The following is a 72089-nucleotide window of genomic DNA, read 5'->3' on the forward strand; positions in this document are numbered from 1 at the left end:
GATCAAGTACTGGAAATAATGGCTAACAACTAAATCTCCAACAGTTCTTTAAAGATACGAAGAACTCCATAACCTTTCAAAAAAAACCCAAATCAATATAGACAAGAAAACATTCTATTATAATGCCCAATTCACCCATAATTCTAACCCCAAACAATTTTGGCACTCTACCAATAAAATTTTGCACCCTGGTGAACCTACCACCCCCAACCCCTATCCTAACAATACCCTCCAAGAAATTGCCACCTTACTAAATACCCACTTCATTGAGTTGATTCAAAAACTAACCCAAACCTGCCGAAGTCAAAACTTCTCTCATGCCACACATACTGCGAGCAAGACCACCTCATTCTCTCTCAACCCTGTCTCCACCACTAACATAAAGTCCCTTCTACTAAAACTAAAAACATGCTTTCTCTTGACTGACAACCTCCCTTCACTCTTTCTTAACCTTGCAACCCACTCTATACCCTACCCTGTCTCAATCCAAGTAAACAGATCTATCCAAGAATTCACTGTCTCCGATATTTGGAAATCTTTCTATACCATACCACTACACAAAGCAGGTAACTCCACAAATCCATCAAATTACAGAACCATTGTCATTCTCTGTCCACTCTCCAAAATCCTTGAAAAATGTATTCATAACCAGCTTCTTAACTACCTAATTGATGAAAATCTACTGACCACTTTTCAACATGGCTTCAGGACTAATTATAGCATTTCCACTGCCCTTCTATCTTTCACTCACACTGTTGCTGAAGCCAGGGATAAAAATCTTCTTGTATTTTGCCTCTTCCTTGACCTCTCTAAAGCTTTCAATGCTGTCTCTTATTCCAAGCTACTTTCTAAACTAACTGATCATAGCCTCTCCCCCACTACTAGTCACTGTTCTCAAGCTATCTCTCAAACAGGCTCCAGTCTGTCAGATGGCAATCCACCTTTTCCACGTTCCTACCTATCCAGACTGGCATCCCTCAAGGCTCAATCCTTCATCCTCTCCTTTTCAACATCTTCACTAATAATCTACACTCCTCCTCTAACACTTCCTCCCTCATACAATATGCTGATGACTCATCTCTCATCATTTTCACAGACAACATCTCTAACCTTCTTTCCATCACTCAAAACACTTTCTCATCTGTGGAAAAATGGCTAACTGACCACCAACCTATAATTAACCCCCAAAAACCAAGCTCCTACTATTCCTTCCCAAATATCTCTCCCACCACAAATCTACATTCACTATCACTTCTCTCAATAACACCTTTATCAAACCTGAACTACACACCTAACTCCAAACCAACTCTAGCTCAGGCCTTCCTTCGCCATGTCTTTGCTATGCCTCTCCTACCTTTACCCATCTCCAGTCACTCCTTATAATCAAACTTGAACAAACTTATAGCAATATAGCCAGATTTGCCTGTGACACACCATATAAATCACACCATTGCCTTGCCCTGAAACAACTACAATGGCTTGAATTTCCTCAACTCCTACTTCTCTCCCAGCTGCAGCTTACACACTCCCTATTAAATAAACCCTTAGCCTATCCTTCTCTTTCTTCCATAGTACCCCCTTACATCCCAACTCATTCACTTTGTAGCTCTGACCAGTACCTTCTAGACATCTATAAACAAAACAAAAATATTGGCAAACTCCTGTACAAAACTTCAGTGTCCCAAGCCTGAAATAGGCTTCCTCCTAACATCCATAGCATTAACAGTACAATCTGCTTCAAAACTGAAGTCAAAAACTACTTCCTGAACTGAAAACCCTGCCCTTGCCATAATCCCTCTTAATTTCCATTTCCACTCCAATTTACTTCTGCCTGTCTTCTACTTTTCAAACTATGTTGATTATATTCTTTCCATTCTAGTATATGTAAAACTCAGTAGCTCATCCCCTGAACATCTACCCTCTGTATATGGCAACTATAAAAATAAATAAATAAATAAAAATAAAAAATAATAACTAGTTATACATTTTATGTGCTTTGTTAGTTGTATATTTTGTGTACTTTGTTATTCTTTTTTTTTTACAATGTATGTCAATTTTTGTATTCTTTGTTCATCTATTTTCCTAGTATGTAATTTCATTAATCTGTATGCCGGAGCTTTTCTCCTTGTGTATCCACTGAAAACAGGCCATTCATCGCTTATCACTCCATTCGGCTCAGTTGTACTAACCCATTTAACAAATGTCAAATAAATAAAACAAATAAATAAAATCTAGGGAGGTTCTTACTGAGAACAGCAACATTTCCAAAGCTACAAAATACAAAAAAAAAAATGTGTATAAGACAAGTCCTTCTACACCCCAATCACAGGGACAAGTCTCCACACCTCTGAACTACACACACACACACACACACACACACACACACACACACACACACACACACACACAAACACACATGCAAACGCGCACAGATATAATTGCAGAAACTTGGGGAAGAGGGAGAAAGTGATCAGATTTCAACAATCGCCTTCTGCCTGCACTCAGGAAATGAAATATAAAGGTACAGCACTGAATGAAGAACTTTACCTTGATGCCCAGACTACATGCATCGTGAAAAGATGTAACAGTTATGAAGGCATTTAATTTTTAAAGATTTTTCTTACCTCTTCAAAAAGATTACCCTCATCACCATACTGCTCTTTTCCAGGTTGTTCTTTGTTTGCTAACTTTATATAGGCCCAATAGTTCTGCGGTGGTGGTGCTGCGGTAGCATTGTCACCTCACAGTTAGACGTTGCCTGTTCGATTTTCAGTTATAGCGTCTTCTGTGTGGCAACATGCATGAATGGGTGTTCCTTCATTGAAGGTTGTACATTAGGCCCGGCAAGCCAGCATGTAAAAATCTACTGCCAATCATTAGCGGACCGGAGTTCTGCTGTGGTGACCCCTAACCAGGAAAAGCCAAAAGACACAAACAAAGTAGGTAGTAGGACTACACCTGAGCAGACCTACAGGTATATGTTTGTTCCTGGCATGATTACACTGACTCATCATTGGGGTGTCCTACTATTCTCAAACTGACCCACTGTAATCAGTTACTAAACTACATTTGCTTAACTTCACTTGTCAAATCTATCATTCCAGCAATTTTTAAGTGGCCTATGTATCTGGAAATCAGAGATCAGCCAGCTCCACTGGCATAAAGAGGTAACGCACTGATTATGCCAAGTAAGGGGAGAGCTGACATGGGCAAAAAGGAATGAAGATGCAACATCTAATAACCTCTCTGGGGCATACATATCTGGGAATAATATGCATGCTAGAATCTCTGGCAGAGACATGAGGAGCAGATGGCAGTATTTTCTCAATGGAGAGGTGGGAACAATGAGAGTAACATTAAATGTAAGAGTGCCGCTTGAGGCAGTGTGCTCCATGTCTGCCCCTTGGCTGCTTATAAATATGTACAGACGGAATGTATGGCTGGAACAAGAAGAAGACATCCTTGGCATGCTTTGCAAAGATGATCGTTCAGCTTCCTCGTCTGAATATATATTATATTCCTTGCAGGTGCAAATGAGAGAGAAGAATAGGCCTACTGGGCTAGTGCTTGACCTTCATGTCGAATTTTTAACATTGAGAAATCCAGTTGGGCATGTGGGGGAATAAAACTAGATCATCAGCCAGGGAGGGGGTGGAGCAAGAATACTACAGCAAGAAATACTGATGACAGAGAACAAAAAAATAAATCTGAGATAGAAGGCACAGCTCCTATGGTAATCCACTGCTCAGAAACCTGGGATCACAGCTGAAACCAACTCAAAGCTAATAATAGAAAGTCCAACAGCCTTAATGTCTTTAAGAACATGTTCTTCTCATGCCTTCTTTCTAAAAGTTAGTTTATATATAATTAAAGTCCTGCCTAAGCGTTGTTTACAACTCCTGCCAAATGCTATCTAAAAATAATTCTAGCTCTGTATAGCATATGCCTCTTTTTCAGTATGGTCATTTCAGTATGGTCATTGAGTTATGTAATACTCAGTTTTTAATAATGATACATTCTGCTAAGGTTGCAGTAATACAAATGGTGCTGCAGTGAGAAGGATCCAGACTGCACTGACTGTCTTAAGAAAAGGACATCACTTTTAATTAAACATTTTCTCCTGATCTTACGCAATGTATTTTGTACTGTATCATTTAATACTTACAATATTATTAACAGTATGTATTTGACTGATATGCTAAGTGAACTACAGATCATATCATCTTATACAGCTAAATATTGAGTTTTTCTTCCTGGTTCCCAACTAAAAATGGATTCTGCCCATTTGTAAAACCCAGTAAACAACACATAGATAAAGAAAAAGGTAAATAGGAAAAGCAGACTTTGTGAACAAAGATGACGGGAAGATGTCCTTTTCAGAAGGACATAGGGAAGTGGAAAAGAGCAGTAGATGCACACCAGGGCAGATAATTAGTAAGTGGGCAGGGAGCTAGCTGCCTAAAGAAAAGATAAGGAACAAGTTAGATAGGTTGCCTCCCAGGTTCCTCAGGTATCCCTGATGGGGGTCTTCAACAGATCATTGGCTAGTTCCGAGGAGCCTTAGGATCTGAAGATGAATAAATGGTGCACCTTGTATAAGGAGGAGCAGGACAAATTTGAGGAACCACAGATATGTTTGCATAAGTACAGAGCCTTTGAAAGTCTTTGAAAAAATTGTGAAAAAAGGTCTATCTGCTTTTCGGTAGGGTGTCAGTTTCTAGGAAGCATACAACCTTAGCTCACGATCTGAAACAATTGTCAACTGCACCTATTTTATTTTGTAGTTGAATTACACTAGAAATTAGCAGGGGATTACAGATAGATATAGTCTTCCTGGGCATCAGCATTGGAATTGGTCCCACACAGAGACAGTTGTTATGAAGACTTCAGGAAATGGAAATAAGACCAAGACTCTACCAATGGATCATGGCACAGGTATAGGGAAGGACATAGACAGCTGTGGTGCGAGTGATAATGTCTGAAATAAGGAACGTGATTTATAGAGTACTGCAGTAGATAGTCTTTGATTTACTGTTTACCATTGCATTCTTTTTAGAGATAGATTAAGTGACTAGGGAACTTGATCAGACTCTTTAGTGGTAGCACGAATGTAGGTATAGCAGTGTAAGACGGGGGTGGACAGCAGTGCAGTAATGGAAGATGGAGAAGGCAATTGCAACAATGGAGGTTTTACGAGAAAGTCCAGTGAAGAACATGTGAAGGCTTGCCAAGTCATTAGAAAGATGGCAGCTGACATTCAGTGCAAGGTACTTCTTTTGGGCCACAACAGTGGTGGTAGTAGTGTGCAGTATCAGATGGGAAACTGAGGTGGCAGAACAGGAAAAGGAACTTAAAGTGATTATCATACCTTGACTGGCTCACAAAGAGAAGAATGAGGGGGCAGAGAGAGCAGGGATAAAATGTTGGAGGATATTATCCAGGAACAGACCAGAAAGAAATAAAGAAAGGGGTAATGCTTCCATTTTACCATGCTTTGGTAGGACTACTCCTGAGTACCCATGCAGTTCAGGAGGCTATTGAAGCAAGGGGAAATCTGGCTGCTTGTAATAAAACATAGAGAATCCAGCAGAAGGTTATGTAAGCTGAAGTGAAAATGGAATAATCAGAGAATAGTGGAGCCTGGACTCTTCTCAAAGGAATCCAGAATTAAAAAGAGGAACATAGTACCTCTAATCCAGATCCACCCAACTCTACAATTACAGCCAACTCACACTGTGGCATAATAACTCTTCTCAACATCTACCCAAATTTATATAAATGAATTTTTAATGAAATATTTATTTGTGTTATATAGAAGTTATGATTAAATATATGTAGGCAATTTGTATATACTAAAATGTGGGAACATAGAAGAATGGCAGAATGGTAGGTGAGTTAATGAAATGCATTGAAATATAGAAGATGAACTAGGTGGAGAATGAAAAAATATGAATACTTGATATGTCTCAGAGTTGCATATTTTGGTTTATCTGATTTGTTTTGTAATTTAGATTCTTTGATTTGTGTATATTATTGGAATTTTATATCAATAAAACTCTGTTGTTTTTGAAGGTATGTTGTTATGAATCTTCTGAAAGTCCATAGATTACAGAAAAGAGGAGTAAACAGGGATGCTGTTATATTTTGCCTTTGGAATTAGAATTAGAAGTGATCAGAGTGGTGCAATTCACCAGTTTCCAAGACTTGGACAGTAACTCAAAAGAGGCAAACTTTTGATGCTATTTGGATTTCATATCCTACCTTGGGTGACTGTTGACTGACATGCTGACAACAGACTTGGAAAGATAAGATTCCCTGAGCTTCCATTGACTGACTGTGTGACTCTGAGCAAGTCACTTAACCAGACACAGCTCTTGGGCTGAATTTGAAAAAGGTCCGCAGAGATCAGTGCTCTACCCTGGAAAACAAATACAAATAAATAAAATAAATAAATAAAGCCGAGTTATGAAATGAGCTGGAAGTCCTTGTGTTTAGCTCCTGTAGATATAGTTAATGCTATGTATGTCATTTGCTGTTGTTAGTCATTAGAAGGATGGAAACAGAGCAACAGCCAAAGCAAAGTTTTGCTGTGTGGATGTGGCCAAAAGATGAAGAAGGAAAACAGATTGAGTGAAAAATGCACATGTGAAGAAACATTATTTTTTAAGGCTTAACTATACTGGACTAGAGGTGAGTTGACACAAACAATGATTTCTATGGAGTAAGATTCTGCAGCTATTCTGTGGCTGTTTAGAGTACAAGTAACATATGTTACAGTGATCATTCACATTTCAAGAGAGATTATACGTTCATAGGTGTTACTAGACAGTTGATCAAACAGATCATTTGTAGCCTAGCCATTGCAATGCTCACAACTTGCTACCATTTCCATAACAGATCAGGAGGCCACCTATAAGATTTTATTTATGGTTATGCATCCACATCTCTAAGGTAGTTGAAGAGGGTTATGGTGCTATTTTGGTTAATATGAAAGGGACATCTGTTACAGAGGTGAGAGCTTCTTTGGAGGTGCATCTATCCTACCAACAGGTTATGGTGTTTTGAGTCTCTTGTATGAGTGGAGAATTCATTCTCTACAAAAGTGCCAAGATCACTAATAACCATGTCGATTTTAAGGGAGGTACCATTTTTACCTTAGGCTAATGAGGTTGTTTGGCAAAGAAAAGCGTGGGTGCGCGAAATGGAAATAATGATAAAGTAATAATGCTACTAAAAGAAAAAGAAGATGACAATGGAGAAAAATCGGCATGTGATTTTATGGTCTATGAAAATGCAACATTAGTGAATAAGATGGGGAGAGTAAAAACAGTTTGATATTTGTGATCAAATTTAATTTCCAATATTACATCCGAATGCTAGTTCTTTAACTCATTCACCTTTGTCAGTAATCAGTTGAGGTGTCCATTTCCTGACTGCTGGCAGACTGGATAAAAATTGTCTGGAGTTCTCAGTCACAGTTACATCTAAACATAACAATAAATGTTTAGATTAAACAAATAAAATAGCTTTTATTTAATTGTTTAATTTAAATACTTTTTCTCATGTAACCTGCTCAGTTGTGGCACTGAAAAGCACTAATTTAGTAAGGTCATTAAGCTATAGTGTAACAATATGAGTGTGTGTGTGTGTGTGTGTGTGTGTGTGTGTGTGTGTGTGTGTGTGTGTGTGTGTGTGCGCGCGTGTGTGTGTGTGTGTGCGTGTATGTATGTGTGTGTGGTCTACTTTTTAAGTGTTGTGGGTTTGAATGAGATATGGTTTCCACTCAACTAGTGCTGCAGGTGTGAATCAGCACAGTGTGATCCATACTACATGGCATAAATAAGTTGAGGAAGGAAGTAAAGAAACATAAAGCAAAGAATAGAAATGTAAGGCAGGACTACACATTTTAAAAAAATGAGAAAAAGGCAGATTGAAATTATTTCTTTAATTGTTCACATTATTAATAGAAAAAGAATAAGAAAAGCTGTTTAAGACTGAATCAATAAAAACTGATAACATACTGTTTGCTAGATATCTGACTCACATGCAGTTAAAAAGAAAGTATATGTAAAGGGTAAAGGGTTAGAAGAAAAATAATGTTCTTGAGTTCTATACTGAGAAGAACCAAACAGTGGAGCTACGGTTAATGAATGGGTATTATTTTGACAGGGACAGCAATTTATGCAGCTTGCTGTCATGAGAAAGAAATGTATTAATATAGTAATAACCAATGACTGGGTGTGGTATACTGAAGATTTACCCTCGGCTGGTGTGGTTTAATCATGAGGGCTGTATAACAATGCCGTGGTGTTCTTTCACTTATTTCCATATCTTGCTGCTTTCTTGATGCACATACATATGGGACTTAGGCTCCCATGCATAAGCAGTATATCAGTGCTTTGGAAAGGAAGTAATGAAGAAAGGAAGATCTCCTTTGCTTCTTCTTTTTTTTAAAGTTTGAAATCCAGACACTTCAAAGGTATGAGAGAGACAGGGGTGAAATACAAGAAAAATCAGGTATGTTTCTTTAGTTTTCCTTGTATTTGCTCTGCCATCTGTTCATACCTCTTGACCTCTTAGCTCAAGAAAACTGGAAAGCCATAGCATATAGTAATAGAAGAAAGTCCAGGCGACCACACATTTTGCTATTGGTATATGCTCGAATTACAACGGGCTTGCTGGTTGGTCTGACCAATCAGAGTGCACGTTTTTGAATGTTAATGACCTATCATTGTATAATATCTGAACAATAAATATTTTGTGACTACAGACACTCATGGAAGGCTATTTAATTTGATTGCTAATGATAGCATATTGCAGTTGGAGACTCTGACCATTATTTATGATTCTATGTACTGAGGAAAGTTGTTTAAAATGTTAGAGATATTATGGAAGTAATAGGAAAGACTATTGTACCTAAATTCTGGCAGACTTATTTCACAGTGAAAACTAGCTTGGCTGGGTTTTTATATATATATATATATATATATATATATATATATATATCTATAGGCAAAACAAGCGTGACTGTGTAAGTATGCGATAGTGATGGACTTTAGGGTTAGGGTGCGGGTAAGGTAAGTGTGCAATAGTGACTGACTTTAGGGTTAGGGTGCGGGTAACGTAAGTGTGCAATAGTGACAGACCTTAGGGTTAGGGTTTGGGTTAAGGTTAATGCCTAGATCATTGTGTATGTAAGATTTAGTGCAGGTTTGTAAAGTTTTTGGTGTGCTTGTGTTTTGTGTGTGTTTTTATGTAGATATTGGGTAGGGTAATGGGATGTGTGAGTTACATGGGTAATGGCATTATGGGATGTTGCGGTGTAGTGGGATGTGTGTGATTTGCTGGTACATTTTTGTTTATGTTTTAGTTGTGATAGTTTATGTGTGTAATTTTGTGTAGTAGTGTGTAAGAATGCTTGGTGTGGTTTATGTTGATGTTTCTGTTTGTGTTTTGTGAGTCGGTGTTTTGGTGTCGGCGTTTTGGCTGTCAGGTTTGTGGTGTGTCGGTGTAGTGTAGGGGATCCATAGATAGATATATAGATGTGTGTGTGTGTGTGTGTGTGTGTGTGTATATATATATATATATATATATATATATATGCAGTATATAAATATAAAAATTTATTTACTTTACACTGTTACTGCAGTGGTGGTGCTGCGGTAGCATTGTCGCCTCACAGTAAGACGTTGTCCTGTTCGATTCTCAGCTAGACCGTCTTCTGTGTGGAGACATGCATGAATGGGCGTACCTTCGTTGAAGGTTGTGCATCAGGGCTGGCTACTTGGCATGTAAAAATCTACTGCCAATCATTAGCGGATCAGAGTTTCGCTGTGGCAATCCCCAACCAGGAAAAGCCGAAAGACACAACAACAACAACATTTACTTTACACTGTTGAACAGACAAATCTTTAAACTGCAGAACATCGAACTTAAAAGTTTGGAACTACAAAACATCTAATGTCTGCAAATCACTACTAAAATAGCTTTTTTGCAAAAGGGCTTGCCCCTATGCACACCTGCAGCCCCCCATACCACCTGCTAATTATATATACTGACTGCAAGATCTTACTATAGCTGGGAAGATAGATAATCCCATTCCCCATTATACAGTGATCTCCAGCAAAAGGCTACTGGTATATTTTAACATTTTGCTTTTTCAAGCTTATGAGTTTGACATTCTTCAGTTCGATGATTTGTATGTTTAATAATTACAGCAAGGGATATATAATATATATAATATATATGTATATGTATAATATAGACTGATACCATATTCATAGGTGACTTTAATTACCTCATTATTAACTGGTAATATTATATAACACCAACTGTGGAGGCATGGAGATTCCTGGACTTTGTAAATGCAAACTCCCTGGACCAAATTTTCAATATGCCAACCAGGTCCACAAACATACTGGATCTAGTTCTCAGTAATATGGAGAGTGCTGCATATTCCCTAGTGTAATGTCTTCTCTGGTAAAGTCAGACCACATAACGGTCTCCTTTGAAGTAAAAATAAACCCAGAACCCCAACTAACACTGGAACATTCAGGAACTACTCTAAGGCTAACTTATTACAGTTAAGTGAGAACCTGACAAAGGCCCTCCAAAACCATGAAAACACTGCTGCCTATATACAGCCGTTTACAGAACCCTATACAAGCACATTGATAGCTGCATTGGGGCAGATGTACCCACTAACAATAAGTACAGAAGTAATGCAAAACAACAAGCCAACCTGGTTGAATTACAGCATTAATTAGGCTGTATAATAGAAGGTAGAAAATCCTGGCAAAAATTAGGAGGTGTAGCACCCAGCAGGATAAAAGCACTCCATCAAATTAAATAAACAACACAATGGAAAGACAAAGTCCATTAAATCCATTTTTAACACCTTCATTGAATTATTACTTCTGACATACACAAATACACATTCATATAAAAGAAAACAATGTTAACGTGTTCACAGTTACAATCATTATACATCACATACATGCTTTTATACTATCATCAATCCAGCATTACATAACTTGTTCAATTCCTGTCTTCCCTTAAACCTTACTGCTTCTCTAAAACATTATTCTGCTTTTGTTTCTGCAATTTCCATTTATTCTATGTAGTTTTCTCTTACCTTTTTCTAAAGATCTCCCTTCCAGTTATTTTATCTCTGTCACAATATTCACCACTTCAAATATAGTTGATTTAGACTTTGATTTCTGTGGTGCTGCGGTAGCATTGTCACCTCACAGTAAGACATTGTTCCGTTCAATTCTCAGCTAGAGCATCTTCTGTGTGGAGGCATACGTGAATGGGCATACCTTCGTTGAAGGTTGTGCATCAGGTCTGGTAACTCGGCATGTAAAAATCCACTACCAAACATTAGCGGACCGGACTTCCGCTGTGGCGACCCCTAACCGGGATAAGCCGAAAGACACAACAACAACAACAAGTAATTGTCTTTTTTGGCAGGTACCAGAATTAAACTTAGCAAGGCCTTACTATGTCTTGGCAATTCAGATCCTGTATCCCTGCTAAAAAATAATTTCTTTAGTTACATCCATTTGCTCACCCATTATTTCTGACAGTGTACTCTGTACTGAATCTTTAAAATCATCCAACTCCATTCATTTCTGAAGCATATGATCTCAGTTAGCTGTTTCTTCCCCATCACTCCTCCAACATTTGTCATCTACCTGAAGAAAAATTATTTGGAGTCTGCTTGGGGTATAAAAATACCTATGCAAGCACTTTAGACTTTGTTGCATATTTGGAGACATGCATGTGTCCTCCTATTGTTTCCTTGTGAATTGCTTTTCCAGTCTTTCTTCCCAATCTTTTATAACCTCTTCTGATTGATTCCTATAGTTATCATGCAATATTTTATATCCCCTACTAACTGTTCTTTTTAAAGCAGCTTCTGTTTAGGATTGTCCTATCCCTTTCTCTTTACCTATAATTTGATATTGATCCCAGATAGGGAAGGCAGTCTCTAGCCTGCAGTCTGAATATCTTCTTGACCTTTTCCCATTCTATTGTCTTTCCTTCTCAAGTTATTTGCTCCCAATGCCTTGGTTTCTTTGTCAGTTTTCTCCATTAAATTCCAGTTCCTTCTTGCCTGTTCTCTGTACCCCTAATTTCAGTCATTCCTAGTGGCAGAAACATCTTTCTCCATTCTAAATTTGGATAGTGCTTAGAACCAAAGCTGGATCATGATCAAATGAGACTCTAGGCAGGGTAATGGATCAGCCCCCCCCCCCCACACATACTGCATCCCCCCCACAGCCATTTCAGTCTCCAGTTGCTTGGCTAGTTCTCCCTAGTTACTATAAACTGTGTTTAAACCTAACCGTGTGGCTACTAATTTTAATCTTTACTTCTACAATGATTACAGATATTTGCATTTAATTTAAAACTTTTATTTCAAATTTTATAGCATGAAAACTGATAGACATTTGTTAAACAAAACATTACAGTCTCACAATGAAAACTGACTTAACATTAACAGTAAATGTCTCTGTTCTTGACATTTACATTAATTGAAATTACATTGAAACCAGCATTCAAAGAAAAATGCATCTGGTCAGTGGGAATAAAGTTTACCTTTGGGCTCTTTTCAAACCACATGCCCCTGCACACATTTTAGGACCATAAAGACATGCCTGTGTTCTTTGATTCACCTTTCTGATTGTATTAAATTATATTCCTGGTATAATACAGCACCACTTGTTAGAGTGTGTTTTAAATTTGTAGCGTTGAACATTTTTCCAGTAAGCAATGAAACAAAATGTATGAATCAATAATGAAAAAAACTGCTAATTTCAGAATATTTCAACCATAAAAGGCAACTCAATTTCAGTCAATATGCACAATCTCTACAGAAGTAAAAGTTATCCGAATAATTCCATATTAAACAGATCTGTAACTAATGCAGAGGTTGCTGCTAACAAACAATTTTATATTTCAGTGTTTCACATACAAATTCCATTCTTGCTGCCCTTAAAGAATACATTGCCTAGGCTACATTAGAAATATACATTCATCTATGCAAAACTAAGATAGAACACATCAATTCCACATATATAATAATATGTTCACTTTTGCACCCTAAACCTCAAATCAACAGCTCAAGATTACAGCATATTAACTTAAACATACTTTGTCCAGACGTTCTTCTCTTTTCATTGCAATGTCTATATTGTATATAACTAAAATGAATAAAAGGGCATTATTTGTATATTTATGACATACAGCAATAACTGAAAAATGCTTTGCCATATAACATGCATTTAATATCATGAAATGTTTTATACAAATACTGTTAAGACAAAAATTGGTATATTTTGTGAAGAAATTAGACACTGTCATCTGTGCTAGAATGACTGGCTGAGGTTTTCTACATAACGTTCAGATTCAGCTGTATAGTAAATGCCAGCATGACTGGCTATGCTATTGTAAATAAGTTCTTACATGTTGATTTGTATTCTGTTTGTACAGAATGTTTTAAAGACTTGAACAGTGTTCCTTTACATTTTTAATTGCTCATATTTGTGAAAAAGATTCTAAATGCAGACTGTCTCAGAATCAGCTGATCTGCAGATGATGTCATAAGAATGTTGACAGTTGCTATGTGTTACTGTCAGAGGCTGAAAGGAAGGAACTTTAATAAACAGCCTGCTGAAGACAGGTGAAGTCAATTGTTGTCAGTTGCCAGTTGTAGTTGTTCACAGTTGTATTATGCAGTGGATACCCAAAAGGACTCACCAAGAACTGTAAGTCTGCCTTTTCTCTGTTGCAATAATTTAGTTTAGATCAGGTTCAGTGTTCTTTAGTCAGATAGGAAAATTATAACTAATAAGTTAGAGATTTTCTAAATGTTGGATTTCTATCCTTCAGCATTGATTTAATTTTCCTGGTTATTGAGTTCTGTTTGTTTATTGGAAATTACTGTTTTGTATTTTTAATAATTGTGCTCATTATTAAATATTTTTATTAACTTACATTGTGGTTGGTCAATCAGTGTTTTCTTTACTGATTTGAGTGTGCTTATACCTACTTTGATAACTTCCTGTGCCGCTCCAAAATCCTGGCTGCTTTAGGTCATTTGCTATCATTTGTTTTAATATCTATTTTTTATAATTGGACACCCCTTTAAAAGGGCATGTAGGCTTTCTGGTTGATGGCAAAGTGTTACCATATTATTTTGGGGAAGGGACACAGCTGGAAATCTGTGTCAGGCTTTCCCAAAAGTGTTTGGATGTGTAAGATTTAATTTATTTAAGTGTGAGTGTATCAGATGTCTTAAACTGGGACACATTGCTCTGGATGTGTAATAAGGAGTCACATTAACAGTGGACAGAAGTATATAGTCCAGTCCCAGGTTATAGAATGTGTTTCTGTTGTGCTCTTTGTGGAAATTGTGAAACATTACTTCTGTTTAAGTGATAGTCTCACATTGGAGTTAGTAGTTAGGATTGAAGCTCCTTAGTTACTAATCCAGGATAGTGGGGGATGTCACATGCTTACAATTACTTTTCTCTTTTTTTATTTCTCCTTCCCCTCTGACTTCTTCCAAACATTAATGAAATGAGGTAGAGCATATGTGTTTCAGTCCTCCACAAGTTTAACAAAGTCAGCAAAAATCCCATCTTTCCACTTTTTCTTGTAAAGCCATATTTTACAAATGTGATTGATGCTGTATATTCTCACATTTATTCATTAATTTTAATGTTGCTGGTCTTCTTCCTGTTCATCTCCATCTCCCAACCCAGACTCTGATTGAAGTCCAAGATACTCTTGATTCTTATAGGTAGCTCCTGTATTTTTTTTCTGTCTGTCAAGCATTTTCCTTTGGAACATTGAAAAAAGGATTCACAAGCAAAGTCTCTTTATAGGCTTTATTATTAGAAGAAAGAGAAGCAGAATCACCTTCTGTTTGATTACTCACTTTTTGTTGGGCAGACTTTTGTGTTTCTTCCTTAGCCTGTTATACATCAGAAAATGACTTTGACCTTCCATTAAAAATATTCTGAAGACAGCTGGGTACAGCACCTTGAATCTTACTCCCGCCTCTTGACATTCCCTGATTGCTGGGATAGATTTGCTTCTCTTCTGCTTGGTGTACAGTGACTAAACATTTCCCACAAACACTCCACTGTCTACAGTTTTTAATTATTTGCCCTTTTACTGCAATTTTTTCAGGATCAGTTTTTTTCTTGTGGTATGATTGCATCTTTCCTAATGTAGGTCTTGGCTGCTTTCTCATGTCCAGGTTTGGATCATAAAAATGCTGTGCCACTGGAATTAACAAATTCTGTTCTGGAATATCAGTCTAATTGCTTATTTGTGCTTTCATAAAATTAATACAATATGCTCCCTCTAGTCTCTAGTAAGCATAAAATCCCAGGTTTTTCCTTTGTGCTCTGTCCTTTAACTCTATCATTCTTTTAAGCAGCTCTTCTTGAGCAGTTGCATACTCACACAGCCTTTTCTTCATTTCATATGCTGATTTTTGCATTTTTTTAAGTTCATATGAATAACTGTTTACAGCTTCTTCCATTTTCCAGCCTTTTATTTGAGTTGATATACTCCTTCGATGTTTCATTTATTTCAACCACCTCTGTGAACATTTAACTTATATTTCCTACTAGATTAATAAAAGCCTTGTTTTGCAATAAGGCTAGAGCTTGAACTGCTTTTTGCTGAACAGCTGCAATATTCTTCCCAGACAGTGTTTTGTCTTCACCTTTTCTATATGATTTTCTTCCAGGCTCTCTTAGTTTCTTATTTGCTGGCATCAAGGCAGTGTATTTACTAGCCAGAAACTGAATTTGCTAAAACTTATAGAGTTTCTGGCCCTTATCTCTCAGTTTATTTTTTCACACTGGGAGCACTGAAATCAAGCTGTTCATCAGTGTGCAGTCATCTTGGAAGATCCTACCAAAGCCAAATTTGAGGCATATCTGTCCTTCCAGACCAACAACAGCCACAATGCATTCTTTAGCTATGTCCACAGTCTCAAAGGCAATTGTGTGCAGAACTCATTGATAATGGAAATACATATTGTGAGCCAAACAATATAGCAACCTACTGGCAGACAAATTCAGGTCTAACTTTACCACTCCTCTCCCAGCTGTCCTTTGGGAAATACCATCAAATATAGCTACATCAACTATCTTTAGGGAAGAGGTCCTCATTGCTCTCTCTAAGGCCAAGAACACTGTAATTAATGGCCCTGACAATATCCCAGGCTGCCTTCTATTAAGCTTAAAACACAACCTGTTAGGCCATCTAGAATCACTATGTAGCCACAGCCTCCAAACAGGTTTGTGCCACATAAATGGAGAAAGACAAATATCATCCCTCTGCACAAAGTCAGGGCATCTATGGACCCTGGAAACTACAGACCCATAAGGCTCACTAGTCTCATGTGCAAAGCCATGGAAAGGATTAGCAGGAAAATGATCAATAATGGCATAGAAAACCTCCAGACATTGGACACAAACCAGTTTGGTTTTGTCAAGGGCAGGTCATGCCTACTTAACCTGGTGAACTTTTTTTGAGAAGTTCAAAAAAGCAATGGAAGATGGCAAAATGTTTCACATTGCCTACCTTGATCCAGCCAAGGCATTTGATACAATAACCCACTCGGGCATTGCTGACATACTCAAGAGGTTAGGTATAAGCCCTTATGTTATCCAGTGAATAGTTGGCACACAGATAAGTCTCAGGAAGTTAGAACTGGAGAGTCTAGCTCTAGAAAGGTATCCAGTTGCAAGCACAGTCCCTTGGGGACTGGTCCTGTGACTGCTTGTTTTTAGAATCTACATTTCTGAAGTCAAGACCAACATCAAGGGCCTCTTGGCTGATCAAAATTGCAGACAATTTCAAATTAGGAGCACTCATAGAAACCCCTACTGACACTAATGTTCTCCAAGAAGGGCTGACACAGACAAATAATTGGAGTCAGAGGCATGGACTAAAATTAAATGCCAAGAAATGCATAATAGTGTCCTTTGGCAAGTCAGCCACCCATGGTAAATACCATATTGACAACACATCCCTAAAAGTTGACCCAGTAGTCAGGGACGTAAGGACAAAAGTAGATAGTAATCTAGCCTTTGACCACCATGTCTACTGTAGTAAGTAAATCTTTCTATGTTGTGCAGCTTATAAACAAAAGTATTTTATTTAGGTCCAAGGAAATCATTGCTCCACTGTATTCTGTTCTATCAGACCTATCATCGAGTAGAATGTCCCCTTTGGTAAATACCTAACCAGGCACATCCAACAGTCAGAATGTCCACAGAGGTTTCTCACTAAAAATATACAGTACATACATAAAATGTCTTATTCAGACTGCCTGAAAGCCCTATTCCTGTATTCTGACTCCTACAGACTGTTGAGGGGATCTATACCTGGCATACAAGGCATTGTTGGACTCCACTCTGATGGATCATCTGCATATCTGCAAAACAAACAATACCAGAATTAACCATTCTAAAGACTGAAACCTTGCCTGTGATATAATAGGACCTGCTGGAGAGACAGATATGTATCCTTGAGACTACCCCTTCTTTAGAATAAGCTCTGCATCCATCTGAAGCAACGTTCCTCCCTAATTTAAGTGTAACCTGAACATCTGGAAAGGTAATCAGAAATCCACCCCAGTTTAGCACCTATGTCTCTAATGGATACAGGTAGCTATACATGGTTCATCTCCTAGGCCCCTGCTTGCAAAATGTTTCATCTCACAAGCCCATGCTTACACTACACAGGGTACTGGAACTTGTCAGAGATTTGGGATGTATAGTCAGGCTTAAAATGACCCCAGTGGTCAATAGCTTAGTTCACAAATATGAACCTAAGACAAACAAGGTTTATAACTGTATACAGCAAGCTGTATATGAGTTGTTGGATGAGTATGGGTATAGTGCTGTATGTTATCTTATTTGAACCTGGAACAATCAAAAGGATTAAGTCTAAATTTCTTGGTAAGGATGATCTACTGTATTTATTTTTACCAGAATATTTGGAGTTGTGCTCAATGGTATGGGTTTGTACCTCTTCATGGTGGTGGTTATTTTGCTTAATATGTGAGTTAAGCAATTGCTTGCTTTTGAGACAGATAGTCCATGTCTTTCAAGAGTACAGCCATAGTTTCCTGCATTTACATCAGAGCTTTTGTCTTATTTTGAGAAATGTTATGTTGTCAAACGTGTTTGCAAGTTCACTAATAATGTCACTGAATTAAACTATTAGCATCCTATGTTCCTTCTGGACATCTGAAGTGTTGTTGCTTAAGGTTTGTTTAGGACACACAATTTTGTTGATGGGTGGCACATACAACTGAGCTGCTTCTTGGCCCACAATGGTTTGGAACTTACTGCTGCAATGGATTGTCTTGTAATAGCAATGGGTCAGGTTGGCAATATGAGAGTGCATGTATCTGCAGGAGAGAATTTTTCTCCACTTAAGAAGCAGCTGTATTGAATAGCTTTTGGTGAGACAATGCATGAAAAAAAGATGAAAGTGTTGTATGTACAGATACATAGCAAGAAAAATTATGTGCAGAAATATTAAACATGCAAAAGATATACAGTTTTGCTTTGATTGCCAGCAATTTCAGAATGAGAATGTTGCAGGAATAAATAAAACTGCTACAGAAAAGTCAGAAAAAGAAGTTGATGAGATAGGGAATTGTGTTACTAGGTGAGAGAGATTTCTTAAACCTAAAACAGTAAGCAGAAGATAAAGGAAGGAAAGTAAGAACTAGAAGTTAATGCAGTTAGCTTCATCGGTAAGTACTAGGCTAGCTGCCATTTTGGGCCATTTTAAGCTTAGCTAATTCTTCTTTCAAAGGATAGAATTAAACTTTGTAGAAAAAATCAAGTAATCTTTGAGGTATCCACAAAGTCTCAAACAACCCACTAACCAAGTATAGTGGGTCCAAAAAAACAGTGTAAGAAAGTTCTCTGTGTAGAAGATTTTCAATTCATATATATCTAGTTAATCACTGTATATTAATAAGATGAGATAGTGGTAGTAGAAGTAGTAAACCTAAACTCGTCCAAAGTAGAAAAATAATAAAAAATATAATTGAAATATTATACAGAATTGCTAAGTATTGAAAAGTAATCTAAGCATGGCAAACAGTCTATTTCCAATCAAAATCCTTTATTAAGCACACAAGACAATTGATCCAATAAAACAAAAATAACAGAATAATAGTTTCCACACAAACTTTCTAACTGTATATATATATATATATATATATATATATATATATATATATATATATATAACTAAGAAATGAACTTCGTGACAATAAAAGCATTCAATAAAATAGTAAATAACACCAACAACTCTTGTAGAACTTTAGCGCTTTCGTCTTATTTATTATCAAGACTTCTTCAGAAAGACATGTTTCATAAGTATGAGCAACCATTTTCACTTCCTTTATATACATTAGTTCTAGCAGGCCATTTAAATTAACAACAGTTCCTTTCCGTCCCCCCCCCCAACCTTTTTTTTTTTTTTTTTTTTTTTGCACACAATCCCTTTTTGCACACAGTCCCTTTTTGCACACAATCCCCTTTTTTGCACACGATCCCTTTTTGCACACAATCCCTTTTTGCACACGATCCCTTTTTGCACTCTATCCCTTTTAGTATGCACACGGCACCACAAGGCTATTACTGTCTGACCAATTTGCCTTATGTAACTGCAATTGTAATGTTAATGAAAATGCACACAGCACCTGCTTGTTCACACTTTTCTATTGGAAAGGAACTGTTGTTAATTTAAATGGCCTGCTAGAACTAATGTATATAAAGGAAGTGAAAATGGTTGCTCATACTTATGAAACATGTCTTTCTGAAGAAGTCTTGATAATAAATAAGACGAAAGCACTAAAGTTCTACAAGAGTTGTTGGTGTTATTTACTATTTTATTGAATGCTTTTATTGTCACGAAGTTCATTTCTTAGTTAAAGTTTCTTCTCTTCGTTCAATTTTTTTTGAGTGCGGTTAATTTTAGATATATATATATATATATATATATATATATATATATATTTTTTTTTTTTTTAATCAGGTAAGGGAGTGATTTATTCTACTTTAAAACACAGTATATTGGTATACATGTTAACAAATTCACATCCCTTCCTCCATCAGTGTGACATTCGAGCTGGTCCTGCCCTGCTTAGTAGCTGTCACAATAATATAAATCTTAAGTGCTTTAAATAAGATTAATAATGATGTGGTACCTCTTATCAACCAGATTATTAAGTCTGTGATTTTATCCAAGACAATATACTACTTGGTTGGAAATATATAAAAACCTTTGACATTTTTTAGCAATCTAAAAATATATATAAATATATATCTATATACATTTCACATGCAAAAATCCATTGTGCAAACCATATTCTATTTCCATACCCTGTTGTTAACAAAAATTGCTTTCTTCCTTCTAAACTTCTTCAGATCTGTGTACAAGAACCCTAAAAAAAAATCTAAAAAACATATTATTGTACAATTAGCTAGTATTGTTATTAAACATCATTTCAAATAAAGTGGAAAAATAATAAGAAAAAGAAAAACAATGTATGATGATAGAAACAAAGTATACACTTCTATTAAAAATTATTCACCATAGTATTTTAAAACAACTGGACGAATAAAATAAAATAAAATTAGTCATGTAAACAATGTGGCAATTTTTTAAGTTCCAGTACACTTTTAAGTGAACAGTAGTAGTTTAGTCCAGGCTCCCTGAAAGAGATCAGCTTAAATTGCTACACGAGTTCACGTTTTTCCAACATATATATCTCCTTCAAGATCATTCATGTCTATGCGATCCAGTATCTGAAACTTAAAACCTGTGTGTCTTTTTTGCAGAGCAAGGTGTTTGGCTAGAGCATTATTTTTACATCCAGAGTGAATTTCTGCCAGATGACATGAAATTCTACTCTTAAGTTTATTTACAGTCTATGCTGGAAAAACGTGAACTCTTGGCAAGTAAAGCTGATCTCAGAACCAGTTTGGATCTAAATGGTTTGAATCAGTATGTGAAGAAGAATGTTGCAGTATGTGAGGAAGGCAAAGTTCCAAATGGTCACAGTTCAGTTCATCTTGCCTTTTCTGCACAAGGACGACTGGATGTGCTCGATAGACCTTCAGGATACATACTATCACATAAAAATAGATGATCCAGAAGGAATCTTTGCTTTCGGCTGGGAGCCAATCATTACCAGTTCAGATCTCTGCCATTTGGACTCACCACAGCCCCCAAGGTGTTTGCCAAATGCATGGCAGTAGTGGCAGCTCACCTGAGACTGAAAGGATTCCATGTGTTTGCATATCTAGATGACTGGCTCCTCACTGCCTCCTCTATGCATCAACTTCTACAAGCCAGGGACTATTTGCTCCAGATTTCCAATGTCTTGGGCATTTCAATCAGTCTTGCTAAATCACAGCTTGCTCCATTCCAGAGCCCAGAATTCATTGGAATTACTCTAAACACTATGACTCAAGTGGTATCCTTACCCTTCCACTGCTTTGCTTTTATAAGATGTCAGGTGCAAGAAATCCTCTCTCATCCTTCTCCTCCAATAAGGTTAGTGCTTTGAGCACTGGGGTGTATGTCAGCTGCCATAGTACTGCTTCCCTTAGCACACTTCTTTATGTGAATTCTCCAATGGACCTTAGCTGTACAGTGGTCCATTCTACATCAGCCCCTGTCATTTCAAATAAAACTCACCCCCACTTGCAAACACCACATTCTCTGGTGGATTCAGTCTGATGATCTCTTTGTGGGCAGATCATCAGTTCTTCCAAATCTAATTGCCACAGTGACTATGGACGCTTCCCAACTTGGATGGGGGGCTTTTCTTGGGAAGGAAGGTTCAAAGCATGCAGTCCCCCCAAGAATTTCATGTCAGTGTCCCAGAGATGAGAGAAGTGCTTTTAGCATTGCAGATATTTCAAGATGCTCTCCCTCGGACTATTCAAATTCAAACAGACAGCATGTTGGTAGTCTAATACATCAACAAGCAAGGATGAACCTGATCTTACCCGCTGTGTAGAGAGGCCATCAGATTTTAGGAATGGGCGATCTCTTCAGACCACTTTCTAATTGTGACGAACATCCTGGGAAAAACCAAAGTGCTGGCAGAAAAATTAAGCAGATCTATTCTGATGCCTCACATGTGATCTCTTAATCAGTCAGTAGCAAATATGATCTTTAGGCATTGGAGCCAACCTTGCTGTGACCTATTTATCTTCCCTCTCAACAACAAGTGCAGCAAGTACTTCATTCTGATCCACCCTCAGAGGGAGTCACCAACAGATGCTCTGCTTCACGCTTGGCCTTCAGGTATCCTTTATGCTTATTCTCACCTTCCACTGATTCCATAATTCTTGCAGGAAACAAGTAGGCTGAAGAGCTCAGTAATCCTCATTGCCCCTTTCTGGCCTTGGCAAGTTTGGTTCCCCTTCCTATGGTTTCATATTCATTATCATTTATGGATAATGGAGTCTTGCCAGGGTCTACTATCTCACCCAATGGGAATTCAACAACCCATCCTTCAAGTCCTGAAATTAACTGCATGGTTTCTCCAATTCCAGTAATACTTGATGCATGCTCTCTTCCCCTGTTCATGATATTATTTTGGCTTCAATGAAAGCTTCCGCCAAGGAAGTGTAGAGAAGCAAATAGAAAAGGTGTTCTATTTGGGCTTCTGACCAAAAGATCAATCCTTTTTTAGTCCCTACTTCTGCAGTTCTTCTTTTTCTTACAACCCTTTTTAATGAAGGGACCAGTTTTTCTACAAATAAACTTCAGCTGGCAGTAATCTCAAATTTCCAGTCAGGAAATAAATCTTTCTTCCTAGCTTCTTCCAGATTATGTAAAGCTTTTATGAATGGCATTTTTCTTCTTAGACCTCTGGTAAAGGATCCTTCACCACCTTGTGACCTTCCTGTGGTTCTTCAGGGTTTAACTCAGAAACCATTTGATGCATAAGGCAAATTTGATCTAAAACTTCTATCATGGGAAACAGTCTTCAAGTTAGCCATAACTTCAGTGAAAAGAATTTCCAGATTCTGTCAGCAAAACCACTTCCAATATTTTTCATAAAGACAGGATTTCTCTGATACTAACCCCTCCTTTGTGCTTAAGGTTGTTTCTGAAAATAACATCAGCCAATGCATTAATTTACCAGTCTTTTTTTCCAAGCATTTCCAATAAAGAAGAGAACATGCAAAACTCCTTGATGTACACAGACAACTACATTTCTATCTTAACAGAACAAAATGGTTTAGAAAGTCAGATCAACTTTTCATATCTTTTTCCTCTAATTGCCTGGGTCAGTTTCTTACCCAAGCTAAATGGATTACATATTGCATTTCACTGATTTATTCCCACAAAGGTTTTATCTCACCAAGACCTCCCCAAACTCATTCAACCAGAGAGCCTTGGCTACTTCATTAGCCTTTTGGTCAAGGACCTCTATTGATGAAATCTGTGCAGCAGCCACATGGTCCAAGGCTCATACCTTTATTTCACATTACAAGCTGGACATAATATCTCCTTCAGTTCGGCAGTATTCCAGAATATCTGTCCATGATGGCCACCCAAGGTTTAAGCAGCTGGGGACTCTCTCCCATTAGTGAAGAAGAATGAAAAGGACAACATCAGATTTGTAAGCTATGTACCCACCATAACTAGGCATCCATGTTGTCCATTTTCTTTCTTCCTCACTTTCCCTCCCATTCATCCTCCTTCCTTGTTTTTCTTCTGGAAGAACCTGTTGGACTATACTTGGAACCTACTTTTCCAGGTTTGAGCCCTACCTTTATTACTGTCTACTTTTTCTCTCTTGGATCAGGAGGAGATTATGCAGCAAACTTGATCTGAGACAATGGGGATGGAATAGAACATTATGGGTAGACGGAGGAGCTCAAGAACTGGATCCAAATTATATTGTATGAGGCAGAGTTGGATCTGAGGATCAGATCTGAACCCAATAGTGAGGAAGAATGAAAATGGGCAACACAGGTGCCTAGTTATGTTGCGTATATAACTTATAATCAAGCTTGATGGTTCAGCTGCTTCAAGTGTGATTTGCCATTGGATTTCTATTTTACTTAAGAGCAGCTACAAACACTTCCTCTACATCCTAAAGTTATTTTTTCAAAAAAAACAACAACTTTTAAATCATTACATACAGTCCAGCATTTGTGCAATTTGTAGAAAGCATTATAGTCATCCAATCTTTTTATTGAAGTGACATAATTTATGACCATTGGTCTTAATTCAGTATTAGCCTTTTCAATATAAAAATGATCCACATGCAAATATATGAAGCAACCTAAACATTATTGGTATTGTTATCAAAAATGACTGTCATTATTAATTTTATCCTGCCATAGGATCTAAATAATATGGGCTATTGCCAATATATCTGCTAGAGGGACATAAGAAAAGGTTTCCTGGTTAGCTATGATTCTAGTATGTCTAACACAGAAGTAAATTAGAAGCAACAACAAGGCTGCAGAAGATGTTTTTGCACATTCTGTATCAGAGGAGTAGCAGGAGAAGACAGTGTTTTTTTATAAAAGAGGAATATATCTGAATTATTTGTTGGGAAGTGGAAGACAATGCATTTTTAAAGTAATGCTTACCAATAAAAAGCAGGGCACCTTTTCTTATGACATTTGTCTAGCTGGTAGATATGTTAGTTGTATATTAATAGCGTTTTAAATATTAAATCACTTTTAAATAAAATAGTGAAGTGATAGTATGTATATGCTGCTTTAATTCAAAGGAATCAACATTTTACTTTATTCCCTTTTAAATTAATTATAATTGCGTACATGATTTATCTATTTAAGTAGGTGATTAAGCATTTTATCCAGCCTGATGAAGTCTGCTTAGTAATTCAAGGATGAAAGTGTTCATTTATTTTTGATTGTATGTTTTCTCTGTTTAATTTTATTTGATTTATACAATTTACATACACACACACACACACATATATATATATATATATATATATATATATATATATATATCTATATATATATATATATATATATATATATATATATATATATATATAGATCTAGGACTTTTGAACGAAAGTTCAAAAGCCGGAATCCATTATCACCGAACACACTTTAACGAAAGTGCTTTCATCAAAAAAAGTGCTTTCGTTAAAGTATGTTTAAAAACAAACAGACATTAAATCTACTTGAATGCAGAGGGGAAAGCCCACCTGCCCCCCCCCCCCAACTGGAGTGAACAACACTGTTCGGTGAACAGCACTTTTGCGCAAGTATGCTCAACAAATTAGGATTCGGTGAAAGGTGCAGTCGAGCATCTGTATATGTAATATGGGAATACTAAATAACTGTTGATGTCCATAACATTGACAAAAAATGTTGAAAATCCATACTTCGGCACATAAACACACATGTGATGAGGGCATATCTCAGTGCACGCAAAAACAAACAAAAAAACAAACAAAAAAGTTTACATTTGTGTGGGGTGTAGCAGTGGGCAATCTGCCTGCTAATTGTGTGTGTGTGTGTGTGTGTGTGTGTGTGTGTGTGTGTGTGTGTGTGTGTGTGTGTGTGTGTGTGTGTGTATAAATGTATATGTGTGTGTGTATATATATATATATATATATATATATATATATATATATATATATATATGTATACTAACTCAGAGACTGCACAATACTGGGGAAAAGGTTATATTTCCTAGCCCTGAGAATTGTTCAGTCTTGTACATCTGTTGACCATCTGCTTAGTCAACAAAATTGTGTTGATTAAACATATATCGACTGTAATAGAATTCGACCACATTTGGTAGCTTTCTCTCTCTCTATATATATATAATATTAGTATATTACTAATGGTTGAATGTTCCCAGAGTGAAACACAGTTACATCACTGTAAGTACATCATAAACCACAAAAGAACTCACACTGTTCAAAAAACAAAACCAGACAGTCTAATTTTTTGACCAGCATTGTAAAAACAAATAAAAAAAAACTCAAAACACACACTGTCTGCACTGTGGTACTGTGGGAAAGGTTTTTGGTACCCTAATGTTTCGGGCTGGGATTATGGGAATGGATAGGTTAGTGTTAGGGTTGGTACGCCTGACTAAAAGTAGGGCAGGGGCTTCATCTCCTATATTTGAAATCTTTTGCCTGAATAGCTTTGGAGATCATGTTCAAATTTATGAATGTGCTTAGCCTAAGAATAAGTACAAAAATATCAGTTAAAGAAAATAAATCATTCTAAATATATATATATATATATATATATATATATATATATATATATATATATATATACAGTAAGACAAAAAACAAATATAATAGAACATATACAAAATAAAATACGTTTAAAAAATACAATGCATGGTAAAATGCAAAGAATGCTATGGCAACTCTTAAGAACATAATTACATCTTTTAAAGAACATTACCAACTCAGAGTGGGAACTCTCAGAGACACCTCGGTTGCATGTTTCAGAGGCTCATCCCTTGATAAGCATGTCCCAAAAGCTAGGGGATTCACATTTCACCACTGGAAGTGACAGCATCTCTTGGTTGGCTGGGAACAGTGGATGGATATTGTATATCATATACCAATATTTCTCAGATGGAGTGACCCAAGTCATGCAAGGCTAGGTGAACAAAGACTGGAACTTTGGAAATAATCTGATGATAGCTATGTAGCCGGTGAGTTTTACACAGGTCCAGCCTGATATGATGACAGTGTGATATCCTGTTAAGTACACAGATCATGGAGTTTTGCACTAGCTGTAAGTGGTTAAGTTCATGTGTGGGAGTCCTAGGTACAATGAATTATTCTAGCCAAGTCAAGAGGATGCCAAGGTGTTAGCCAAAGAAGGAAAGTATGTGGATTGAATAAGATAATTGATAAGGACAATATTCTTGAAATTAAACCAGGACACTCTGATAACCACTGCAATCTGGACCTTTAAAATCAACTTGATGTCAAAGACAACATGAGTATCTCACACCTTTGACATAAATATCAGTTTGTCACCAGTGTGGATGATAGTAGTGGAAAGAGCTGAAGCAGGCAAAGTGGTGCACACAACCATGGTAGCCATCTTAGAGGTATTAAATGTTAGGTGATTTACATCCAGTTATGGATGCATTCTAAATCTGCAGCTATAATCCTAACATTAAATAAAGATTACTGGGGAAAGGAAAGGTAGGGCTGAGAGTAATCTGCATGATGATGGATGATTAATAATAATAATAATAATAATAATAATAATAATAATAATAATAATAATAGGAGGCTCTGCTTTAGAAAACATTATCTAAGGGAAACGAATGTGCAATGAAAATAATGGCCATAATATGAAATGATTTGGTAGACTATAGCTAAGAGAACAGGATGCAAAGCAATAAATCTCATTTTTCTCCCAGTATGCGTAGAAAGGTTGGAAACAAGCCAGTCTAGTACAACACCCGTATAGTGCCACTGTGATGTTGTAAATGTTAGGAAAGTATAAAAGGATTCATCGTTTCAAATACTGATGATAAATCCAGTAGGACCAGAACAGAATAGTGCCACTGGTCAGTAAGAACCACAGGAAGAGCTGTTTCATTACTGTGTCTTCAATGAAAGCCAGACTAGGTTGGATCATAAATATCATACTCTTGTAAGTAGGAATTCCAAATGCACATACAGTGGATATAAAAAGTCTACACCCCTGTATAAATGCCAGGTTTTCATGATATAAAAAATGAGACCACAATAAATCATTTCAAAACTTTTCCCACCTTTAATGTGACCTATAACCTGTATAATTCAATTGAAAAACAAATCTGTTAGGGGAAAAAGTATAAAAAATAAAAAACGTACAATAAGCTGGTTGCATAAGTGTGCACACCCTTAAACTATTACATTGTTGAAGCACCTTTTGATTCCAATCTACATCTAGTAGCTGGTTGAAATAGTATATGACTTGTTCCACACACACCCCAGCAGTCTGACAGGTGTTGCAGGTGTGGCTCCCCTCATATCTTTCCCAGACGAGATATGCAGAAATTAATTGGATATTACAGCATGTTTATTTGCCCTACAACAAATTCATCTCACCACTAGTATGTGCCACAAATGCAACCCTGGTTTTCATCCTTAAAATATGGCACTGAGAAACTTCACAATGCTTTCAAAAAATACCTTATCTACTACAATCCTTCCCAATGTCATTGAAGGGATTTGGGTGAAAAGGGGTGGAGGGATAAAAACTCCTCCCTTGCATACATTGTATAAAATTCATGCCTGGACAAAGGAAGGCCATTAAATTAATCCAATAAGCAATGCAAAGTGCAGCTTTTAGATAAAAAAGTAACATGCAATGAGCTATGAGATAATGCCTACAAAAGATAATAGAAATTATAAGCAGAGAAATCATTAGAATCATAGATAAAAGTCAAGATAGGTATAAAATCAAGTTCAAAAAGATTCAGCCAAAATAAAGTTTACAGAGAAGATGCAGGCTTAAGAATCGACCAACAAGGACAAAGGACAGAAGCTGCAAAAAAGCCATAAAATATAGTAAAGGCCAAATAGAAGATCGAATAACAAAACAGGTTTATATATTGATAGTCTTAACTCAATATATTTTGATAATTCTGTATTGCATAGCTGGTTTTTAGATCTTGGTGTGGAATCTTTTGCATTTAAAGTTATTCAATGTTCTACATTAAAAGTGCTTGGGGTTTTGGACAACATTTGTACCTTTCAACAGTTTGGTAAAAAATATTTTCAGGAGAACTCAATTTAGTGCCATGCCCAAGAAAACAATACTTAACCTGGAAGAACCATACCTGCAAAGATACCAGATCACCATAATCAAAGAAAATGCATCAGACAACAGATTGCTGTTAATATGCCTATGAACAAACTATAAGGCGCATCACTGACACAAAGTATAGCATCATAAAATGCCCCTTACAGTAGCCCTGTGCTTGATAACCTATTAATGTCATTCGTCTGACTGTATAAATCTATAATGTGCCATCTTGCTTGCATTTTTTTAAACATTATTGTAAGGTCAACCAAAGAGTGCACTAGACCTTGATATAAATAATTGTACTTTTCTGAACATTCCAAATATTGGAGACAGTGAATATATTCACCTTACATTAGTGTTGCAATATTTTTTTTTATTATTAATTGTCATGGTTCTGTAATGATTACAAAACATATTTTTAAGGGCAGCCATACTTCTCTGTTATTTGTTATGTGGTTACTGTATTTGTGTGTGATGAAAGCTACATAATCTTAAGCCTCATGCTTTGTCACATATTAAGACAAACCATGACTTTAGTGTAGAACAAATTGTAACCTTATTGTTTGGATAGTACAAAGGATGTATCCAACTAAAATTCTGACAACCTGTCAAATTGGTGCAGATATTCCTCTTTCATTTCACTGTCAGAAGTGTGAGACTTGATACTGCATAATATCTTAATACATTGTAATGGTCCACAACTAAACAACACAATCAGGAAGTGACATAGTATTTTACGGTCGATACTACCACCCAACACTACTGAGATTGATTCACAACTCTGTGACAAATACAGGTTGAAAAGGGCAACTTAGGTATGCATACATTTGTAACACAAATATCCAGCTAAGACAGTTAATGAAATTACACCAAAAATAACAAAAAACATGTTTTTTTGGAGGCAACAGACCCTGATTATATTCTCATTCACACTGCACAGCTGAGAAAAAAAAACAATCAGTGAGAAGCTGTATGCTGTCCCTCTGGGATGCTATAGCCATGGAGAACATTAAACATTCAATAGTATTTGAGCAAAAATAAATCATTCCTACCTGAAGTAAACAGTAAAACTCAGATAGTTACCCCAATAAGCTGTAAAGTTCAAACAAATGTGATATGAGGAATCACATGTCCAGCAACAGCATGTGAGCCACTTTGTTTAATTGCAGACATAACATACTGCATATATGGCAGTCTAATGAATGTGCACATAATTAGATATCCTGTTTTTGTTATTGTTTAGTGTTATTCAAGCACAATACATGTATATTATAACATGAGTTACTTTAAAACATCATCAGAGCAAGTTGCAGCTACCTGCTTGATAAAAGTGGGTTTTCATAGTATAAATAATGGTGATGCACTTATCTAATGCAATTTCATTTCCAATCCTTTAGAAATTACTTGATTGAAAGGAAGAAGTGAAAGAAAAGAAATAGGAAGGTTGATAGAGGAGCAGTAAAGGACACTGCAAAGGAAGAAAAAGAAACTGGATTAAGAAGGGTAAATGAAAAAGAAGAGTCTTTGAAAGGCAGGTAATAAATGATACAGTGAAAATTTGCTTATGTGTAAGGGTGTGATATAGGACATCAGCATATGATAATATATGTGATTACTAGAATTTAGGACCAAGAGATGAAGATCATTCCTAGATCCTATTTTACTCAAAAGAAGTTATGGAAGTAGAAAATGAAGACAGATATCACCTGCTGCATATGTGTAGAAATAGATGTGAGTATGAAACACATGCATTGGGATTGTATGTATATAAAAGCTATGTGATAGTGAATGGGCAAAAAATATGAAAGAATATCTGTGAAGACTGGAACGATTGCTGAAGTTTTATTTCTCTGTAGCTGCTGAAAGGGAATGCGGAAAAAGTGTAGAGAAGGGAAGCAGGTACTGGTGATTTTAACATGGTATGTTGAACACTGGGCAGGAAAAGGCTGGAAATGTAAGGAGAAGGCCAAAATCAAGGAAGGCCAGAAATAGACAGTGATCATCTGGAAAAGGATAGATGAATACAGATAAGAATGTGTAGAGTCTATGCAAATCTGTGAAAAAGGTGGTGAAAGGTTCTGGAATACTATAGCCTACAAGGGAAAGCCATTTAAGATGACTGCTGAGTGACTTTCAAGGGGAAGAAAAATGACATCCAAAGCTTGAATTAACATTAGGTGTTGCAGATCAAGGCCAGATGCATAAGTGGAAGCTCCCTGGATCACAAAGAGGAACTAAAATAGTGTGAAATCAGACTGTTACATAAATGATGAGTGAAGTGCTTAAAAGTACATATCATTAGCATATGAATGGTAGTTTTGGTGATTTGTTAAGCCAACTGCATGCCTTACAGTAATATTGTAAACAGTAAAGCAACTGAGTTCCTATGAATAGCAAGAAAGTGAGTCAGGCAGCAAATGAAACCTTATCTTTCTGTAGATTAAAACCACAGGAGACACACATTCACACACACACACACACACACACACACACACACACACACACACACACACACACACACACACACACACGCACACACATGCATGTATACATGCATGCACACACACACACATACACACACACACACACACACACACACACACACACACACACACACACACACACACACACACAGCAGCAGCACATTCATTATGACTCCTCAGATTCTTTCCAGACATACCTCTCATCCTGCTAGCACAAGAAATCAGCGCAAAGCCTAAAATAATGGAGGACAAAGGCCCAAAAATAGGGACAGATTTTAAATATTGCTGTCCTAAACTTAGAACGTTGCTAGAATAAATTGATTTGTGTTAGCATGCATTTTTCTGAAGAATATGAAGTCTGAAACTCAAATGTATGTTATTATTTAGTGATTTGCAAAAAAAAAAAAAAAAACATTTTATGAGGAACAGACCAAAAATATAAGGCAAAAATCTGGACATTCTGCTAAAACCTGGGCTGTTTAGAAGTATGTTTCCAGAAGTCGCTGTGAGTATGAGTGTGTGTGTGTGTGTGTGTGTGTGTGTGTGTGTGTGTGTGTGTGTCTATTTTGGGATACATTCTACTACAATTATTTTAATAATTTCCCTTGATGCAAAACTGTGCAGGCAACTCAGAATAAGAATCTGTTTACTAGCTTTATTTGTGTGTTCTGGGTGAGGTAGATACATCACATACTTACTTTAGATCTGAACTTGTAGATGAAAGTTTAGCACCTTCTAATATTTAAAAAACATTTCCTGGATGTCTTTGCAGCAGTGTCAATGGCTTGCAAGAAAACAGCTGAATTTGTATCTGGTAAATGCTAGGTGGCGCCATAGTCTGAACATTTCTGAATGGATTACAGGCACTGCAGCCCTCACTAACTGCTCATTTCAAACTTGGCTAAAGAAAATTAAAAGTCTTGTTAAACAAAACATTTGTTGATAAGGTAAATACAGACCATCAGGCTGCAGCCCAGCCAACAACCAGAGATCAGAATCAAACTCTGTACTTTGCATCTGTGAGGTAAAGACTTTAGTCATTATGCCATCCCCTTCCCCCATTTTACATGAGTTTGTGAGGGTGTGGGCAAGTTCAAAATCAAGGAGTGCAACTAGAATACACAAGTAACTGCATATGACCAGAAGAAGAAGGATTAAATATAAAAAAAGTAATTAATTAAAATAACAGTTTGAAGTGCAAAAATTACAGAGAGTAGAAACATACATAAATAAATAAATACATAAAAAATAAATATTGTCAAGCTAAGACTTAAAACTGTAGTTTTTTGTAAGATTATCCTAATTTGGTGCAGAAATTACAGAGAACTGTAAAATGTTCTCAAGATAATTTTTTTTTGTAGGATAGTCTTTATTTGGTTAACTATGTTAATTATAAAATTAGGGAAAGGAAATGACATAGCATTTTGCCAGAGGGAAATATCATGACAGTCCTTTCAGTATTGCAGAAAAGCAGGGTATAACTGCTACGGTATGATCAGGAGCTGTAGAGAAACATGTTCTGTAATACTAATTCTTAATTGTTTTATGAAAGATAAGACGTTCTTCACAGTAGTAAAAGGCCTGCCAAATACTTCCAGTTTAATGTCAGGTATCCCAGTTTACAGTTCTGGAAATGTCTCAGTCGTGTGGCACTATAAAGCATATAGGAAAATCCTGTATACATTTGAGGTAGTACTTTCATGTGTAATGGAATCTTCACTTATAATAAACCTGAGACACAAATGGGCAGTTGCTAGTAAAGTTAGCCTGCTGTTTCCATAGTAAGCAGATGGATGAGATGATGACCACAGTGCAGTGAAATGTTAAAGACTGTTTTTCGCTAGGTCGTAATAGATACAGAATTCACATTTATTGCTTATGTGGCAAACATAAGCCAGTGTACGAAAGGCAAATTTGACTAGACATTATGTTTGCCTTCTTATCTAACTCAACCTTCTTCATGTGGATAATCATTGTATCAAAGGCAGGGTTTCATATGTTGTCTTTGGTAGGAGAAACATGAAGAGAAAAATAGGCTAAAAGCTGGCATGAAGACAGAGACATACTAATCGATAAATATACTCTTAAGAGTATCACATTAGTAGTCCATTTACTCAGTGAAGAGCATACAGAGCAAAAAATGTTAAATACATGTAAATCACACAGCAGTCATACAAACAACTTTGGGTTGCCTGCGACAGAAGGAATGAAGCCTCATATTAAACAAGCAATACAAATCATTATAAAGTAGAATCCTCATAGCTTTGTACTGTGTGGTAGTTTTACACTGTAGAAGTCTTTTAAAACAAATTTTCTTTAAAATAATAAACCAGTCAATCAATCAATTAATCAACCGGCTAGCAGGCTTACATATAGCCTTTTACGACTGATGAATGTATCAGGAGCTGGAGGTGAATCAGAAAGCACCACAATATCACAATTCTAGTTTTAATTTATTTATTTATTTGTTGCTGTGTAAGTTTGAGTAGGTGTCACTAAAAAGTCATGCACATGATCAGCTCTTACTAAGGGAAACAAGAAGCCTGAGTACTATATTCCGCTGGTATAACATTACATTTGTGTATTGTCAATAACAGTTTATTAATTTACCCCAAGGATGAATGGCAGAGTGTGCCTACACCACTGTCAGCTTGAGGCTGCATAGTAACTTGGTGCTGGATGTCAGTAGGGGCACTAATAGCATAGTCAGAGGCGAGATCTCTATTCTTATGAGCAGGGACAGAGAGCCCTGATAGATACTGTTGTTGAGGGCCAGCGTAGACACCTTTCCAGACCTTTTATTCAGTGTGCAGGGGGTGACGCTGGAGTTTTCCCAGAATGATGAGGGAGTGTACACAATGTTACATGCTCAAGTGCACATCCATAGCCTAAGAAAAATTATACTGCAATAACAAATCCTAGAAGTTCACTTTTGATAAGCTAGGCTACCATGATATCCCCAGATCCCAATCTTTCTCATACTATTCAGTGCTGTTGTGCAATTAAGTAAAGGTCTCACTCTAGTAAAATGATTCACCTGATGTTGTGGGGAGTAGGTATGGCAATCCTGGAGGTTCATACGAGGGGTGGGATGAAAAGTATCAAACTGTTGATTATACTGTCGTCTGGTTGACTCATCTGCTGCCACTAAGTTTTTACTGTGTAACTGGTAGATGCTTTAGTTTCATGACACTTTCTCCTCCATTTAATGTAATAAATGGGTATTACAAACATTGTTACTTCTCTCATTCTTTCATACAAAGGCAAGATATGCACTCTGGGTGAAGAGTCATTTGACTTGGTCTAGGCTAAATTGTTGGCCTGAAGGCTGCATCATGTGCCACACTTTCTAGAGCACACTGAGGTTGTCTTCCTCTGTAGAGATGGCTTGGTTCTGAGCACTGAAATATGTAGTCTAAGAGTTTTGATGATGGAGATAAACTGAGTACTATTACCTATGGCCGGATCTCATCTAATGGTTACAGCAGTATCTTATAAAAGGATAATATAGGATGTCAGTCAAATATCATTGTCCCTTCACACGTCTCTTTCTCTACCTCATTCCCTCTCTTTTTTTCATAATTATATTGCTGAGTATGAGGCCATTTGACTTTTATTTGTATAAAATACGCCACTGTCATGTTCACAAATGCTTTTTGTATTTTCTGTTCTATTTCCAAACGTTTATCATTCTTTCTCTATATGAGTATCTTAGATGCAAAAGTAAAGGGATTAGCTTGAGAACAGAGAAGGATGCTGAGAGCGTTTGAGCCCCTGATGGTATTAGATCCCTTTGTAAGTGAACTAATGAGTTATAACAAATAAAACATAAAAAATAAAACAAATCTCTGTATTTATACAATAAAATATTAGTCTAATATGCAGTTATATTATAATAGAATTTAAAGAATGAGTGACTGATAGAAGACAAACCATACATAGTTGCTGGCTATGTGGTGATTGGGGGGGGTAGGGATGGGGGTATGACTGTGATGTAGCTGACCTCAGAGTACAGGACTGGATTTTGGTGGAGTTAGTAATCCAAGGACAGAGAGGAGGGAAATGGCATGATTTCCTAATCCCTTTCTAGAGGGAATGTTAAGGCGTGGGTCTCATTGGGCATTTCCAATTATGAATCTGTAGTGGAGACTGAAGACTTAACAGGAGCCATCTGGTCAAGATGGGAGGATGGACTGCAAGGGATAGCCCCCTCCTCACTTGTGTTTACATGGCATTCAGAGTAACATCAGAGCCCAGCGTCAGAAAATCCCACCATGTCTGCCTGGATGATGACTGTGTTGTTGTCAGTTTTGCCAGATGGGGAACAAATGAGAAGAATCATGGCAATTATCCAGATGGTTGGCAGGTTTGACCCCCCCCCAAGAATGTAGCAAACTTGCCATAAAATCAAAATTATAAAAACAGTTGAATGGAAAGCAGAGGAAAGTCATTCAGAAACACTGGATCCGCATTCATACCTCACTCAGTGTCTTCCTTAGTTCTGAATATGAAGTACTAAGCTTTTAAAAACAGAAAAGGGCTAAGAGCTTGCTATATGTCTCACTTTAAAGTATTACTGGAATTATACCAAACGATTGCAGCCCCCCAAACATCTCTAACGCCCAAGTGAGAACTGCTCTCTCCAAAGCAAAAAACACAGCATCCATGGGACCTGATGGTGTCCTCGGCTGTGTGCTCCACGAACTCAACGAGGAATTAAACCCACAGCTAGGACAGCTGTTTAATCATAGTCTCACCTCTGGATACGTACCCAGGGAGTGGCACACTGCAACTGTGGTCCCACTTCACAAAGGCGGTGCCTCCACCGACCCTGGAAATTACCGGCCCATTAGCTTGACGAGCCTTATCTGCAAAGCCATGGAGAGGATCATAATGGACCTCATAAACAAAGACATAGGGAATTTGCAGACTTTGGATCCAACCCAGTTTGGCTTTGTCAAAGGCAGATCATGCCTTTTAAACTTGGTTGACTTTTTCGAAACAGTCACCAAAGCCATTGATGAGGGAAAGGCAGTCCATACAGCCTACCTCGATCTGGCGAAGGCCTTCGATACAATACCCCACTCGGGTATCATTGAAAAACTCATCAGCTTAAATGTTAACCCATACATCACAAGATGGGTTGCAAACTGGCTGAGTGACAGAACCCACAGGGTCAGAGTTGCTGGCGCCATGTCAGACTCAAAGCCTGTCACAAGTGGTGTCCCACAGGGCTCAGTCCTGGGCCCACTCTTGTTTGGCATCTACTTTTCCGAAGTACAAGCAAACACAGGAGGGTTATGGCTGACAAAGTTTGCAGATGACTGCAAACTGGGCGCCATAGTAGAAAACACATCTGACACAGATATCCTTCAGAAGGGTCTCACAGAAACGGATAACTGGTGCCAGAGCCATGGCCTAAAGTTAAATGCCAAAAAATGCATAGTCATACCCTTCGGGAAAAACAAGGTTACCCCTAGCTACCAAATAGGTGGCAATCCACTGATCACAGAAGAATTTATCAGGGACCTGGGGACCCAGGTTGATAGTAGTCTGTCATTCGACACCCATGTAGCTAAAGTAGTTAGGAAGACCTTCTACATTGCCCACCTTATCATGAAGGGATTCTCATCTAGATCAAGGGAGGTCATAGTCTCCCTATACTCATCACTCATCAGACCAATGATTGAGTACAATGCCCCATTCGGAATGTATCTGACCCGACACTTGCAGCAGCTGGAGAGGCCACAAAAGTTCCTCACCAAAAGGATAAAGGGTCTTAAAAATCTGTCCTATGCTGCCCGACTGAAAGAACTCCAGCTCTATTCAGTCGCCACCGCTTGCTCAGAGGTGACCTTTGCCTAACATACAAGGCCATGTCAAACCCAGATTTGATGAATATGCTTCACCTCAAAAATCTAGATCCGTCAGAGCCACAAGGGCGGAGACTTAAACCTCGACACGGCTATTAATAGGACATGCTGGAGGGATAGATTCATCACCCAAAGACTCCCTATGCTGTGGAACAAAATCCCGGTATATGTGAGGCAGAGCACCTCGCTGGCCTTGTTCAAGAGAAATCTTGACCAATGGATGGGAGATCGCAGATATACCCCAGGGATTACCTCAGTGTCACTGCTCGACAGAGGCACAGCAAAATAATGGGTATAGTTCCCCATACTAAAGGGGTGGCGTAAGCCACAAAACGATGGGCTAGGCTTGTAAATGCCCTCGAGCAGATAGCCTAGTATGAACCTATGAACCTATGAACCTATGAACCTGCAGCTGATAAGCTCATAACGTTGTCAGCAGCAGTGAGATTGCTTTCATTTTATTCTGAACCACAGCAAAGAGTAAAGCTTTTTAATTGGTTATATCCATTTAGCCACGCTTAATGTCAAACAACTATCCGTACCAAAGGTCATATATTTAAAGATGCTGGAAAGGTTATTATTTGTCCTTATTTTTTCCATGCAACTTAAAGTCATGGATCTTTGCTTCTGTGTTTAAGACTTAGAAAAAGCAGAATCATTTTTAACTGTCATGTATGCAGTAGGGAAAACTAAGCAGTTATAGTGTTTATTGGACTGGATGAGAATTTGAATTTTTATCCAATACTACTATTTTTTTTAACTTTTATATATATATATATATATATATATATATATATATATATATATATATATTTAAAATCAGAAGAGAAAAGTACATAAGCGTGGAAGGGGAAAAGTAGAAAAAATTAATATACTGTAAGGTGTTGAATATTCAACAAATATTTACTGCTTTGTTTTCAGCTGTAGGGAATTATTGGGTTTAAGCTTGGAGAAGACAAGACAGTCTTAATTAAATGCATCTGTTATCTAACATGGTGCAGTAAAAATAAAATAAAAAAATATTAAATTTCATACATAATCCTCACCTTCAGTATTATTTTTTATCAACATTTTCTTCATAAATATTTGTTCAGATGTATATGAAAGCCAAGATTCATAAATAGAAACACAATGCACTGTGGATAGCTGTACATTGTAATCTTCTAGTGAAGTTTTGATTCATAAACCACATCCATCACAGTGCAGAAAGAAGATATGTCTAACTCCTCAACTACAAAGTGAATGTTGTTGATAGCCTACCATGTCTCTCACTCCTGTGCGTAATTCAGAAGTGACATAAAATGCAAAGTTACAAGAACAGTAACCCAGTGTGTTTAATATGTCTTTGGAGTTCACAAAGACATAGACCGATGCAGTGAAAGATGTATCATGTATTACAGAAACAGGGGCAATGCTGAACACAGCAGCATACTGGCAACAGAAGTGGGGCCACATATAGACACATACACACACACTCTCTATAAAGCTATGTGGGGCTGGTAGACCAAGAGCTGCTGGCCAAATGCAGTGTTATTAAAAATGTACTTGCAACAGCTGACATGTGACACACACTAAATGAGTGCTGCATTGACAGGGCATGGATTGTTCATCCCACTGCAAACCAAGGAAATAATTTATTTTATTTATTTATTTTATTTTACATTTGTTGACCGGGATAGTCCAACTGGATACATGTCCATTTTCAGTGAAGACCCAGGGAGAAAAGCTCCAACATAGATACATTAGCAAAATGTTACATATAGTAAAATATTTGTGAGGAAAACAATTTTACAGACTTCTACAAACATCCTACATATAGCTACTACAAATACAGAAATTCTATTACAGACTTTTACAAACATGCTAGCTTAAATCTGACAAATATATATTATGAGTTTAGTTTCTATCCATAGATCCTGTTGGGGTTACAGGACCCTTACCTCAGGTGAACATTTATAAAATTATTTAAAGGCATCTATTTATGGTCAGATTCAATAAAACAAGTATAGAGTTAGATCAATTCCATAATTAAAAGGTTTACATTCTCTATTAGGGTGAGCCAGAGGAAATTTATACCCTGGTTTAAAGGAAGGAGCTAATCAGGGCTGGAGCATGGACAAAGCCAATGTAACTTAAAATGAAGTTTTAGACTCTTCTTGAATTGGGCTAAGGAGGTAGTAAGAGTAAGGTTGGGAGGGAGGGAGTTCCATATTTTACCTATGGCATTGGCAAAGAGTGATAATCTCTAATCACTTTTGCTAAGGGGACATTCAAGTGATCATGTAGGGAAATGGTTGGTCTTTCTGTAGTCATGGGCACGCCAGACATTGGATACTGTTTTCACATGCACATTTACTTCATTATTTATTTATTTTATTATTGCTATTTGTTAATTGGGTAAGTGATCTGGTCTACTGATCCTTTTCAGTCACAATCCTTGACGTTTGTTATGTAACATTCAAAGAGAAAGCACCAGACCACCACTTCACTCTGCAGCCATTGAATAGGACAGTGGAACTGCCTGTGTTACTTGAAAGCATCAGGTGCATACATATAGGCATCTGTGCCCTACGTTGTGATAGAGAAATGCTGTATATAAACAAAAAAGGCTATTAAATAGCCAGAGTGTGTGTAATACAGACAATGGCATCACAAATGTGTACAGAATGTACTGCAGAATGGCTGCTGATATAAATGCGATGCAAATGAATAACCTGTAATGGCTGTTCACATCATTGAGCATACCAGTAGACATTTCACACCTGAGTAAGAGGCTGGAGCGTAATACTGGATTCACAACATTAATCAGCCATTGCAATGCTGTAGCAAGTGCAAGGCTGAGTGGGCTGGAGACACACAGGACATTGTAATGTTGTTAAAGTGATAGATGTGCATACCGCTCCACAGTGAATGCCGCCTCTTTGACACAGCATGTTATTTATTTATTTATTTGCATTTGGTAACAGGATAGGCAGACTGGGACCCATGCCCAGATGGGCAAACACAACAGAAAAATAACACATAGTGGTACACTGCATGTTAACAGCAGTATGTCATTCCTGTGTTGTGACCTAGGACCAGTTTACAGAGACCAAGACAAAAGCAAGGACATTGTTAGAGAGGGCACTCACACATCTTGTGAGTGCAAGTCACCTTAATGCAGTGATCTACAGATGACTTCCAACAGACACCTAGCAGACCTAACACCACCTGACAACAACAGCAGTGGTACGACCTGCAAAGACACACAGGACACAGCTCAGGATGCACTTCCTATTGTATGCGTCATGCACAGGGATCTGTATGTTACAGATCTGGCATGCAGATAGCATTGAATGGACTTTACATCTTTTTAGGTATGGTCGACAGACCCACAGTTTATGCATTGCTTGTGGTGTCACATTCTCTGCCAAGCCTGAGCAACATTTTGCTAACCTAGCCTGAAGCATCAAAAAACTGCAGCACACATTACATGTTAAATAGGACAACAGCAGATAAGATGCAGACAATGCCACAGTATATAATTGTTAGCAGAAAATACCATAGACACACATAGGGCACAACTGAGAAGGTACAGCTCAACAGATACATGTTTCTCCTAAGTGTTGGTTTGTATAAACTTAGGTAGGTCTGCAGTACATGCACAGATAGTAGTGTAGCCCTGTCATATAGCACAAAAATTAGATAGTGTTACAAATATTTCTTCATTCACTTTCCACAATATTCCATAATTATTTATGAACCTGCATTATAGCCTAACTCTTAAATACACTATTAACATTTTCTCCCCTACTTAGTCCCTTCCATCCATTTCTTTGAATCCCTAAGTACTAATCATGTGATCTATTGTTTATTTGACAAACCCACTAATACACCTCTTATAATGCTCAATGTTTATTTTATCTAACTAAAGCATAAGTATGTTTTATAGTGTAGTAGTTTGCATTTATTTCATAATCTAATTAAAAATGAATGTTTAATTATTGTTGTATATTCCTTAATGTCTGTCTATGTATATAATTGAATGTCTGTTTAAAAATACTTGTAATATTTTTGAACTTTTCTCCCTGAGCCTCTGTTGAAAAGGGATTTTTGACTAAACTCGGTCAGACAAACCTAGTAAACAAAAGCAAATCATCATCATCATCAGCCCCCTGTTTCCCATTTTTCTACATGGGGTCAGGGTATCGCATTAACTGTTGCCAACTCTCTCGATTCAGTGCCACACTCCTGCCTTCTTCAGCACTCATGCCTGACTGTCACAGATCTTCTTTCATACAATCCATCCACCTCTTTGCTGGACGACCTCACTTCCTCTTACCTTCTTCCTGTCTGTCCCAAATTTTCCTCACCAGATTGTCTTCTGCTTTTCTACACATGTGCACAAACAACTGTAATCTGTTCACTTTGATCTTTCCTGCATTTGGAGCTACTTTGGCTTCTGCTCTTATGTCCTCATTTCCTCACCTGTCCCGCAGTGTACATCCTACCACCTTTCTCAGGCACTTCATTTCCATCACCTCTAGCTTCAATTGTTCTGCCTTTTCTGCCCAGGTTTCTGTACCATACAGTAGTACTTGTCGCACCACTGTCTTGTACACCTTACTTTTCAGCTTCTTTGGTATTCTTCTATCACAGACTACACCTGATACTCTATGCCAGTTGGCTGCAGCCCTTCTGATTCTATCTTCATTCAGACTACCCTTCTCAACTCCTCCTCCCAGATACTTGAAGCTGTTTTACCTGTTCTACTATGTTCCCTTCTATCTCTATGCTCAGATTATTCTGATTTCACCAATTTGCTGGGATTGCCACTGTCTTGTCTGTTTAAATACTTGGGATCAACAGTTCAGAGTAATGGTGATTGTGGAAGAGAGGTGAAGAAGAGAGTACAGGCAGGATGGAGTGGGTGGAGAAGTGTGTCAGGAGTGATTTGTGACAGACGAGTACCAGCAAGAGTGAAAGGGAAGGTCTAAAAGAGGGTAGTGAGACCAGTTATGTTACATGGGTCGGAAACAGTGGCACTGACAAAAAGGCAGGAGTCAGTCTGGATGTGACAGAGTTATAGATACTAAGATTTGCACTGGGTGTGACGAGGGTGGACAGGATTAAGAATAAGTATATTAGAGGGTCAGCCCAGGTTGGAAGGTTTGGAGACAAAGCCAGAGAGGCAAGATTACATTGGCTTGGACATGTGCTGAGGAGGGATTCAGAGTATATTGGGAAAAAGATGTTAAGGATGAAGCTGCCAGGTAAGAGGAAAAGAGGAAGGCCTAAGATAAGGTTTATGGATGTGGTGAGAGAGGACATGCAGGTGGTTGGTGTGACAGAGCAAGATGCAGAGGACAGGAAGAAATGGAAACTGATGATCCACTGTGGTGACCCCTAATGGGAGCAGCCGAAAGAAGAAGAAGACCGCTGTCTTATCTGTACTTAGTTTCATCCCATTTGTCTTCAGATTTGCATTCCATTCTCCTAACCTTTGCTGAAATTCTAGCTCAGAGTCTGCCTGTACTGCCACATCATCTGCATACAGCAGCTTTGTTGATCTATCCGCTCCAACCTGTTTGCTAATGTAGTCCATCACCAGTATGAACAGCAGTGGGCTCAAAGCTGAACCCTGGTGTCCACCCACTCCCACTGGGAACCCCTCTGTGAGGCCGAACACTGTTCGTACTTGAGTCACTGGGTCCTTGTACATAGCCTGCAGTAATTTTACCAGTGTTTCTGGGACTTCAAACCACTGCAGTACTGCCCAGATCAGCTTTCTTGGGACCTTGTCATATGTTTTCTCCAAGTCTAGGAATGCCCAGTTGGACTGTCTCCTCATCTGTAGCTTCTTCTCAAGTATCTGTCTCAATGCAAACATCAGGTCAGTTGTGCTGCATCCTGATCTGAATCCAAACTGCTCATCTCCCATCTTACATTCTACTACTCTGTGTATCCATTTATCAATCACCTTCTCCAGAACTTTCATGCAATGTAATAGGAGTTTGATGCCTCTGTACTGCCCACAGTTGTAGATGTCCCCTTTGTTCTTGTACACAGGCATAAGTATGCTTACTCTCCAATCATTTGGGATATGCCTTTCTCTCCACACTGCTATTAGTACCCCCAGGAGCCATTTCTCCCCATCTTACCCAGCATCTTTATCATATCTGCTGTGATCTCATCTGAGCCTGCTGCTTTCCCTGACTTCATCTTCCTTAGTGCTGTTCTTACTTCTTCTAAGGTGGGCTCCTCTTCTTCTGTTATCGTAAGCTGTTTCTGGGGCAGTACAGCTTCTGTGGGATTTTTTTCATTCAGAAGCTGCTGGAAATACTCCTTCCATCTGCCTTTGATGTCCTCTGGACTGGTGAGCAGGTTGTTGCTGGCATCCTTTATCAAGGGTGTCTGACTATCTTCTTTATCTTTCTGTCTTTGCCTTGCAACCTGATATAGTTTATTTGTGCCCCTTACTGAGTCACTTTCCAGAAGCTGGTACAGTGCTTCTGATGCCCTATTCTTTGCTATTGCAACTTCTTTCTTAGCTTCTTTGTTAGCCAATCAGTAGTCTTTCCTAGCCTGGTCAGTCTTTTCAATCTCCCACTTCTTCCTCCACTTCTTTTTTCTTTTGATGACTTCCTGGACTTCTGCATTCCACCACCAGCTTTCCTTATGTATCTTACTTCCATATCTGGCTCAGCCACATATCTTTTCTGTAGTCCTAACACATGCTGTTTTTAGGCACTGCCATTCTTCTTCATCTCCACCTATTTCCTCCTCTTCTTGGGGTGCTTGAGCCCTGAGTAATTCATTGAAGTGTTGTACTTTCTCTACAGACTACTTTCAGGTCTTCAGCTTGGTCTCTATTTACCTTAGAGCCTTCTCTGACCACTGTTTGCAGCTGATTATGGCAACTAGTGGTTTATGCTGTGGGCCGACTGTTTCACTGGGGATGACTTTGCAATAATGGATTCTACCCCAGTGCCTTTTCCTTACTAGGATGAAGTCCACCTGAGTTACGTTGTCTACTCTTGTATGTGATCTTATGACTGCCTCTCTTTCTGAACCATGTGTTGGTTTCTATCAAGCCATTTGCCAGACAGAAGTCTAGAATGGCTTCTCCTTCTTTATTCCTGTTGCACCACCCATGTGGACCCAGAGAGTCCTCATATCCTGTTCTGTCTGTCCCAATATGTGCATTCAAGTCACACATTATCAACACCAATTCATGTTGTCCTGCTTTATCTAGTAGGTCCTGCAACTGCTGCCTGAATGCACTCTTTTCCTCACTATCACAACCCTGCTGTGAGGCATAGGCTGAAATTATGAATACTGCCCTATCATTACACTGGAGTCTGACTGCCATGAGTTTGTCATTAATTCTGATGATATCCCTTACTGCCTTTTGAAGCCTCTCTCTCATCACAATGCCTACACCCCTTTCTAGCTTGCCCTCCACCCAAGTAGTAGACTCTGGATCCCAAGCCAAGTGGCTTTGCTGCACTGCCCTTCCATGTCATCTCTTGGGTACATAGGATGTCCAGCCTTCTCCGTATCATCATGCCATCCACTTCTAAGCTGAATCCTGTCAGTGAACCTGCATTAAGCATAGCAATTCTCAATTCATGTTTGGCAGGTTGGTTGGCTTTACGTCTAGCTTTTGCTCAACAGAGCTGTCCCAGGTAACCCAGGCTGGGCAACTAGACACCAGCCAGCCAGTAGCTTATTAACCTAGGGATGCTGGGCTTTATGGTGGGCACACACTGACCAAAAGGGGCACATATACTCCTACCACCATTAGCATGGGTCCCTGGCATGGGTCAGAGTAGGCCAGGTCCTCAACCCACTTATCACTGGTAACTACCCATGCCCATTTTTGGCGACATTAGTCAACATGACTGAATCACCTAGAGCCATATTTTACACCATCTAGTGGCTATCCCTGTCACGGTACGCAGTCTGTGATCCTCGTTCTCCTATCTTGAGGATACTGCGCACCACAGTAGATGCCCAAAGCGTTGGTCTGTACAACTCTTCCCCCTGTAAGGCACCCGATGGATTAGTGGTTAAGGTCTTTGCCTCCCATGCACAAGGTACAAGGTTCAGTTCTGACCGCTGGCCAATGCCTGTTTGGAGTTTACGTGTTCTACCTGTGTCTCAGTGGGGTTTCTCCTATGTCCAAAAAACATGCTGAGTGTTTCCATCTCAGACTCACCAATGAATGGAGGTGTGGGCAGCAGCACAGACTCTACATAGTGCCCTATCTTGTATGCTTAAGAGGCCCACTAGATTTACATCACCACGATAATACTCAGCAGAATCAACCAACAGTAGTTGGAACAATGGGTCTCATAAAAAAAGTCTCACAGTCATACTTAGATAAGCTACAAAAGCAAAATAAAAATAAAATAACTGAACACATACTTGGATGTGTATTCTTATACATATGGCTGCATGGACACACATTGATATGCCTATACACTGGCGATTACCCAGTGCTGTGAGATAATATCTATGTGTACTCCTGTTGTTTTGCACTGTAGTATGACATTGTACTCATGGAGCACTTTTGTCCGTGTTTGCCATCACAACTGCGTTTTTTTTAACCATACACATGCAATACACTGTGGTGTTGCATTTCATAGGTGCATGTGGTCTACGATCTTCTTTTTCTCCATCACTTACTGAGTGCAGTATGGCAATAACACAGGCAATTTTAGAATTACAAAGTGTCACTGTCTTCACAATGATCTGTCTGTGTGCTTAGTGGTCTCCTACGCATAACAATTTTCATGTTACAATAACCACCATGATTACTATACACCTCTTAAATGTGCCCTGGCACCACAGTATGCATTTTGATTTGAGTGACAATAGGATAGGTTTGGCACATTGTTGTGCATTTTAGAATGGCCATGTAGCAGCATGTTATCTGCTTAGGAGTATTAATACGCATTTCACTGCATGGGGTCTGCAGATAGTGTGTATTATTTTTTGACAGGTAAGTACAGCATGACCAGTGCCTTCGGATGATGTTTACTTTGCAACACAATATACATTATGTGGTCTTCTTTTCCATCTTCTGTTACATACTTAATTTCCAATGGTAGTCTTTCCCATCTGGTGTGGTGACGGCCCTCACCTTTCTCACCACATCCTTTTCCATGGGATGTTACTTACACCATGGTGCAAAGCCATAAGAAGATGATTCTAGGATTGTTTGAATTACTGGTCTCTTTGGGGTATATGGATTTTGTTGGTGAACTTATGCAGACTTTAAGCGCAGACTTTAAGGTAGATCACGCAGTTGATGTATTAAAATGTCAGGAAAGGAATGTGACTGACATCTTTGTGTTACTGATGTAAACACTATCCAGCACAGTTAAACTGGAAACACATGACAGAGAAACCAGTAAATGATGCTGGGAGTGGAGACTCTGAGCTGCACAGTCCATCTGATGGGCCCAAGGTGTCCAGTGCCACATCCTCTGCTGTGATATACTGTGTTGAGTACGTCTCAATGCCATCCCCCGTATGCACACCTCTTACTGTATCTTTTCCTTCTCCTGTTTAACACCATCTTCATTCTAACTGAAGTTATCTTTGCTCTCTTTATCTGTCTCTCATTGTCTGTGATGTTTTTCTGTTGTCTGGCAGTCCAATTTCTGTTCATCTCATCTGCATTGTCACACTGCTTGATCTCCTCTCATGCAGTCCTTTGAACCTATCATTCTGGCATGCTGTCATTACCACATGGTTGTAATTTATATTTCTGGCTTCTTTTGTGGAGAAAAAAATGTACCTTTTCCAGCAAAAGGTAGACCCTTACAGCATCATTCAACACTCTTGTAACATATCTTTCTCTCTCACAGCTCTCCCTATATGTAAACCATTTCTTTCTATAACAGTGTGAAAGTTATAATCAAGTAGAATGGAGACCCTGTGCATGAATATCGACGTCAGTGAATGAAATTGTTGGAACAAGTATTTATCAATTATTATTCACTTGAAAAGGCTGTGCTCATCCTGTGGGAACTTATGTATAATTTCTCCAAGTCATTTGGGTTTCTAATACCATGATGGGAATGCACCCCATTCAAAAGTCAAAGTATGATTAAGGTTTGTGAAATTGGCATTGCTTCAAGCTTTAATGTTAACCAAAAGTGCTTTTTGTAACACCAGCAATGTGCCCAGAACTGACATATTCTGCAATTCATATGGAGTCACATGTATCAGTAGCATATCTAAATACGACTGTGAAGACTTTTTATAAGACCCATTGTTCCTACTAGTGTTGGTTGATTCTGTGCAGTATTATCATGGTGATGTAAATCTAGTGGGCCTCTTAAACATCACTCTTGAGGTTACGTTATGTTTAGCGCATCATTCAAACACTGTACATTGCTGCTACCCACCCTATTCAGACCACAGTTGTCTATTAGGTAATATCCATGCTAATGCTGTCCTTCAGGCTACTGCATTTTAAATGAATAGCACACTGTGTGGAATTGTGGCACAGACACTCTTTTAAATGGTGTACACTGTGTGGAACTGTGGCACAGACACTCTTTTAAATGAATTGCACACTGTGTGGAACTGTGGCACAAACATCGAGCAACACAATCTATATGAATAAAAGCTGCAATGTTTAACTACGTATAGAAGAGAAGCAAACTAAATAATTTCAGTTTTAGACTCAGAAAGGCGCTTTGATGACTTACATCAAATGGATTCCTACTGTGATCTCCTTATGGTATAATGCACCTTTTATCGTGCAAATGTTCATTTCGAGATTGGGAGTAACAAGGCATTACAACAGGCCACATTAACGTCATGCTTCTTTAGTCACGGTTTATTTTTTCTTGTGGTCTTCATTAAATGGCAAAGCACAAGTACAAGGGCTTGTTGTCTTGAGTGTGGACACAGTGCTTTTGTACAACATTTGAAAGAAATTGTAAATGTAGTTTTATTTTATTAATCAGGAAAAAGCGGCTCATATCTGGTGAAACATCATCAATCCTTTTATCATATGATTTTTTGTGCATTTTAAAACAGCTGCCATTCCTTACTTATGTCTATCTCTATTTATTATGACATTATTGTAAGTACCCTTTTATGTTACGAATTCTACTATATTAGCTGATGATGATTTCCACCAAAATCTAGTGGTGTGAGCAGATATGAGGTTCAAATGGAATGAAGCACTCTATTTTACCTGGCCTCTAAATTAATATCCATTCTGTGAGAAGTCATGAGTTATTAATAAGTAATTTGGAAAGCATTAGAAAAATAACTAAAAAGTAATTTATAGTCAGGAAAAAAAGCAATATTAACCAATTGCCTTAAAGAAATAAAGACTGGGAAGAATCGAATGCAAAGTAAGCATAAAATGCAGTAAAAAGATCAATGAGGTTTCAGGCATGCCAGCATTCCCAGGGGATTTCAAGTAGGAAAGCCAGATTTATGTTCTCTTTGATTATACTGTACATGTGAATATGAGGGATTGGCTTATTGTTCCATAAAGGAGGCTTTTGGAACATTTAACCTCCTTTGATGGGATTTCAAAGCATTTGTAATAAATATAAAGTTAAGGTCAAATGAACAAATTTAGAAAAGTAAAAGCCTGCCTTTAAGAGAAGCTACAAAATGATCCTAAAGTTATAGTTTCAAATAGGCTGTCCACAGGAACAAATAAAACAGGGTTTAGAATGGCTAAATATGCAGAACAAAAATAATACTTATATCATAAGCATAAGGTAATACAAATGTAGCTGTGACTGTTATTGTTAATGCACATCTGAACTTCTGTAAATGGCTTGTAGATGAACACATCAAATACTGGATCATGCTTATTGTTCCAGATTAATTCACCAAACAGAAACAAACAGAAGCATGCTGCATGTGCATTGACTTTATCCTTATCCTTTTGGCTTAGCTTACTGGTGAGGAAGGGTCTGAGGTGGTTAACAAATGAGTAAATTAAATTAAAATGAAAGTTAAAATAAACCATAGTAGTGCATATGTGAATTTAAATTGCACTTATGTCAGCCACTGACAATCAATGCATAAGGATGAAAACCTTTCTCTTTGTTGTACTATTCTGAACTAATTGATTTAAATTCTTGGATAGTGTTTTCATAAAATCATTCCATATGATTGTGTAAAATAAATATGTCATGATGTATCAGTATATCTTGGCCACTGTGGTGCAGTGGTTAGCATTGTCGCCTCACAGCAAGAGGCTCTCCGGTTTCATTCTCAGCTGGAGCGCCTTCTGTGTGGAGTCTGGATGTCCTCCCCATGGTCGAGTGGATTTAAAGACATGCAGGTAGGTGTGTAGGTGTTCCTTCTTTGAAGGTTGGGCACCAGGCTGGCAACTCGACACCGTAAAAATTCGCTGCCAATCATCAGCAGACTGGAGTTCCACTGTGACAACCCCTAAATGGGAAAACCTGAAAGACAGTTACATACCAATATATCTTAATCATTTCTAATATAACAAAAAAAGATCACTGTCTTCTGAAGTCTTCTCATTAGCACATTATTGATATTGATATAATATTATTCTCCTGGAGATCTGAGGTAGTATAATTTAAATTTTGACACATTGTCATTATGTAAGCTATAATCTCCAAAAAACAAAGTTGACTCAGAAATGGCCAGGCAATCCAGTATGTAGAGTAAAACCTTTCTTTATTCTATAAACAAACTTAAGCGGTTTCACAGATATACTGCTTCATCAGATGTAATTCCAAATTGATTTTTTACCATTTAAATATAAAAAACTATCACCAATTATCCAATCAGTAAAAGCTTACTGTTGTTAAAGAAATAGGACCATTATTACACTTCTTATGCATGCAAAAGCTGCTTAGAAACACATTCACTGTCACAGCAATGAAATACAAAAGCATATATAAAAAATAGAAATAGAAAGTTTTTACTCTACATACTGGATTTCCTGGCCATTTCTGAGTCAACTTTGCTTTTTGGAGATCACAGTTTTTACTTTTTTCAACTTGGGACTTTGTTATTGCTGGTATTTATCCTCTTTTATCATTATGTAAGCTATAACAAATGGACTTGTTTTTGTTTCTCAGTCCAGTCTAACTAAAACTCACACCACAGCTGGTATTTGGCATTATTTCTAATGAAATAACTCTATCTTATCCATCTAAATGTCCAGAAGAAGAAACCATTACATGCACATGAAAACTGCATGCTGCATCATTAACATCCTTTTGACTATAGATTAAGTTGTAGTCAGTGTGCTATACAACATCATGATGATTTTGAATGTACAAATAAGTAGAAGAAAGGAGATACAAATGAAAGAAAAAAAAAACACCACCTCTCTCTTTCTTCATTCGTTTTTTATATTTTGCATTCTCCTGAGTATAGTACGGACAATAGCTTGAAAGCTTGAAGAAAAAGTAAAGAAATGATATGCATCCTGTGATTATAAAATGGGCTCATCATGTGCATTAAAATGAGAAATTAAGTTCTATGCTTGTAAAATTACTTATTGGGGTTAGAGTTTAAAATGGCAGCACATCATGTCATTAAACATAATTTTGGCAAATGCAAAAAAGAGCAAATGTTGTTCGCCGAAATAACATTCACTGACAGTGGAGTTTGCTTTTTTCCCTCTGTTGTGCAACCTCAGAGTGGGTATATATATAAATCTCGTGGTGGTTTTTGGGGGGGGGGTGTCACCTGCAGAAACAAAATTGCCGTGTTGGTATTGGTGAATGGTTTTCGTTTATTTCCATTTACCAAAATTACCTTCGATGACTTGACATGAATCCATTTAAAACTATCGCTATTTGTTTTATTTAAAAAACATTTTTTTCTGAAATCTAATGCTTTTCTATTATCTGCAATTCTAATAAACATATATATATATATATATATATATATATATATATATATATATATATATATATATATATATATCTTATAGTTTTTATTTTACTGTATGCTACTTATATATTCTTAATCAGGGTAGAACATTAATCCACTTTGACCACTTTTAAGCCTGCCTATGGCACAAGATATTAACAAAAAGAAATATATAACAATATTTTTTTGCCAGAATTAAGCAACATGCTTAAATCTATAATGTATTAATACCCATACAGAAAATACTATACCAATAGCTACTAAGTTATTGGTCATCACGCAACAGTATGTACAATAATTATGGTCTGGAAGAAGGGTGTAGGAGTGTGGCAGGATAAGTAAAAGGAAAATGGAAAAAAAACAAAACGGGGAGACAGTAGAAAGTTAGATGGAAATTAGAGCAAAGTAGGATAATGGGATGGATATAAAACTAAAATATCTGTAGTCTAATCTAATAATTTTAGTAACAGGATGGCACAGTGGTTAGTCAACTAGTTCAGTTTTTAGCTAGGTTGTTCTCCCTGCATCTGCAAAGCTTTTCATTCAATATCTTTCCATATTCTGTTGACAAGCTAATAATGAATGTGTATGTGGGTGTTCTAGGAGTGTTCAAAGACTGATAACCAAAGGAGAATTGAACACAAAACACCCACACAACGCGCAGTTCTGGTACAATAAAGGCTGTCTCAGTGTTCGAGCGGTCCTAAAATAATCCCAAAAGTCCAATGAAAAGTAAAAAAAGTGTTTTATTACACTAAAGAAAGTACATAAAATAAAATGTTAAAAAATAGAACAAAGATTGAGCGCTTTCGCCTCTTCAAAATCTAACACCATTTCTAAATGTTCCTTATTTAATACATATTGCTCCAAAATCATTGGCTAGCAGTATCATCACTGATTAACTAACTGAACATTAAAGGGCTGGCATATGAAAAAGGACCTAGCGTATACAACAACAAAGGACAGTGTACCAAAAAGGCAATACAATGAAAAAATGAAATAAAATAAAATAAAATAAAATGAAATGAGGACAAACCCAAACATACTTTAAATATATAATGTATGCTGTAAAAAAAAAAAATATATATATATATATATATATATATATATATATATATATATATATATGAATATATAAAAACTATCTGATTGTGTGGAATTCAGTCCGATTCAGAATGGTTGAAGAACAATTTAATTACACAGTATAAATATACAAAATAATATATTTACCTATTAGTTTAAAAATAAATAAGTAAATAAATAAATAATTAAGTATATGTAAATATATAAATATGTGTAATAAAAAATATAAATTTAATTGAATACATGAATATATATATAAAATATAATAAATATAATAAATATATGAAGTATATAAAATGTATATGTAAAATATAAAATATAGACAATAAAATATAAAATTCTGAAAATTCTTAATTTAAAAGAAGGGAGTAAATTGTAACACTGTCATCTTGTTTTGACTTTGTTTTTAGTCTTTGGGTCTGCAGCTAACAATTTTAGTGCTGGAGTTATCGAAATGTGGTCATTAAGGCCCTTGCCACAACATGCATCGAGTCTTAACTGCCAAATCATTTCCCTATACTCCAAAAGCGTCTCCCAGTCACCACCCCTATCTGGGTGAGCGACCTCCTCTATTACCCAGAATTTGTAATCAGCCACATTACAAGTCAAAGCATGCCTATATAGGGCGTTATTCTTGTTGTGCTTGTTTATATCCCTGATATGTTCATAAATTCTAGATATGAGATGGCGCTCGGTTTTCCCTATATAGTAGCTCCAACATGCTAGGTAAACAACCCCTTTTGAGTAGCAACTATTATACCTTCTAGCCCTAAGTGTCAAGTCTAGGCTAGGTATTCTCACTTCCTTTAATCCAGCAATATAAGAACACTGTGTGCATCTACCACATCTAAATGTACCACACTTCTTACTGATCCCTTCTATATTCATCTTTTCTCTTTCAATCATATTTTTAATATTCTTGTTTCTCCTAAAACTATATTTTATATTGCCCTGAAACACGTTAGTTCTAGTAGATATATTTCTGAACAAATCCCAAGTCTCATTAATACATTTTAGTGTAATAAAACACTTTTTTACTTTTCATCGGACTTTTGGGATTATTTTAGGACCAGTCCGGTCCTCGAACACTGAGACAGCCTTTATTGTACCGGAACTGCGTGTTGTGTGAGTGTTCAAAGACTACCATCTAAAAGACAGAGACTTGAGTGTCATGTAGTGCAGGTAGGCTGCCACTTACCTCTGCACGTTCTTGAACTCGAATACAAATTCAGGCAAGCATCTGTAGTCACATACCTGAACACCTTATTCTAGTTTGTGAAGGTAATTGAAGCAACCCTGGTGAAGTGGAAATGTAGATTAGAACAACAGTCAGGAAAGGGGTTTTTGATTTAGGGGGCTTTTGGGTTTAAGATGTGGAAAGGGGGATTTTATGTTTAGAGAGTGGGAGGGGTGGTTTAGGGTTAGGGAGCAAGAATGGGATTTAAGGTTTAGGGAGCATAAAGGGACCCTTATGGTTAGGAAGTGGTGGGTGTGTTGGGTTAGGGAGTGAGAAGCGTATTTTAGGGTTAGGGTTCTGGGAGGCCTATACAGTTTTGTAGGATGGGGTGCTGATAGAGCGAGGTAGTGACAACTTGAGTTAATGGGATTTAGAGCACATGCCATTTCAAGCAAGTGGCAGCGAGCTAGCATGCTGCAAGCAAAAAATACTTGTAGTTAGTGTGTGTGTGTGTGTGTGTGTGTGTGTGTGTGTGTGTGTGTGTGTGTGTGTGTGTGTGTGTGTGTGTGTGTGTGTGTGTGTGTGTGTGTGTGTGTGTGTGTGTGTGTGTGTGTGTGTGTGTGTGTGTGTGTGTGTGTATGTATACACATGAGATTACTTTTCAATTTTGTCAACACTTAAATGAACATCTTCTGTAATTGCAATGTTCCTGAAAGGATTCTTCCTAAGATAAAGTGTAGAGTTGGAGTTAGGGGCAGGGTTAGGTTGGGGCTCCACTACTCATCCCTACTAAAGTGTGCTTACTCTATCCCTGACCCTTTTTTAACCTGAACTCTACAACTTTCCTTACAAAAAAACTGTTTTGGAAACACTACCCAGGCAAAGTTTGTCTAAAGATAGTAGTAGAGCTCAAGTCTTTTCAATGTAATGGCATTCATTGTATTTCCTTTATAGTGAAATGGAGTTCCAATAAAAAATGTCAGTAGTAGTTCATTGAATAATGCTGGTGTGTGTGTGTGTGTATGTGTGTGTGTGTGTGTGTGTGTGCGTGTGCGTGTGCGTGTGCGTGTGTGTGTGTGTGTGTGTGTGTGTGTGTGTGTGTGTGTGTGTGTGTGTGTGCGTGCGTGTTTGCGTTTCTTTGTAGCAAGCAGTAAGGAAACTAAAAATGAATGCATAAACCTATGACAGGGACACTTTTTTTCTGAGAAAACAACATATATCCACAAATATGCTTCAATATTCGTAAAAACAATAATACAAGACAGTCAGTAAAAATGAATATAGATGCCATTTTCTAAGTGCAAGAATGCCCATGTTTATTGTGCCTTACAACAACCCTAGGCAATCTGTTACTTACATATAATGCCCACCCTATCAGCAGTTGGCGCATGTTTATCTTTTAAGTAAAACATTTGCGTAGTAACAAATTTATGAATATGATGGGTAAAATGGTATTACCTCGAGATGGACAGTCTCATCATTTTTGAATGAACATGTTAGCAAACACTTAATTTATCATCAGTGGATCCAATATTTTGGGTAGCAGTTGTTATCACATCTTCATATCTGTTAACCAGGCTGCATTACAACTACAAAAGCCCAGTCACAGTGCAAGACAATGAAAATGTTCTACATGAGTATGTTAAACGTTTGTCAGCATTATTACTCAACAAAACCGGATTGAACATAAAAGTTGGTGAATCATAAATACTATTGTGCTATGGTGTTACATGCACGCACACACACACACCAGCATTATTCAATGAACTACTACTGACATTTTTTATTGGAACTCCATTCAGCTATAAAGGAAATACAATGAATGCCATTACATTGAAAAGACTTGAGCTCTACTACTATCTTAAGACAAACTTTGCCTGGGTAGTATTTCCAAAAGAGTTTTTTTGTAAGGAAAGTTGTAGAGTTCAGGTTAAAAACGGGTCAGGGATAGAGTAAGCACACTTTAGTAGGGATGAGTAGTGGAGCCCCAACCTAACCCTGCCCCTAACTCCAACTCTACACTTTATTTTAGGAAGAATCCTTTCAGGAACATTGCAATTACAGAAGATACTCAGAGACATGTTGTATACAGCACCACAAACTCACTTTACAAAATCTATCCCCTTCTCTAACCCCTACTCTAAACCGTACTTGCACATACTTGCCCACACCTCCACACCTATTGCTAAAAGTTTTGATATAACCAAAAGTTTCAACATTAAAAACTCATACCCACACATATTAACTATCAGTCACTACATCTAAATTAAAAAAAAAAAACAGTTCAATCTTTTTCACATTCAGTGAAATGCACATCCATCCAAACATGACTAAATTTACAAGATTTAAGAAAATGTTCATTCAATTAGCAGATAATCAAAATACCAGAAGTTACCTTCACAAAGAGACCAGCCACCAGTGTAGATCACCATAGTTCTGTTCTGAGACCTCTCCTGTTTGCCATCTACTTTTCTGAAGTAAAAGCCAATAACAAAAACAACTGGTGGCAAAATCATGGACTGAAACTAAATGCCAAAAAATGAATTATTGTATCCCTTGGGAGTGCTTCTACCCCAGGAAACTACCATATTCACAATCCACCCCTAAGAGTTGACCCAGTTGTTCAAGATTTGAGAACTTATGTGGAGAGTGACCTAAAGTTGACCAGCATGTATATATTCTTGTAAGAATGTCCTTCTATATTGCAGAAGTTATAAGCAAAAGGGTTGTGTTTACAACCAGGGATATCATTGTTCCCCTTTACTCAGCCTCATTTGGCCAGTCATTGAATATAATGTTCCCTTTGCCATGTATCTGTCCATGCACATGCGCGCACATGCAACCACTGGAATGCCCACAGGTATACCTTACTAAAAGGTAACGCGGCCTAAACAACATGTCCTACTATGACTAGACTTAACACTGTTCTCCCAAAATAGAGACACCTCTACTTCTTTTCCTTTCAGAAAAATCTCTTTTTATAAAATAACACCTTTACTTTACCACATTGGATTCACATAATTTTCTTTTTTTCCTTCCAAATTCACTATGTCCTGATTTTAGTAATTCTTAACATTTCATTCAGATAGCAATATTCCTCTTTTTCCTTCCTTCTTTCTTCTGTTTCTATTTGAATATACATTTTTATACTTTTTGTACACAATCCACCATTTTCATATCTTTTTATACACACACACACACACACACACACACACACACACACACACACACACACACACACACACACACACACACACACATATATATATATTCATTGTCAAATGCTCCTTTCACAGTTTCTTTCTTTCTTTCTTTCTTTCTTTCTTTCTTTCTTTCTTTCTTTCTTTCTTTCTTTCTTTCTTTCTCCAAATGTATCAACTTATTTATCTAACTTCTTTGTTAATGTCTTTATTCCTTTCGCTTCTTTCATTATCTCATCATTCTCACCAATCATTGCTTAGATTTCTTTGTAATCCAAAAAAATGCTTAATTGCACCCCCTTTTGTTTCTCTCAAAACTTCTAAATAAATATATAATCTATTTCTTTGCTTAAATTAGCTCATCTAACTGTATATGTTCTTTTGTTACCTGTTTTTAACCTCATATTTTGTGACACCTATGAGTAGTTTCACATTGTGTAATCTTTCTATTTTCACATGTTGTGTAATCTTTCCTTTCTTTTTTCTTAATTTACATTTTAAATCATCCAATAAAATAATAGCCACATTGACTGTCACATACTTTCTTATTTCCTCAAACATCTTTTCTTTCACTCATATTTCGTTATACATATTTAATATCAGCCTTATTGGCTTCATTTTTACTTTTGTATAACATATGAATACCCTTTTCCTTGCTATCACTACTTTTACATCGATCGCATTTCTAATTTGTTATCAATACTGAAATTTCAGAGTATGCATTCTTCTCCATCATTCACATATTTTCAAACTGTTCTCTTTTTTTAACTTTCATATATCTAGTATCTGAGTAACAACACATATCCACATATATTTTATAACATTCTAGCAAAACCATTTTTCTTATATAATTTCTTATGCTATTCACAATTTAACAAATTCACATTTCATAGGTTTGTACTAGGCTAGATGCCCTTCTGGGCCATTTTAAGCCTAGCTATTTACCCCTGGTGAGAATCAAACACTGCATTTTGTGTTTGTAAGGTAAACACCTTAACCATTATGCCACTCTCCCTGAGGATATAGGGAAATCATTTAAATCAACTGTTTTCTTTCTTTGCATCTTTTCATAGGCATCATTTGTCTTCCTTTTTCTTCTCACACTCCCATCTATTGATTTCACCATGTTTTTTTCACTTTTAGAACTTTCCTCCTCTTTCTGCACATCATAGTCTACATTTACTACCTCATACTTATTTTCCATCAGTATTTCTCTACTTTCCCATCTTAATATTTCACATCTGTCCTCAGTCTCCCATTATTATTGTATATCTCTTATTTTCTCTTCTTCTTCCAATACTTTTTCTCCAACTATTATTTCCTCCTCTACCTCCTCTGTTCCTCTGTCTCATCTTCTAAAATTCTTCATTCTTTTATATCACTTATTTCATTATGCTCCTCTTCTTTATTTAATAAGGGACAATCAAACTAGGCTTACAGTTTTTTTTTTTTGAATTTCCTATTTCTCCAAACTAACCATACCTCCTCTTATCATAGATTTGTATTAAATGTGAATGATCACCACAAAAAAAAAAAAAAGCATTTTGGGTTGAACCCAATACTTGTCACTCCTTTTTTCTGTTTAACGTAAATATATTTGATACATAGACACACCACGAATAAAGCCAACATTGTAAAGATTTCTTTAGTACAAAAAAACACCAACTTTTTCCTCTAGCACCTCAGCTTACAAAGCCTTTAACAGAGTATACTAAACATTCAACAATTTCCTACATTTATACATCATAGCCCAATTAACACATTGTTAACATCTCAATTAAAACATTTTCTCTTAAAAAACAGCTTATAAAAAACACTTTCCTTGTTCAATCCAATTGGAATCAGTGCATTAAACTTTAAAGTAAAATAGATTATTTTTTCTTAATTGTTTCTTAACATCATACGATAACTCATTACTTTTTTGTATCTGTTCTAAGATTGTAGCCTGTAAACCAGTAACATCACCATCATATCTGAAACATGTTTTCTTTTACTTTCTGCCGTTCTCACTGTTACCCATATTCTTTCATTTGCTGCTTTCTTTATATCATGCACCGTCTAAATTAAATGCAATTATTGGTTTCCTATTATATGATCAAAGACGCATTCTTTCAAATGTGTCTTGATTGAACCTGAAAGCACGAAATGGCAAAATACCGAAACGGCATATAAGCCAATTCTTTCTCCAGGAAAGAAATTGCTTGCCCGCCTTCGTTATTTTGCCATTTTCGTCACTGTAGTGTCATCTCGGAGTTGGTATATTTAAGTAGTTGGGGGTGTGGGAGCAAAGCCCCCCACTTTATGTAATGTTTTAAAGCTTTTTTTTCTTTTTTGGAACAGCGATTTTTTTCCCTGGGAAAAAAATTGCTGTTCTAAGTGTTCAGGATTGCATGCTTTCACTTACATGGGGTCGATAAATCAGCGTTCGCTTTTTGAAGCATTCGCTGATTTAATATAGACACCAATTATTTCAATGGTTATGAGTGGTAGAAACAGTTTTCTTTACAAATGCATATTACGATTAAGAAATATATACTAATTTCATAGACTTGTAATATACTTCTTTTCAGATTCATTCATAGATCTTTCAACAAGTAAAAAGTCTCAAAACCCACTACACAAAAGGCCTTATTATCCAAATGAAGTAGAGCCATGCCTGTTAAATCAGAACTCAACAGCAAAATCAATCTGTCTAATACAAAACATTTGTCAATACATTGTTCATTTCCTGTTGTATTTTTACTACACTCCTCCAGAACAATGGGATCTTACTTTGTTCTAACTGCTGACGTTCTTCACATTGCTCCTGGCCCATTTTGCTTGCATTTTCCATACAGCTGCTACATATTATACAACATTTTTCAGTACACTGCTTGCAATATATTTATTTCATTCTGTGGCCCAATACATTGCAGACCCTTAAATCCAAGTACTCTGATGACCAGACACTCCCTCTGTTGTTCTTTTCCTTCTCTAGCGGATGATGTTCCTTTGCTGCCTTTCTGCATTCCTATCTGAAAATTCCCCTCCATGGCCATGCCCCATTGCATTTTGTCATCCACAACCTTCTCTTCTATCATTTTCTCAAGGATAGGTGTTGCTAATCCTTATAATGTGAGGACATTAAGTTCTGTCCCTTCATTAGCCACAGTTACTGTTTTATTTTATAAAACGACTCCATCTTCTTACTGATCACATGTACTGCTGCTGCAGTCCTTCATTATGGACGTCACGAGTTCTGGTAGCAGCCCTCTAGTGACTCGCAAAAAGTAGGGGAAGGTCACTGATGCATGGCCAAATTTCCCCAACAGTACAAATGCCAGCTCTGGTCTCCCCTGAAAAGAGGCTAATAGCCTAGTTGGACTAACCCTGTCAACAATGGATAATTAAAATAAATAAATAATAAATGCTGCATAAGGACGGGCCAATAACAAAAATCAAAAGCTGTCATTCAAAAGGCAAACCCGTTCTCAAGCCAGAGCCAGTCAGAAAGGTAAGGAATCAAAGCAGTCTCATTAGAAGCCACTGAAAAGTTGTAAAGATATCAAAACAATTGAAATTTCAATTCAGCAAACACGTATATCTGATTTAAATCGCAGGGTAATCCTATGGGCTACGCTTGTAGAGGCTCCAGGGCCATTAGCCTAGTACACACCTATGAATCTATGAACCTAAAACAATATGTGTTTTTGTCACCATTGTGAATTATTATTATAAAATGATATTGGGGAACCAAACATTTTGACTATAGAATGAAATCACACAGCTAGGCATCCTTCCTTAGGCCATGTCTCAGTAGCTCAACAGGTATCACACTTAAAGATTATTGTAAGTTCTATTTCCATTACAGGTAGCTGGAATAATTTTCCACTACTGGTACTCTAGTGGAGCATAATGGGGGTGCTGTACTCTTGGGTGTGCCATCCTTCAGATGAGATGTTAAACCAAGGCCCCATCAGCTTGAACTGGTGGTAGGCCAGGTGAATATAAAAGATACCATGGCACATATTGAAAAGAGCGGGGTAACCTTCTTGTACACAAAGAGGGGGTGTTCTTCCTAGCTTCAAGTAATTTTTCCAACAGGACAAAATGGTTTATGAAAATGTAAATAAAGGCATAACATTTTGTTCATCTTTTCTAGATTACCTTGCACTCCATATATATCCCTGTCACAGAATTAATTGCAGAGAAATCAGAAAGGTAACATTTCTTCAAAATCCCCATGTCCTTCTTACTGGTGAAGCTATCTCAAATACCACACAGAGATGGTCGAAACACCCTAACTCAAATTAAGCATAGCAACAAAAAACTTTCAGTGAGATAAAGCATTGTTAGAGTTGGTGAATAAAAGTAGTCAGGTATGTGTGGGCATAGCTCACCATACTGGAAAGTGCAGAGAAGCTTGACACCCCCCCCCATACAAAAACTTTTCCAATTTTTCTTTTGTTTGTGAAAGTAATTTGTATTTGAATGTTGAAAGCTTTTGTGAATTAAGTTATAAGGATTCATTACAAAAGATTCAAAGTTTAGTCTTGGAGGCAAACATTATGTTTTTTTAAATATTTTTGACTGAGCTGTTTTTAAATAATCCCTTTACTAGGGTATGCTACAAGTGATCATGTTAGCCTGCAATACACTTGCTCACTGCCACTTACTCTAAATGACAAGTGCCCTAATTTAGCCCCTTTCACCAATCAACTCTTTTATGCTGTATAGCTTTATCAGAGCCGTAACTCTAATCCTTAAAAACTCCAGCCAAGTCCCTAACCCTCTCCTGAATCTTTGTTATCTAACCCTAACTGGAAATGCTCTGCTCCACTCTCTAAATCTAAAGTGCATGATCACTGCCTAACCTTAATTACAGTCCCCTTTTGATCTTAAAACCCAACTCTATAGATTGTTCCCTAACCCTAAAACTCCACATCCACTCCTTAAACCTAAATTCCCTGATCACTTCCTAAACATAAAACTCCTTTTGTCCTCCACCTTCATCCCTAAACCTAAAGTCCCTAATTACTCCCTTAACCTACAACTCTAGACCCCAACTCCAAGCTTCCCGATTGCTCCTTAAACCTGAAACTCATCTCCCCCTCACTAACCCTAAACTCCCCTACTGATCCCTAAACCTAAAATTTCCCTGCTACTCCTAACACTAAGTTCAACTACAAATCTATCATCCCAAAATTCCCCTCCTGCTCTATAAACCTAAATCCTCTTCGAATCATTGCTTGAAAAGCTGAGCTACCCCATTTCAGTCCCTCCCCTCGCCTCTGTTGCTGGATTTACCTTGCTCAAACTGAAAACATGTGTTTGGGCAATATGTAGCATCTCTGTCTCTCTCTGTCTGTCTCTCTGTCTTTCTCTCTCTCTCTCTCTCTCTGTCTCTCTCTGTCTCAATCTCTGTCTAGATGGCTGCAGTACTTTGCCCAAACTCCTTACTTGAGTGCAAACTGCAGCCCATTTGAGCTATAAGACACCTGCGTCCGTGACTGTGAGATGGAGGTCTTTGACTGCCTGGGACTTGTCCTGTTGTAGAAACTTTTATTCATCTACAAAAAATAATGTGTGACCTGTGAGTGAATAACTGAGCTTAAGTTGTGGTATTCTGCAGTACTCACAATAGACACAAATTACATAAAACACTTTACAAGTTACATATTACAAGGCATTAATTTAAGCTGGAGATACTCCCTGAAAACAAAGACAACAAAACCTGAAAAATATAACTTTAACTCCTTACAAACTTCTTAAATAGTACTATACATTATTTTAAGTTAGATATGTTGCCTGAAAACCAAGAAAATGAAACCTAAAAAATCTAAAATATAACTGTAATCCCATATAAATTTCTTAAATGGAATTAGAAGGAAGTAATATTCTCCTTCAACTAGGGCATTACTTGTGTGCGTAGCGTGGTTGTGTATGATCTGTGCCATCCTCCTTGATTGGGTGTATGAGACTGTGTGATTTATAATCCTGAGGACTACAGAGATACACTCTGATTATCATTGATTCTCATTGCCTGGCTATTTAGTTGATGCTTGTGGCCCTCTTGCCTTACAGTTCTTATTCAATATAACCTGTCAAGCAGATTCTTCTATGTTTGTAGTTTCTAATCTATAATCATGTTTTTATATCTAAGGAAGTACTTTATTGATTTTCAGCTATAGGACAAAATGCTTTAGGGTAAAGAAGAAACAAGGCTGATTAATAGGCATAATAAGTATGTACAGTTAATGTGCAAAAAAAAAGGCAAATACATTTAATATTTTCTTGTTTAAATAATTTATTTGTAGTGCATGGAGCACTATGGTTATGCTCTGAAATTCAGAAAAAGACAAATCAGTTAAGCTTCGCTCTCAACATAAATTTATTGGCATTCATGTCTCAAACACATAATAAACAGGCTATGATCATGACCTGATCATAATTCCCTGTATTATGTTTTAATAAAATAATGTTCCATTCATCCAGATGCTTTGTCAGGTGACAAATAGGAATAGGTTCCAATGTACAACATACAATTACAAACAAATGCAAATAATAAAAATACCATCAATGGAAAACATTAAATACACTGATTACATGGTAGCAGTCAACTATGTTAACAAGCAAGAGTAAAAATAAACAGCACAAATGTGCTAAAGCTGCAATTATGCTTGCTGGCAAATAACATGCATACTAATTGCAACACACAAGATGAAATGATTTATATACAAAGCTCAGAAAAAGATGAAGTCACACCTAAAGCTAGGAATCATACTTCTACGACAAATCTAATTGAACAACTTTATCTGACTCATAAAAGAATAGCAGAACTATGTAGGACATTCCATAAAATAGGAATTAAAACACAGAACATTTTTTTTTCTCAGAAGGTAAGTGTTTTGTACTTCAAGAAGAATAAAGTCTGAACCATGCAAATCCCAAAAAGTTGAATGAATGAGGTTCTTAGTTTGCAGCGCATTTAAGACCGAGTGCGCCTTCAGGCGTTTCTGCAGTTACCTCCTACTGCACCTCTAGGGGTCAAATAATTTGCATTAATAATGCCAAAACCATGCTACATACACAGTTTCAAAATATTTTATCTTGAAGCATACATGATGCAAACACAATTGTATTGATATTGGACCTCTGTCAATGAGTATTTGTTCGAACTGTAAGGTGGTAACTTTATTTTTTAAATGCTGGAGCCACACCAACTGAGAGTTAAAGGTACATTCAAAAGAGCTGTACTGAAGGGAATGAGGAATAGTATATAAAGGGTCAGAGGTTCCAAGCAAAAGTGAGCTAAACAAGTAAACATAAAACTCAACATGGCTGGACTAAAGATGGAACTTCTGGCAAACATCAAGTCAGACACATTTTGACTGGGCCCTTATCTCTATTAGGAATACAAGTTAAAAAACTTATTCAAACTATGAAATTAGTTTTGCTATTACTGCATTAGTAGTTTGATGGCTTAAGCACATGAAAAGAGTTGTGACATAGGTTCGTAGGTAGGTACTAGGCTAGTTGCCTTAGGGCCTATATAAGCCTAGCCAAAAAGGTACCCTGACTTTTGCCACCCAAGATCATTTTTTCCTGTGCCCCTGTCGAGAAGAGTCACAGAAATGATCCCTGGGGTGAATTTGTTATCTCGTATCCAATCATCAAGATTTTTCTTGAAGAGTGCTAATGAGGAGCTTTGTTTGATATAGATAGGTAGTTTGTTCCGTAGTATGGGATGTCTCTGGGACAGGAATCTATCCCTCCAGTATGTTCTGTTTATTGTGGTGACAAGGTTTAGGTCCCTAGAGTGTGTAGCTCAGAGAGATTGGGATTTCTTTAAATGGGGCATGTCCAACAACTCTGGGTTTGACATAGCTTTGTATGTTAGGCGGAGATCACCTCTGAGTAGACGATATGCGATGGAGTAAAGCTGGAGTTTTTTGAGACAGTCTGTGTAGGGCATCTGTTTGAGGCTGGTAATCCTCTTTGTGAGGTATTTCTGCGACCTTTCTAGTTGTTGTAGATGTCTTGTGAGGTACATACCAAAAGGGGCACTGTATTCTATAATAGGTCTAATGAGTGACGAGTAGAAGGGAACAATATCCTCTTTTTTCCTGGATGAGAAACCTTTTGTGATGAGGTGTGTCACATAGAAGGATTTCCTGACTACTGTGGTTATGTGATAATCAAAGGAGAGACTACTGTCCACCTGTATCCCAAGGTCTCTTATCACACTTTCGGTGTTAAGTAGACTACCGCCTATGTGGTAGTTCACGGGTACAGAGTTTTTACTAAAAGGGATGACAATGCACTTTTTGGCATTGAGCTTGAGGCCATGGCTTTGACACCAGGCATCTGTCTCAGGGAGGCCCTTTTGTAGGATGTCCACATCGTTAGGAGTTTCGATTATGGCTCCTAGTTTGCAGTCATTTGCGAACTTCATTAGCCAAAGGTCTTCTGTGTTAGCCTGTACTTCTGAGAAGTAGATACCAAACAGAAGAGGACCCAGGACTGAATCCTGTGGTACTCCACTTGTCACTGGTCTGGAGTCGGATTTGGAGTCTGCTACTTTCACAGTGTGGGTTCTGTCAGTGAGCCAGTTGGCAACCCATCTTGTGACATAGGGATTTATACCAAGTTTAGTGAGTTTATCTATAATTCCAGAGTGGGGAATGGTGTTGAAAGCCTTGGCGAGATCTAGATAGGCTGTGTGAACCACCTTACCCTCATCTACGGCTTTGGTGACCGCTTCAAAGAAGTCTATCAGGTTTAGGAGACATGATCTGCCTTTTACAAACCCAAACTGGGTGGGGTCCAGAGTTTGGAGATTACCAATGTCATTGTTTATAAGTTCCATGATGATATGTTCCATAGCTTTGCAGACTAGGCTCGTCAGGCTAATGGGGCAGTAGTTCCTGGGGTCCGTGGTGGCTCCCCCTTTGTGGAGTGGGATAACCATCACTGTGTGCCATTCAGTGGGCACAAAGCCTGAGGTGAGGCTATGATTGAACTTGGTACTTAGGTGGGGTGCCAATTTCTTCTGTAGTTCATGTAGAACGCAGCCTGGGATGTTGTCAGGTCCCATGGATGCTGTGTTCTTGGCTTTGGAGAGTGTGTTTTTTACCTGTGCAGCCGTCATTACAGGAACTTTGCATTCTTCCAGTATAGAGATGGGCCCTTTAGGGGGTGAGAGGGGGGGTAAAGTTAGCACTGAACCTATCTGCCAGGATGTTGGCAATATCCGTTGCTTCTGTATATTTAATTACATTGTGCTGTAACTCAGAGCAGATCTGAGTGTGGCCATTGAGATTCTTGACATAGCTGTAGAATGCTTTGTAGTTGTCTTTAGAATCAGTGACAATTTTGTTTTCGTAACTAGCTTTGGAGGATTTTATGAGGGATCTCAGCTTTTTACTGAGGCTGACCAGGGAGTTCCTCCAATCATGGGATTTTACTTTTTTTTGTAACAGTTTCTTTCTTCTGTTGTAGAGTTTGTTTATGGCAGGGGACCACCAGACTGGCTTCCTTTTTTTGGAGGATAGCATCTTGGTTGTGTTAGGGATTGCATGATCCATGCACTTGTGTAAGTGCTTATAAAGTGCATTTGTGTAGGATTCAGCAGTCGTACCTCTATTGTCCATCTGCATGGGTGTTGTGAAATTTGCCACGTCTGTTTTAAGAAGCGTGAAGTTGGATTAGGAGAAATTTTTTACGGAGGTTTCCCTAATGGGGGTGGGGGGGTGGGATGTGGATGTCTAGGATGATTAGCTTTGGTCAGATCTGACCAACGAGGAATTGACCTTTGGTGTGGAACACCGGTTGCCCATGTTGGTAATGACCATGTCTAGGATATTGCTGCCCCTGGTGGGAGTGTGGATAAGTTGATCCAAGGCATTGGAATTTATGAATTCCAGAAAACGTTGAGCAAAAGAGTTGGTACATGAGTAGTTTTCCTAGTTAATGGTGGGGTAGTTGAGCAATGATTCTACTCCAGAAAATGTTCATGTGGGGGAAGAAAAATGTATTGTTAGCAGATATTTTTAAAGAATTCGGGAATTATGCTACACTGCATTGCAATGATGTATCATATTACGTTTTCTTAACCTTTTTTTAATTAATCAGACTTTTGTTTGCTGTTTTCAAGTGTCTTTTGTTATATTCACATATTGTACTGTAGTTTTCTTCTAGGGAGTCTGCTGAAAAGGGGTTATGGCTTGATCAGACTATCCTGTTTATCAAATGAAAATAATAAAAAAATTCAATAATTAAGCATTCATTTTAAATTAGAAGAATTCATCCAAGCTTCTGATAAAAAGAGACAAGAAAGGGAAGACGTTAAACAATATGTACTACAAGTGTTGCAAATGGAAAAAGAAAACTGAAATAAAGATTGAAAAAGCAGAAAGCTATGTAAGACAGACCTAAAGTATTGAGCAAGGTATGTGGTTCATAAACATACTGGAAAAAATGGAAGGTAATAATTATGACTTTGTTCAGAAAGAAATTGCTGATTGGCTGGACCTCCTGGAAGTGGATGTTTAAGTAGAAAGGACTGAGACAAATAAAAAGCAGGTATCCTCATCTGCTTCGTCTGCATTTTGAAATATAGAAAATTAAATGAAATGGTGCTATTGTGACTCTTGAAAAAATTAGAAACTCTTCATGGTGGGAAATGTGAGTGTTTGGGTAAAACAAAGCTATTCACTACTGCAAGGAAAAAGTGGAACTTTTGACACAGTAATTTAGATTTTTCTGCCCTCCTGCACCACCTTAGTAATGGGTGCTAACCCCAAGCCTGTGCTATTTCTGAAGTTCTGTGTTTTCACACTATGCTCATCATGTTTGAGTTGTCTGAAAGTTTAACACCACCACATGCCTTCACACTTCTCTGCTCTGTCTTTCATCGTTGGTTTCTACCACACACTTCTCCTTCTTTTCTTCCTCGCGTTCCTCCTCTTCAGTTCTGTCCGTCACAAATGCATCATTCTAGACTTCACATTTCGGTTCTTCTTAGGTATACCTTCCCTTGTCACATGTCTTACTATACCGATCACCCATAGTACAGGCAAAACATTTAGACCCAAATATGATGAGTCTAAACAACAAAGGGTTCCTAAATGTAACCTAAGAAATAAGTGCAATCTCATAACTTCACAAACGTTCAGTTCAGGCAGCACCTACCATGAAGCATGTATCTAAGGCTGTTAGTCAGTGTCTCAAATCAAGAGCAGATAAGGCAAACTTCCATACAATTCCACATCCTAGTCATAAGTGACTTCATACTGAGACACAATAACGCACCCCTCACCATGTTGTGTAAAGAGAGGGTCATGATTAGTTGCATATTGGTTGCCAGGATTTGCCCACAAGTACACATGTGACACAGTCATTGTACATGTGGGAATAAATTTGCTTGACACATATCCCCCTGGACTATATGAAAAGAGACATGATGGAGCTCTTGGAATATGTGACTGTGGCAGCTATGAACCTAGCCTTGAGTAGCATTTTAATATCACTGAGAATGACCCCCCCCAAATGTGAACAAAAGATTACTGTCTTCAACAATTGGCTTAGATTCTGGTGTCATTCTAGGGGGGGGGGGTCCAATATATATATCACAATGATGGGAGAGGAGACAGTCCTAATTGCTTTGCCAAGGATGGCCTGCACCTATTTCCACAAGGATTTTGCGTATTGCTTAAAACCTTGTCTATCTTCATGGTGCTTTTTTATCTCATTGCAGCCATGTTCGCCTTCAGGCATTTCTGCAGTTACCTCTTACTGACATATCTAGGCTTCAAATATTGCTTGTTCATATTTGCCTTAATAATTCCGAAACCATTCAAGGTATCAGAAAATTTTATCTTAAAGCATGCATGATGACAAACACAAGTGTATTGATAACCGACCTCTATCTAATGCAGCTAAAGAGATATTGAATATATATTTGTATTCTGTTTATTTGCACTGTAATAATGTTCATAGCTCTCTAAACATATCTCAACATTCAGGTGAACTGCATAGCCTCATATGAAAGCTCACAGCAGTATGAAGAAAATCCTGCTGGCAGTATGTGTCTTGCTGGTTACTAAGATATCATAAGCTATTTATACAACATTACAAAATTAATATTGACTGCCTTTATTTTGAATTATGAAATCTAATTTAAAGCATAAAACTGAATGAATGTCACTAATGTAAAGATTAATTTATCCAGAATAGTTTGCCATTTACAGTTTTTTAGTAACACTTATTGTACTATTTGTTTGAACTCTAAGGTGATAACTTCATTTTTTAAAAGCTCAAACCACACCCACTGGGGTTAAAAGTACATGCTCAAAAGAGCTGTACTGGAAGGAATAAGTTAAGGAATGTCAGCCTTCAAAAGCTTCCAACTTAAAAAAAAAAAAAAAAAAAAAAATCTGCATATCATAAAGGTATTGCTGCTCAATGCTTGGAGCCGCAACAAAAAAATATCAGTTTCTGCAGGTACTGCTTACCCTGGATATATGCATCCTCATGGAGACCTTGTTCTAGACCATTGATAGCACACTATCAGTGCAAGTTTCAATACCAACCATGTGTTCAGGCCCATCGGACTAAATGAAGGTACTAAAAGTGGTAGTGACTCAATTTTTGTAAAACAAAACATCACAGCTCTTCTTGTTAGGCAGGAAATGACCTGAGATTCCTTCATGTTAAACTGACCATTAATAAAACTCTTTATCACATCATAGCTAACTATAGGACCCACTAGATGTCCCTCTTGGCCCATACTTCCTACCTGACTAGTATGGAGACAATATGAATTAGGCCAAACATCATATGCCTAGGGGACTTCAAGTACCCTTCTATCAACTGTGAGACTTATAGATTTACTAGCATGTATGGCCTGACATATCTGGTCTTCATAAATGAGCACTCTCAGAACTAGTTTGTCTACACTCCAACTAGGGGAGGCAAAATTCTGGACTTGGTCCCCTCCAATATGGGACAGCTCAGTTCTCACCAGTTGCAGCTTCCTCTCTCATCAATTCAGACCATAAATCATATTCACCATTACATCTGAAGCTGGAGGCATCCTTAAATACTTCAGTATTCAGAAATTATGCCAAGGCTAATGTGCAAAACTGAGTGATAACTTCAAAATCCCCTTCAACCAGATGACCCCACTGCATATGGGGAATCCATCCAGCTGTCCATCCATCCATCCATCCATCCATCCATCCATCCATCCATCCATCCATCTATCCATCCAGCCATCCAGCCATCCAGCCATCCATCCATCCTTCCACATCCTTTGCCATGAAATTCTATGCACACGTGAATAGCTGTATAATGTATCTGTACCCAAAACAAATATAATGCCAAATTTCAAAATAAATCCCTATGGTGGAACTCAAATATAAAGAGATTATACAGTAAAAGAAAAACAATTCATTGCATAAAATAATAATAATAACAATGATAACAATAATAATAATAATAATAATAATAATAATAATAATAACTATCGCTGTCAAAAATGTTCTTGCTAAACTTAAAGAACTTCTGTACCTGATCAAATCAGTCCCTGAGAACATAGCCAGTCTACTAGTGGATAAATTTAGCTCTGATTTACTCCTCTTTCTCCCCCTATATTCCCAGATCACATAGCCACATTTACAACCCCTCCCCTCAAATCTCCCAAGAACAAGTCCTCAAGACACTTTAAAAGGCCAAGAGCACTGGTTTTATATGACTGGATAAGATACCAGGCTGTTTACTGACCAGCCTAAAACAGGACCTTTCATACTGTCTCTAAACAGGCTATTCAATATCAGTCTCCAAACAGGCTTTGTGTCAGATGAATGGAAGTCAGCAACAGTCACCCCTGCACAACGTTGGGGCATCAATGAACCCAGCTAATTATAGACCCATAAGTCTGACCAGCCTCATCTGTAAAGCTATGGAAAGGATCATTATGGAATTAATAAATAAGGGCATAGGTAGCTTACAAACTCTTGACCCAAGCCAGTTAATTTTTTCAAGGGTAGATCATGCCTGATTAACTTGGTTAATTTCTTTGAGAAGGTTACTAAAGCAATAGATAAGGGGAAATCAGTACACACCACATATCTCGACCTTGCAAAGACATTCAACACCAGTCCACACTCAGGTATTGTTGATAAACTGTTCCAGCTAAATGTTAATCTCTGTGCAACTCATTGGATAGCAAATTGGCTCAGAAATATAACCTAGGAAATCCAAAAGACATGTCACCAACTGTGTGACCCAAGATTTCATTTTTGGGCCACTCCTTTTTGGAATTACTTCCTAGAGATCAAAGTTAATGTAAAGAGTTTCTGGCTGAAAAAGTCTGCAGATGACTGTAAACTTAGTGCCATTATAAACTCTCCAAAGGACACCAAGATCCTCCAAGAGGGCCTTTTTTCAAACAAATAGATGTTTTTAACTGTTGACTAAAACTAAATGCCAAAAAATTGTATACTAGTCTCCTTTTGTAAGTATGCCATCTTCTGTAGCTATCACAACTACACACTTCTGAAAAATTGATTTGGTAGTTAAATGCCTGGGAGCCTATGTGGAAAACAAATTTTCCTTCAATCACCATGTATCCACTATTAAAAGAAAATCCTTTTTCATTGTACAGCTTATTAGTAATTATATGGTGTCTAGGTCCACAGATGTGATTGGACCAATCATTGAATATGATGCCCCCCTTTGGTATGGACATGCCCAAGCAATTAACACAACTTGAATGACAACAATACATTCTCACCAAGAAAATCAAGGGCCTAAACCATAAAAACTCCACTGACCATTTCAAACCCTTGTCCATCTTCTCATTATCATACAGGTTACAGGGGGAAAATCTCTGTCTCACATACTGAGCCTCAGCAGACCCTGTTCTCTGTGATCTACTGCATGCCTTTAAGTCCAATGGTGGCATAAACACCCACCTAAGAGATCTTAAGCTCTTCTTCAACATAAATAGAGCATTTTGGATCGATAAATATGTCTCACAGAGACTACCACTTCTCTGGAATCATCTTCCTCTTCATATAAAGCAAAGTATTTACCTTACTCTTTTCAAATGTAACTTGAACAAATGGATTGGAAACCACGGATTCACCCCAGCTTAGCACTCTTGTCCTTTATTGTTAGGGGTAACATGTAAATGTTCTGACCAGCTCTGGGTTATTCATACTTAAATTACAAAGGTTACAGGAATGCAGAGCTATGCTTATAAATATACTCACTGGATGAATAGCTTAGTAAGTATATATGAATGGGTCTACTCCACATGACTGAAATTTCATTTGACTGAAATTCATTTGATCAAAACCAAAATACCTAACTTTCAGAATACTGAAAACTCACTTGACTGAAACTCATAATACTGATACCTAGAATGCTAAATTTCAAAATACTAACTAGTAAACCATAGACATGCACACTTACAACACCGATGACTAACCCTTTCCAGAACTTAAATACTACTTACGTACGTCTTAACAGAAACCGGATGA

The sequence above is a fragment of the Protopterus annectens genome, chromosome 1.part0, assembly GCF_019279795.1.
Source record: "Protopterus annectens isolate FY-2018-M chromosome 1.part0, PAN1.0, whole genome shotgun sequence".
In the NCBI taxonomy this organism is placed as follows: Eukaryota; Metazoa; Chordata; order Ceratodontiformes; family Protopteridae; genus Protopterus; species Protopterus annectens.